Source organism: Gossypium hirsutum, chromosome D02, assembly GCF_007990345.1.
Source record: "Gossypium hirsutum isolate 1008001.06 chromosome D02, Gossypium_hirsutum_v2.1, whole genome shotgun sequence".
NCBI lineage: Eukaryota > Viridiplantae > Streptophyta > Magnoliopsida > Malvales > Malvaceae > Gossypium > Gossypium hirsutum.
In genome coordinates, this window is record NC_053438.1 from 61,250,654 (window position 1) to 61,322,742 (window position 72,089).

At 31.0% G+C, this 72,089-nt stretch overlaps 1 protein-coding gene and 2 long non-coding RNA genes across 5 annotated transcripts; 2 read left to right on the forward strand and 1 right to left on the reverse strand.

The window, feature by feature from the left end:
* Window positions 1-45,673: 45,673 nt before the first annotated feature.
* On the reverse strand, window positions 45,674-47,815 carry LOC107943980 (uncharacterized). 3 transcript variants are annotated; one of them, XR_001696112.2, is made up of 6 exons: window positions 47,493-47,810; window positions 47,318-47,370; window positions 47,099-47,209; window positions 46,791-46,897; window positions 46,477-46,535; window positions 45,674-46,385 (listed from the first exon to the last, which is right to left on the reverse strand). It is a non-coding gene; the product is annotated as an uncharacterized lncRNA (long non-coding RNA). The 3 variants fall into 3 exon arrangements; XR_001696111.2 differs by having other exon boundaries at window positions 46,477-46,897; window positions 47,493-47,815; XR_001696113.2 differs by lacking the exon at window positions 46,477-46,535 and having other exon boundaries at window positions 47,493-47,784.
* A 3,292-nt stretch (window positions 47,816-51,107) lies between these two features.
* LOC107943979 (uncharacterized) lies at window positions 51,108-52,790 on the forward strand. The gene is made up of 3 exons (XR_001696110.2): window positions 51,108-51,414; window positions 51,530-51,603; window positions 51,722-52,790. It is a non-coding gene; the product is annotated as an uncharacterized lncRNA (long non-coding RNA).
* Window positions 52,791-68,659: 15,869 nt separating this feature from the next.
* Window positions 68,660-71,012, forward strand: LOC107886579 (polygalacturonase 1 beta-like protein 3). The gene is made up of 2 exons (XM_016810580.2): window positions 68,660-68,852; window positions 69,019-71,012. The coding sequence occupies exons 1-2, from the start codon at window positions 68,796-68,798 to the stop codon at window positions 70,846-70,848; spliced, it is 1,887 nt and encodes a 628-aa protein (XP_016666069.2). The 5' UTR covers window positions 68,660-68,795; the 3' UTR covers window positions 70,849-71,012.
* The last annotated feature ends 1,077 nt before the right edge of the window (window positions 71,013-72,089 follow it).

Genomic DNA, 72,089 nt, shown 5'->3' on the forward strand with positions numbered 1-72,089 from the left:
AGGTTGAAATAAATACAGATCTTATCTCCCTAAGCAGTAGTGGAGCAGGTCAAAGACCCCAGCCTTGTCTCCCTGAGCAGTAGTGGAGTAGGTTGAAAAAAAATACAGATCTTATCTCTCTAAACAGTAGTGGAGCAGATTGAAGACCCCAGCCTTGTCTCCCTGAGCAGCAGTGGAGTAGGTTGAAAAAAATATATATAGATCTTATCTCCTTAAGCAGTAGTGGAGCAGATCGAAGACCCTAGCCTTGTCTCCCTGAGCAGCAGTGGAGTAGGTTGAAAAAAAATACAGATATTATCTCCCTAAGAAGTAGTGGAGCAGATCGAAGACCCCAGCCTTCTCTCCCTCAGCAACAATGGATGAGGTTGAAAAATTACAGATCTTATCTCCCTAAGCAGTAGTGGAGCAGATCGAAGACCCCAGCCTTGCCTCCCTGAGCAGCAGTGGACGGAGCGGATTAAAATAACAGATCTTATCTCTCTGAACTTACAGTAGAGGAGATCATATCAGATCTTATCTCCCTAAAGTTGCAGCGGAGCAGATCGAAGAAGCAAGCTTTATCCCCTTGAAGTTGCAGTTGGGCAAACTGAAGATGGCAAATCCTATCTCCCGGACGTTGAGGTATAGTGGATTAAGATACCAATTCCTATACCTCTGAAGATGCAGTAGGATGGAATGTGGCTGGTAGAAGGAGAGCAACACCAAGATCCCTCATAACCAGGCAAATTTGGCCTTATTAACGTCTTTGCTTCATTTCCGTTACACGATAATGAGCAAAGAGGGGCAGCTGTAATAACCCAAATTTGCCCGGCCTACATACATTTCAAAAAAACAAACAAATAAAAAAAATATAATAAATAAAAATAAAGCCAAATAAAAAATAATATTAAAGGTCCAATAAAAACAGTCCATAAAGTCTGGCTACAATTTTGTTTAACCCAATTACAATAATGGCTTAAACCCATTACCCAAACCCAAAATACATTGCATAAACCCGAAAAAATACCTAAATAATACAGCCCAATACCAAACCCGAATCAGCTAGACCCAACAGACCCTAAACCCAGGCCTCAGATTTAGCCCGAATCGGTGGAGTACCCTAGAAGCTTCTAGGGTTTTCGCTGGCGCCGCAACAGTAGATCCGGACCCACATGTGCATCACCACCAGGCGCATGCAACGTTCTCCTCACGGGTGCGCCTCCAGCTGGATGAGAACCTGCAAAATACACACGAAAACAAGCAGCAAAAAGGAGATAACAAAATAACGGAGGGGGTTTTGGGGAATTTTTCTTTTATTATTTATTTTTCTGTAAATCTGGCTATAAAAAAGCCATTAGAGTACTGTAAATTTTTACACACACAGAGGCAGATATTGAAAGCAAAAAAAAAAACATTCAAAGAAAAAGTCCAAAAGGTGATTGAAATTTTCCTTCGCATATGGTTTTCTTTTCTTTTTCTTTCAGTTTTTGTTCCTATGAGTGTTTAGTTCTTTATTTGAGTAGAAAAGGAATAAAAGAAAGAGATTAAGGAGTGTAAACGTACTTGGTAGCCGAGTTCTTGCTCTCTCCGCAGTCATCTGAGTTGAAGCAATGATCGAGGGCTCATGGATGACGAATCGTCAAAACGGCGCAAAGGTCGTCTGTTTCTTTTTAGGTTTTGTGAAAAGGGAAGAAGTTTTTTAGGTTTTTAGCCTTTAAACGCAAGGATAAAACGCTGTCGTTTAGAGCCAATACGATGGCTTTGAAACGGCGTCGTTTTGAAGACCAGATCCGAGCGGTGACCCGGTCCGGGGTAGGATCCGATCATGATGGAGTAAATGGTCTATTTGCTCATCAGGTCCCTTGTTGATTTGATTAGTTTCAACTATTCAAATGCTTGCATTTAATTGCTGATTTAGTCCTTCAATATTGAATTAGATTTCAATTTAATACAAATTTTGTTTTTTTTTTCAATTCAATAACATTTTTAAATATAATTAGTCTTATTTTTACATATTATCAAATTTAACATTATTTTAATATTTAATTTCGATAGTTTTTTTAAATTTACTATTATTATAGTTTAAAATATAATAAGTTATTATTTTAGTTTTGATACTTTTAAATTCATTATACACTAATATTTTGAATTTATTATATATTTATTTAATTTTGTGTTTCCTTTTATTTCAAGTTTTATTTAAGCTCCATTTTTAAATTTATTGTTATTATTATAATTATTGTTATCAATTTCAAAATTGTTTTTTTTCATATCTAATTTTGTCTTTAAAAGTTTTTTTAGATAAATTAATTCTTATCTCAATTCATTATTTTTAACATTATTTTGATATTTAGCTTGATATTATTTTCAAATTTATTATTAATACAATTTTTTAAGATATAATACACAATTCTTTCAAATTATTATCAATATGTTTTAAATTTATTAAACATTATTTCAAAATTTTTATTGTACACTTTTATTTCCCAACTTGATATATTATTATTTGTTACATCATTCTTGATATATTTTTATAAAAATTTGATATGTTACTTTATATTTTTAAATAATGTATTTTAGAATATAACTCAAATTTTTATTTTCACAATAATATTACATGATTCTTTTATATATGTATATATAATTTATATGGAACTATTTTTAGTGTACATATATGTGTATAAAATATATTATTAATTTCGAATTATAAAAGTTTACATATTTTCTATACATAAATACTTTATTTCTTAAAAATTATTTATTTCATTTACTTTATTTTGATTATTTATAATTAAATTGTTTTTCAATCTTCATATTAATTATTTTATGTTATTTTATTTTTAATCAAAGTATCCTTAGAAAATTGATTATTAATTTATTAGATGCTTAATTATTAATATTGATGTTTGTACAATATGATTAAAATCGTTGTTTGTATTTGTATTACATGCTTGATTGCTCCTTAGTGTAAATTTAGATTGCTATTTATCTTTTGCGTTATATACTGTTATTCAATCATGTTCCATTTGTAAGAATTGTATTTTATTAAAGCACTACAATCATTCAATTTCATAATTTTCAAAAAGCTTGGTGTTCATAAGTTCTTGAGAAAATTGTGCCCTAGCTTACTGCGCTTCAATTCTTTTCGATGAATTTAGATAATCAAGTGTTCATTTTATTAAAACCATACAATTTTTTTTAAAATAAAGTTTTTTTAAGATTTCAAAATGTTGGATCCTAACTCACTGGATATGACATTTTGTTATCTCGATTTTAAAATAAAGGCAATATTTGATGTTTAGGAATTTCGAGAAATTGAACCCTAACTTACTGGATTCTAATTTCTCGATTGACCTAAATAATCAAATATCCTTCTCAAACATATGTTGTTAAACAAAAAAAGACAAATCTAACTTCAAAGATTGAACTGTTGCACTCTAACTCACTGAGTGTGGCAGTTTATTTCTTTGAAATGGGTACATCTTATTAGCTAATTCAATTATTTAGGCTTTCATTTCATGGGATCGTATTTAAAAATCTTTTCAAATTTCGACATTAAGACATTAAACAATTAATTCGGTACCTTATGAGGGTGCTATCCCTTCCTCGTGCATAACCGACTCCTGAACTTGTTTTCTCAAAATTTGTAGACCTAAAATCGTTTTTTAGGTGATCCAATCACACCTCAATAAAATATTGGTGGCGATTCCATTTTTCAAAATCGATTCCCATTTTTTCCAATACAAAAAAAAGGTTTCGACAAAGGTTAAATAAGTAAAACAACAAATAAATAATATATGTTAAATATAAACATAAAAAAATGGCCATTTCATCATCTTCCTTAGCCAAAATCAACAAAGAACAAAACCATTAAAGCTTATTAGGTTTCGACACTTTACTAGCTTGATTAAGGTATGAAATTGCTTTGGTTTTAGATAATTTTTATGTTTTTGAGATTGTTGCTACAAATACTATCTGACCCATGTTTGACTTTTTGATTTTGATGAATATTGTGAGTTGTGCCACTAATGAACATTTGTGTTATGTGATGTTTGATGATGAATAATGAAAGATATGTTTTAGATTAATATGTTTTGTATTGGAATTTTTGATGAAATTGAGTAAATAGGGTTAAATAGCAAAAATAATATTTTGAGGGGTTAAAATGCAAAATAAATGAAATGTGTGGACTTGTATAAAGACAAGGAACAACCGGCCCTAGCATAGTGTGTGTAAATTTTGTGTATTTTGTGTTTTATGTAATAGGGACTAAATTGCAAAAAGTGTAAAATATCAGGGAAAAATGGTAATTTTCTGATTTATGTGTTTTTGGACCAAATTGAATGGAATAATATTTAAACTTGTTTATTTTGAATATATTTAGATCAAGAATAAAAGAAATCGGAGTTGGATCGAGGAAAAACCAAAATCATCGATTAACCGCCCTATTCCGATTTTCATCGTCCGAGGTAAGTCTAATAGCAAATACACATCATTAAATTAGTATATATAAAAGAAAAATAATAGTATGAGTTGTATATTAATTTGAGCCGGTTATGTATATATGTGTTTTAAATTCTATAAGTTAAAAAAATGTATGAATTGTATATATATGTCTTAGCCAATGTATGTTTTGAGTTCTATAAATTGAAACAAATTGTATAAATTATATATATATTTAGCCAAATATATGTGTTGAGATTCATAAGTTGAATGTAATTATATGAATTATATATATGTTAGTCGAATATACGTTTGCTACGAATATTTGTGTATGAATTTGATTTTTTTTTTTGCTGAGATACAATATTTGAGAAGCTTTATACAAATCTTAAAGAACTTTTAGAAATTTCTTATAAAGAATTATGTGAGAGATCAACTTCATATCCGAGATATTCAGGCTCTGTGCCTAGCAGGCTTAATACTGGTGAAATATTTTAGACTTTATGTCTAGCAGGCTTCATACCGGTGTATTGAATCAGGCTTCAGGCCTAGCAGGCTTCGTGTCGGTGTATCATTTCAAGATATGTGCTTAGTAAGATCTATGTCAATGTGATATCAAATGGGATTATGAAGTTAAAATAATCAGGTATGTGATATGTCATATTTATTTGATGATTACGTAAGATCATTGGTCGATTACTTATAATAAAAAGATACTTATGCGTGCATATGTATAAGGTAAGTATATTCGACCTTATGCTAATGATAAGTATAAGTTTGGAAGTATATAATGTTAATTAGTTATGTCTAAAATGTCTTAGATTAATGAATGTTTTGGTGATGTTGTATAATGCATATTCGGTTTTAATAAAAATTTACCTAAGGAATTAAATAATTTAAACATATATATATGTGTTTTGCTAATTACTTACTAAGCTAAGTTAACTTACTATGTGTTTTTTCTTGTCTTTGTTTTATAGATTTTTATTAGAGGTTGTAACGTACTCGGGGTTCGTCAGCAAGCCTATCACACTATCGACTGTTTCCTTCGGTATTTTACTAAGTTGAATTTTGAGCTTATAGCATGTATAGTCTAGATGAAATAATTGACTTTGGGGCTTGTATATATATATATAGCCATGCGAAAAATGGCTTGTCTTTGATCATTAGTATTTGTTTTGATTTCTGTTTTATGGGTTCTTGCTCAAGTGTTTGATTTTATAATTTCGGCTATGGCTTATTTATTTGTAGTATACGATAGCTATATTTTGTTCATAATGTGGTGAATGAGTTGATATACATAATATGTGTGGAATGTATGGATTTGGTAATTAATTGAGTTGAATGATTATAATTTTGGAAGTGTAGGTTAATTTAGTTCGGGTTGTATTGATAATATATTTTGGTGTATCTTGGTTATACAGGTTCGATTTGGTTTAAAAATGAGTTGTCCATGATCATTTTGTTTAAGTTGAGTTTATGTGATTTTAAATGGATGTTTGATGTGTCTAATTTTTTATGGTTGAATTTAATTATATTGGAGCATGAAATGGGCTTGCAATCGAATGAAATATTAAAGTTACACGTATATGACATTTTTTTATTTAAGCTAGGTATGAAAATCTTGAGACATGAGTTGAATATTAAGGTGATATTTAATTATAAGTTTCGGCAATAAGATTAATATGGATGTTAGATGAATTTTAATTATGCTATGTAATAATTAGGTATTTAGAAATATCGTATATTCATGTGGTGCATTTAAAATATGTTTGACTTGAAAATATAAGTGATTATATGATTTGGTTTTGGTTCATATTTATATTGATAAGTATGTGAATTGATGAATGTCAATAAAGTATAAATATGTTATGGGTAATATGTTATAATGACCGAACATGTATTACTTAGCTTGGTAATGATATTGAAATATGGTTATTTGGAAAGGGCTCATTAGTAGTTCATGTGCAAGCTTGAAATAGGTAAATAAGCATGTTTTGGTCTTATATAATGATGTATATTTGTCTTTTAAATGAGCTCAAGGTTAGTAAGTAATGTACTTGATAAATTTTTAATCAGTCATTAGTTTTATTTAGGCAAATATGACATAAATGCATTCAGAATTGTTTGAAAGTTGTATCTTATTTGGTAATGCATCGTAACCCCAATCTGACGATGGATACGGGTTAGAGGTGTTACATTTTATTGGTATCAGAGCTACGATTTAGTCGATTCCAGGATTAACGTAGCGAGTATGAGTCTAGCTATACATGCCATAATTTATACTGTGATAGTGTGATGACTTCTGACATCTAAAAATGTGTTTTTGCATAGTAATGGATCCCGATCGAGCCGTGGCTGTTGATGTGGAGAGTATAGCGCCTGTTCCCGTGAAAGGGACAGAGCCGGTAGATTTTAGACTGACCTCGAGTAACCAGGAGGGAGAGGCTAAACAAACCTGTTTCCAAATGATGAACGACTGGTTTATTCAATATATTCGTACAAATTCGGCTGTGCAACAACCTCCACCCCGACTAATCTATCTTCGATACTTGTGATACCTCCGATGATTGATCCCATGAGGTTTAGTAAGCCCCCTATTGATAAAATTAAAAAATATGGGGATGAAGAGTTCAGGGCTACAGTTAATGATGATGCTGAGCGGGCTAAATTTTGGCTCGATAACACTATCCGTGTAGTTGAACAATTGTCATGTACACCCGACGAGTGTTTGAAATATGTCATATCATTGTTACGTGATTCTGCCTATCATTGGTAGAACACTTTAGTGTCGATTGTGCCGAAAGAGCGGGTCACCTCGGAATTCTTTCAGACTGAGTTTTGCAAGAAATATATCAGTCAAAGATTCATTGATCAGAAATGTAAAGAATTTCTTGAGCTTAAACAGGGTCGTATGAATGTCACTGAATATGAACGGGAATTTGTGAGACTCAGTAGATATGCCCGAGAGTGTGTTTTGATTGAAGCTACCATGTGTAAACGATTCGAAGATGGGTTGAATGAGGATATTAAATTACTTGTGGGTATACTTGAAATTAAAAAGTTCGTGGTACTGGTTGAGCGAGCATGTAAAGCCGAAGAGCTCAGGAAAGAGAAAAGAAAAGTTGATTTTGAAACTAGAGATTCTCGTAAAAGATCATCGGGTAAGACTTTTCACTCAGCATCGAAGAAGTTCAGAGAGGATTATAGTCGATTTAAAGCTACCGCAGTATTTTCTAGACGAGATCGAGATCGACCCCTTGTGAATTCACGGGCCACTTCGATTGCTAGTGTTGGCAACATTCGACAGAATAGATCTGAGTGCAAGCATGGTGGTAAATGACATCCTGGAGATTGTAGATTGCATGATCGGTCTTGTTTTAAGTGTGGATCGAAGGATCATTTTATCCGGGAGTGCCCGATGTTTACCGAGCAAAACACTGTTCAGAGCGCCAGACCGAGTAATATGTCAGTGCGGGGTAGACCACCCAAGCATACAAGTAATGTAAGTGGCAGTTAGAGAGCGACAAAAGATACGACAGTTCGATCTGAAGCTCATGCACCTACCGGAGCTTATGCTATACGCGCTCGCGAGGAGGCTTCTTCCCCAGATGTCATTACCGGTACTTTTATTCTCTATGATATTAATGTTATTGCATTGATTGATCCTGATTTGACTCATTCATATGTGTGTGAGACCTTAGTATCCAGTGAGACTTTGCGTGTTTAGTCTATTGAGTTTGTGATTAGAGTATCAAACCCCCTGGACCGGTGTGTTTTGGTTGACGAAGTGTGCAAGAATTGTCCGTTGATGATTCGAGATACATGTTTTCTGACTGATTTGATGCTATTACCATTTGACGAGTTCGATATAATTCTAGGTATGGACTGGTTGACTTTACATGATGTTGTGGTTAACTGCAAAATAAAGACTATTTATTTAAGATGCCAGAATGACAAGATTATTGGGATTAAATCTAGTGATCTGAATGGTTTACCGGTAGTGATATCCTCGATGTTGGCTCAGAAGTATGTAAGAAAAGGTTGTGAAGCTTACTTTTCATATGTTCTTGATAGTAAACTGACTGAAAAGAAGATTGAATCCGTACCAGTCGTGTGTGAGTATTCGGATGTGTTTCCCCGAAGAATTACAAGGTTTTCCACCTATTCGAGAGGCAGAGTTTGGTATTGAGTTAGTACCGGAGACGACTCCGATTTCGATGGCTCCGTACCGTATGGCACCGACTGAATTAAAAGAGTTCAAAGCACGGTTGCAAGAGTTGATAGATAGAGGTTTCGCGCGACCGAGTTTCTCTCTCTGGGTGCGCCAGTTCTATTTGTAAAAAAGAAAGATGGAAAGATAAGAATGTGCATTGTTTACCGGCAGCTCAATAAGGTGACTATAAAGAATAAATATCCATTGCCGCGGATAGATGATTTGTTCAATCAATTGAAAGAGGCTGCTGTGTTTTCAAAGATAGATCTGAGATCAGGCTATTATCAGCTGCGGGTTAAAGACTCTGATGTGCCAAAGACTGCTTTCAGAACGAGGTACAAACATTATGAGTTTCTGGTTATGCCTTTAGGACTTACAAATGCACCTGGTGTTTTCATGGATTTGATGAATCGGATCTTCAGACAGTATCTGAATCGGTTTGTGGTAGTATTCATAGATGACATTCTGATCTACTCTCGTGATGAAACCAAACATGCTGAACATCTGAGACTTGTGTTACAAACTTTGCGAGATAAACAGTTGTATGTAAAGTTCAGTAAATGTGAGTTCTGGTTACGCAAAGACAGTTTTCTGGGCCATGTTGTATCAGCATCGGGTATTCGGGTTGATCCGAGTAAAATTTCAGGTATACTTGATTAGAAACCTCCGAGAAATGTCTCTGAAGTTTGGAGTTTTTTGGGACTCACTGGTTACTGTAGACAGTTCGTGAAAGGTTTTTCTATGATTGCAACCGCGATGACGAAGTTGTTACAAAAAGATGTTAAGTTCGAGTGGTCAAAAAAGTGTCAGAAAAGCTTTGATCAGTTGAAAGCCCTTTTGACTGAAGCTCCAGTACTAGTTCAGCCAGAGACGGGTAAAGAATTTGTTATTTTTAACGATGCATCTTTGAACGGTTTGGGCTGTGTTTTGATGGAGGAAGGCAAAGTTGTAACTTATGCCTCGAGACAGTTAAAGCCACATGAAAAGAACTATCCGAAGCATGATCTCGAATTGGTTGCTATTGTGTTTGCTTTGAAAATATGGCGCCACTATTTATTTGGAGAAAAATGTCATCTTTATTCTGATCACAAAAGCCTAAAATATTTGATGACTCAGAAGGATCTGAATTTGAGACAGCGATGATGGTTAGAGTTGCTAAAAGATTACAAGCTTGTTATTGATTATCATTCGGGAAAGGCTAATGTTGTTGCTAATGCTCTAAGTCAAAAATCACTGTTTGCTTTGCGTGCAATGAACGCGCATATATCTATGTCTGATGATGGTGTGATAATAGCTGAGTTAAAATCAAAACCGTTGTTTGTTCAATAAATTTGAGAAGCTCAGAAAGTCGATGATGATTTAATTGCAAAACAGCTCAGTGTGACTTGAATGTTGATTAAGAGTTTCTAGTTGAATATGAGGATTGTTTGAGATTTAGAAACTGATTATGTGTTCTGAAAAATTTAGAGTTAATTCAGATGATCTTGAATGAAGCTCATAATAGTCGATTATCTATTCATCCGAGAAGCACGAAAATGTATAATGATCTAAAACAGCAATATTGGTGGCGCGGTATGAAACGAGACATTTCTGACTTTGTTTCGAAGTGTTTAATATGTCAACAAGTAAAAGCAGAGCATCAGGTACCTTCGGGATTGCTTCAACCGATCATGATACCTGAATGGAAATGGGACAGAGTCACGATGGATTTTGCATCCGGTTTGCCGTTGACACCGAGCAACAGAGATGCGATTTGGTTTGTTGTGGATAGATTGACTAAATCGACTCACTTTGTTCCGGTCCGTACTGATTATTCACTTGAAAAACTTACTGAATTATATGTTTCTCAGATTGTAAGATTGCACGGGGTACCTATTTCCATTGTTTCAGACAGAGACCCGAGATTCACATTGCGATTTTAGAAGAAACTGCAAGATTCATTAGGTACTAAACTACATTTTAGCACTGCTTTTCATCCCCAGATAGATGGTCAGACCGAATGAATTATTCAGATACTTGAAGATATGCTGAGATGTTGCATTCTCGAGTTCGAATGTACGTGAGAACGATACTTGCCTTTGATTGAATTTGCGTATAATAATAGCTTTCAGTCTAGCATCAAAATGGAACCTTACGAGGCTTTTTACGGTCGTAAATGTCGTACACTATTTTTTTGGACTGAGCTTAGCGAGAATAAGATACACGATGTCGATTTGATTAAAGAAACTAAGCAGAAAGTGAAAGTGATTCGGGATAGTCTGAAAACAGCATCGGATTGTCAGAAATCATATGCAGACTTGAAGAGAAAAGATAAAGAGTTTCAGATTAGAGATAAAGTCTTTTTGAAAGTCTCACCGTGGACGAAAATACTCAGATTCGATTGTAAAAGCAAATTGAGTCCAAGATTCATTGGACCGTATGAGATTATAGAGCATGTCGAACCGATTGATTATAGATTGTTGTTGCCACCTAAGCTAGAACAGATTCACAATGTATTTCATTTTTTGATGCTTCATAGATACCGATCCGATCCTACACATGTGATTAGTCCGTCAGAGATTGAAATTAGATTTGATATGTCATATGAAGAAAAACCGATTTGCATTCTGGCTCGTGAGGTTAAAAAGTTACGAAATAAGAAATTCCGTTAGTTAAAGTACTATGTCGTAAACACGGAGTTGAGGAAGCAACTTGGGTACCAGAGGATGCAATGAAAAAACGTTACCCAAACCTATTATCCGGTAATATTTTCGGGGAAGAAAATCCCTAAAGGGGGAGAGTTGTAACAGCCCGATTTCGACCCTAATCGGACATAGTGGTTTTGAGACTACAAATCCAAGTTAAAAAATATTTTAATATTATTTTTTGTGTTTATTAAGTGTGAATTTGATTGTGTGAAATTTCCGTGTTTAAATTTTAACGTTTGAATGACCGATTAAATAAAATGACTTAATCGCGTGAAATGAAAATTTAGGGGTCAGATCTAAAAGCACCTAATTGTTGTTGTCTTTTAAAATGGGAGATTTAAAGGTGCAATAAGACCAAAACTAAGATAGTGGGTGGCAATAGTCAACATTACCCTTATATTATATGTTTATTAAATTAATTAATAAAGGTTAAATAAGTAAAACAACAAATAAATAATATATGTTAAATTAAAACATAAAAAAATGGTCATTTCATCATCTTCCTTAGCCGAAATCAAAAAAATAAGAAAACCATTAAAGCTTATTAGGGTTCAGCACTTTACTAGCTTGATTATGATATGAAATTGCTTCGGTTTTAGATAATTTTTACGTTTTTGAGATCGCTGCTTCAAATAATATCCTACCCATGTTTGAATTTTTGATTTTGATGAATATTTTGAGTTGTGCCATTGATTAAAATTTTTGTTATGTGATGTTTGATGATGAATAATGAAAGATATGTTTTAGATTAATATGCTTTGTATTAGAATTTTTGATGAAATTGAGTAAATAGGGTTAAATAGCAAAAATAATATTTTGAGGGGTTAAAATGTGAAATAAATGAAATGTGTGGACTTGTATAAAGACAAGGAACAATCGGCCCTAGCATAGTGTGTGTAAATTTTGTGTATTTTGTGTTTTATGTAATAGGGACTAAATTGCAAAAAAGTGTAAAATGTCAGAGACAAAATGGTAATTTTCCCATTTATGTGTTTTTGGACCAAATTGAATGGAATAATATTTAAACTTGTTTATTTTGAATATATTTAGATTAAGAAAAAAAGAAATCGGAGCTGGATTGAGGAAAAACCAAAATCATCGATTAACCGCCCTATTCCGATTTTCACCGTCTAAGGTAAGTCTAATAGCAAATGCACATCATTAAATTAGTATATATAAAAGAAAAATAATAGTATGAGTTGTATATTAATTTGAGCCGATTATGTATATATGTGTTTTAAATTCTATAAGTTAAAAAAATGTATGAATTGTATATATATATATATCTATTAGCCAATGTATGTTTTGAGTTCTATAAATTGAAACAAATTGTATAAATTATATATATATTTAGCCAAATATATGTGTTGAGATTCATAAGTTGAATGTAATTATATGAATTATATATATGTTAGTCGAATGTACGTTTGCTACGAATATTTGTGTATGAAATTGATTCTTTTTTTTTTGCTGAGATACAATATTTGAGAAGCTTTCTACAAATCTTAAAGAACTTTTAGAAATTTCTTAAAAAGAATTATGTGAGAGATCAACTTCGTATTCGAGATATTTAGGCTCTGTGCCTAGCAGGCTTAATGCCGGTGAAATATTTCAGACTTTATGTCTAGCAGGCTTCATGCCGATGTACTGAATCAGGCTTCAGGCCTAGCAGGCTTCGTGTCGGTGTATCATTTCAAGATATGTGCTTAGTAAAATCTATGTCAATGTGATATCAAATGGGATTACAAAGTCAAAATAATCAGGTATGTAATATGTCATATTTATTTGATGATTAGGTAAGATCATTGGTCGATTATTTATAACAAAAAGATACTTATGTGTGAATATATATAAGGTAAGTATATTCGACCTTATGCTAATGATAAGTATAAGTTTGGAAGTATATAATGTTAATTAGTTATGTCTAAAATGTCTTGAGATTAATGAATGTTTTGGTGATGTTGTATAATGCATATTCGGTTTTAATAAAAATTTACCTAAGGAATTAAATGATTTAAACATATATATATATGTGTTTTGCTAATGACTCACTAAGCTAAGTTAGCTTACTATGTGTTTTTACTTGCCTTTGTTTTATAGATTTTTATTAGAGGTTGTTACGTGCTCGGGGATCGTCAACAAGCCTATCACACTATCGATTGTTTCCTTTGGTATTTTACTAAGTTAAATTTTGAGCTTATGGCATGTATAGTCTAGATGAAATAGTTGATTTTTGGGACTTGTATATATATATATAGCCATGCGAAAAATGGCTTGTCTTTGATCAATTGTATTTGTTTCGGTTTTTGTTTTATGGGTTCTTGATCAAGTATTTCATTTTATAATTTCGGCTATGGCTTATTTATATGTAGTATACGGTAGCTATGTTTTATGGCTTATTTACTTGTATATATATATAGCCATGCATCGTAACCCCAATCCGACGACGGATACGGGTTAGAGGTGTTACACAGTACCTCATTGAATCTATCCGAAGTAACAGTATGACACCAATTGTCTAATCGACTCAAGGTCGAAGTATCACTGAACACTTCCAATCCTATGGCATGCCAACGATATCCGACTCAGCTCAACTAGTTAATAGAGTATTCAAATCATTTTTCTATTTTTTTTCGATTCAATCACAATACAATTCAAATTCACTTTCCACTTTCCACTTTCTAATCAATATACAATTCAATACCAATACATTTTCCACTTTTCAATCAATATACCATCAAATGCTCATACATATCCATATTTCATTTCAATTTCATTCAATTCACATACAATTCAATATCATTTAATTCAATATCGATATTCACATTATTTTTATTTACTAAACATATTATTCAAAATTCAACAATTTCTATTAATAAATTCAATACCAATACATATTTATCATTCAATTCAATCGTGATTCTTACCTCAATTTGCTTATCATGTATATTAGTTTAAATTTTAACAATAAATAATTAAATTTGAATTATGGTAATACTAATCGAAATTTCTCTCAAGTCACTCTTTGTTCACCTTCACCTTTCCTTTCTCGGGAAATGACTCTTGCACGACATTAGCTACGTAATTAAACAATTAAAAATCATTAATACACAATTTCATCAAAATATTTCCATTTATACCTAAACTTTACCTAAATTCTAATTTAATCCCTTATCAATACTAATTTTATTTTCCCAATCTAACTCCATATTCTTTCTTAATTCTTACTATAAACTCATTTTAACTCTTCAATTTCACCATAAATCCCTAATTTCAAGATTCTTTCTATTTAGTCCCTACTATTCAAAACTTACACTTTATTTTACAATTAAATCCCTTACTAACTTCTAACTTGAAATTAAATTAATTTAATGAACCATGTCTAAAAAAAATCTAATATCTTACAAAATTTCAACATAAATCCAAAAATACTTTGTTCTAGGATTCCAAAAAATATCAAAACTAAGAGAAAATGGACTAAATTGACTTACCAATTTAAGCTTAAAGCTCAGAAACCCTACTTTTCCTTTTTCTTTTCTTTCTTTTTCCTTTTTTCCTTTCTCTATTCGTTTGCCTATTCTGTTCTATTTCTCTATTTCTCTTTTTTTTTATTTCTATTATGTTTTATATTAAAATAATAATAACATAATAATATAATAGTTTTACTTAAATAATAAGTAAATACATAATAATCACAAATATATGTATTTTATTTATACACTTGGATTTATTTCTACCACACATACTTGTCATAATTTTGCTTTATTTTACACAATATAATATAATATATTTTATAATTAAATAATATATTAATATATTTAAAACATAAAAATCTATGATTTTTATCATACTTATGCCGCCTCATTTATGGGACTTGGCATATTTACCTATTTATTCCTTTTAACTTTTCTTTAATCTATTATTCAACTTCCACCCTTACTTCAATTTAGCCCTTTTTCACAATAACTGCTAATTAAGTCAAATTTACCTAATTAACCTTAATGACACTCCGTAAATATTTATAAAAATATAAATGGCTCAGTTTATAATATTGAGGTCTCGATACATCGTTTTTGACCTAATTTACCTAATAATTTCTTTTAAATCACAAAATTCACTAATTTAAAAATATTTCTATAATCATGCTTAACTTATATTTATTAATTAATAAATTTTTCTAACTTTTTTTATCAGATTTAGTGATCTCAAATCACTGTTCTGACACTACTGAAAATTGGGCTGTTACAAAAGTCATCTACATGGTGGATGAATAGGCCCATAATCATTTCAGAAATGTAAGACATTAAATCTCAACTTTAGCTAGTAAGTTTTTAACAATCAATTTTCATTGAGAACAAGCAACAAAAGAGAATTCTTTAAATTAAAGAATCTTTTGGTTCTTTAAGGAATGTCCATATGAATTTTCAATTAATTTTCGCATCATATATGATCCAGAATGGTCTAACTGGTCACGCCAAGTAGTAAATACATTTGTATCAATAAACTTCTGGTTTACTTTAACATGCATTTCAATTGTACTAAATTGTAGCAATTTGATAATTTTACTATCATTTCTTTTACTTTGTATCCACATATAAGTACTATTGTGACATTTACTACTGGAAATGTCTAAATCAATGCGAAGTCTATAATGTCACTAAGTCAATAAATATAATTTTCAAATAATTATATGCAATATTTTCTTTAGGAAATATGCCAAAATCTTCAAATGCAGAGCATTTGGTCTAGTGGTATGATCCCTTTGGATGCGAGAAGTCCCGAGTTCAATTCAAAATACTTTTAAAACCCTTTTAACAAGAGTTTTGCATAACTAGTTAACTACCAAGAATAACTTCCTAGGTCATGTATAGAAACAAGCCTATACTAAATATATCAATAAACATCACATCTCAAACATAAAAATATGACATAATGAAAAACTAGCAATTTTTTTTCATAACCATCATCATAAACATGCATGAAATTTAATTCAAAATCCAACCATTCAAGCTTATAGAACTTTTCATTTACAATTGCTCATGTTATTTCTCTAAATAATTAACAAATGGAATAATATAAAACGTATGAAGTACTACCTTTAACAATTCTTTGAACTAAATCAAATTTGAATAACCATAAAATTCATTGGTTTGTTAACATAAATTTGCATGCTAAATATGTTTTAATCAAATATATTATTTAATTGTAAAACCTACTACAGAGACATAAATAAATAAGTTAATATTCATTTTCATGAACAAATGAGATGCTTAAAACAATATGTAACACATGTAATCAAAACTTAAAAAGAAGACCATCATATATCAAGTTGATTTAATATTTAAATACGTACCTTTTTTTGTTCTATGTTGAGTATTGACGATAAGAAGTAAGCAAAGTAAACTTCAGTAGTGGACTTTGAATCCAATCAAAATCAATTAATAGCAAACTTTGAGAGTGGATCTTATTTTTCAAGTGTACAATAGGTACATAACCAATGACTCTTTATAAATAAATTGTCTCTCTCTTTAAAAAGTTCTGGGAAATTCTTGTTCTTTTCTTACTGTCGAAACCATTTTCATGTTAAATCAAAAATTTTAGTTATCGACTTATTAAAAATGAAAATTGGAGTCGCCATCGATCTTTTATTGTGGTGTGATCGGATCACCTTGAAAATAATTTTAGATCTACGAATTTTGACAAAAACAGGTTCGGGAGTCAGTTACACACGAGGAAGGGTTAGCACCCTCGTAACGCCCAAAATTGGTACCGTATCGATTGTTTAATGTCTTAAAGTCAAAATTTTGAAAAGATTTTAAAATACGATCCTTTTATTTTGAATAAAATGAATTGGAAGATAAAGCTCATTTATTTTAAAGATATAAATTGTTACACTCAGTAAGTTAGAGTGCAACATTTCAAATCCTCAAAATTAAGCTTATTCTTTGATTTTTAAAACCTATGCATTTTGAGAAGGATATTCGATTATTTGGGTCAAATGAGAAAAATCAAAACCCAGTAAGTTAGGGTTCGATTTCACAAAATTCCTAAATATTGAACATTGCCTTTATTTTTAAAATCCTCGTCTCGAGAAAATAACATGTCATATCCAATGCGTTAGGACACAACGTGTCGAATTCCTGAGAATGGATTTTTATTTGAAATTTGTGAATTCATTGCAAAATGAATACTTGGCTTTCTAAATTCATCGAAAAATAATCGCAATCCAGTAAGTTAGGACACGATCTTCCTCGAGAATCATGAATGCCAAATATTTCGAAAATTTATAAAATACGATGATTTTAATGTTTTGACGAAACCAAAATATATACTTTCTGAAAGATATGCTAGAAAAGTTAATGTATAACATTGAAACAAATACTTTAATTTAAATTGTATATGTATATGTATTTACAAAATATAAGCACAAGATACAAGTAAATTTGTAAATATGTGTATGCATATATTTAACACACATCTACAAGTATACATGTAAAAAAAGGAAGGAATGGAATATATGAAAAAACCAAAATAAAAAAATGCATGTATATATGTACATGAAAATCGTAAAATAAAATAAACATATAAAAATTTGTATGTGTATATATTTACAAAAATAAAAAAATATAAGTACATATGTATTGATAAATCATGAAAACACGTATATGTATTAAAAAACTTATATATATGTACAATGTGTATATAAATAACGGAGTATATATAGAATAATAAAATGTTTATGATAATTCAAAAATATATATAATATAAAAAAATGTGTATTTTGAATTGTAAAATATGGGAACACATGCGTATTCTAAAATGTGTATGTATACATATATATGTTTGTAAAAAAGATTTTATGAAGAAAAGAAGAAAGAAACATACGTATACATATGTACAAAAGTAAAAAAGATTTTTGAAACTAAAATATAAATATATATATATATTGAAGTTAGGAAACAAAAGTAAAGAAAAAAAAACATATGTAAAAAATATGTATATAGGTAGGCAGATACAAAACAAAAAAAAATTGCATATATATATATATATATTACGTAAGAAGCAATGCGTGTATACTATATAAAAAAGAAAATGCATATGTATATATTATATAAAAATAGTGCATGTGAATGAATATATAGGAATAATAATAATAATAATAATAATAATAATAATAATAAAATTTAAAAAACACAAAAAAAACAAAATACAAAAAGAAAAAATCAATAAATGAAATTTACCAAACAGAGGACTAATTTGCAACGCGTGTATTAAATGAGGGGGCCAAAATGGAAATCATCCGCCTCCCTAAAACGCTGCGCAGCAATGGGGACCGATTTGAAACAAAAACAAAGCGTGTGGCTAAATTTAAAGGGAATAAAAGTTGATTTAAGCACTCTTTTGAAAATCGAGGGACCAATTTCGCAAATGGACCATTTAAGGTCAGAACGCGGATCCTCCCCTCCGGGTCAGGTCACCGCGAGGGTCATGGCCACCTAAACGGCACTGTTTTGTATTTCTTTAAAAGAGAGCAGTGGCTCTGCTAGGGTTTTTTTTAACCTGTTCTTCACACCGCCGCCAAGCCTCTGCCCACGCCCCGATTTCGACGGAGAGGGCACCAGATTGACGACTCCGGCGACCAGGTAAGTTCCCCCTCTTTCTTTGCCTTTCGTTTTACACTATTAATGAACAACGTAGTAAAAAAAAGCAAAGAAAAACGAAGAAAGATTAAAAAGAAAACAGCCCCCAAACCAAAGTCAGATTTGAAATCACCTCCAAAACTCTATTTCTCTGAAATTTTGTTTTTGATTTCCTTTTGTATTCAATCTCTGTGTGTGGGTGTTTTACATTCGATCTTCGTGTCAAAAAAAAGGGAAGCCCCGAAACAATACAGAAATGGGGTTTTATAGCCCCAAAAAAATACATCCATTTTTCTTCTGCTTTTCTCCTATTTTTCTATTTTCTATTTTGTTTTTTTCTTCTCTCTTGTGGCTTGTTTGTCATATTTGTTACATGTACAGTGCTAGTGTGAGGCCGTACGTTGACGTGGCACGGCTCGGCCCGGCGCTGGAGGCTGCTGTTGCGGCGCTCGTGCTAGGGCTGAATGCCTAGGGTTTCCGCAATCTCTTTGGGTGTTGGACTCAGAATCGGGTCTAAGCTTTGGGCCATTGGGTTTAATATTCTGGGCCAATGTAAATGGACTATGAACTTGATTTTATTTATTTATTTTTTGGGTTTTAATATTTGGGCTCGGGCCGGGCAAAATTTAGGTGTTACACTTACTTTTTTCATTTTTCCACTTCTGGTGGTGAGAAAATTTATTACGACAATCCCCCATGACTATTATTATAGTTCAATTTTTGTTCAATCATAAGTAAAAAAAATTTTCATGATATTGCTACTGTAGGAGCACATTTGAATCATGAAAAATTGAATAAATTCTCTCTTGCAAGGTTCTCATCAGTAATATTTTTTCACATAATTTTAATTGAGAATTTATTCTGTATACTGTAGAGTTATACTCACAGTTTTAAAAAACTTGCAACTTCAAGTGCATCCAACCATAACGAGCTTTAGATAGATTTACCATACTCTATTGCTCATAAGTAGATCTTTCGCAGTCAAATATTTTGCTTTCAACCCCTTAACGGGATGATGACAAAAGAATATCACAAAGATAGTCACTATCAATCCAATTTATAACAATAGTAATAAATATAAATCAATAACCCAATCCTCTTTTGATCATTTGAAATATGATCTTTTCTTCATTCCCAACCCAATATGATATCCATTATAATGAATATGTTTTAAAACAATGTATTAACCATCACAAATTTTGTGCTTTTTAGATATTGATATATTAGCTCTTCTGGAGTTTTCAACTAATTTTATACTATCAAATATTGGAATAATATTTTTTTGTTTCAGTACAAAATAAGATAAATATTTTCTATTTGTAATGATAGAATTCATTATTACATTATCATATCCTTCCTCAAAAAATATTAACAAAAATAAAATATTTGGGCATACGCCACATATGTGGCCAATAATATTTCATATCACATTGATAAGATAGGTTATCTTTACCCTTTCAAGAGTTATTTTGAGAATTTTCGTAGTTCTCTTATTTATTACTATGTTCCTACTTTTAGTGGTCCATTCACTTCAGAGAATGCAACAAATCTAGTAGGACAAACTTCTAAATGCTTCCATTGATTCTTTATTTTATAATCACATCGCAAAATATGCGTGGATTTCAAATAAAAATTTATCTATTCATGTTGTCATGATTAGTCTCCAATTATAATAAGCATGATATAATAAATAAATCATAGTAAAATATACTTGAGATTCTTTAACATCATTGTTACCACCTTGGCTATTAACACGAGCACTATTACAAGTAGTAAAACAACTTCGTTTTCGTAATAACATTTATAATCTAATATTAAAAAAATCATTTAATAAACAAAATCAAAATTTTCATGTACGATGCTTCAAAGTTATCAGATACACATTATACCAAATTTCAATACCACAAATTTATTGTAAAATCTTATGATGCTCTAATCAAATATTTATAAATTCAATTTAAAAGATATAATACAATCATTTCAAGCATATTTAATAACAACAATTTAATCATCCAAATATCATACATATTATAATTTAATAAAAGAATCTTAGTTTAAAAGAAACCTTAAAGTAATAATATTTTGCATAAAATAATTTTACCAAAAATCAAACAAAAAAGGAGAAAAACATACCATGTAAGGATTATATAAATTTCTTTGTATAATGATTACCCATAATGCGCATGCCTCAATTGAAGACTGAAATAACAGTAGCTCTAGAAGGCAATCGGCAACAGCTTGAGTAGCAAATTTGAGTGACCGGCTATTGCATTGGTTGTTGCTTGAAAGGGGTAAGTCTTGGTGAAAGGGAAAAAATTTTGTGACTTATGAGAAAAACAATTAAAAAAGAACCGTGCTGATAAGGTATTATAAAATAAAAAACAGAGAATAAAGAACAAAGAGAATGAGAGAGCAAAAGAGAGAGTGTATTTTATTGATCAATAAGAATACTTACAAAGCTTCTCCAAAGACTCTATTTATAGGCATAAGAAGTATAAATGAAGTAGAGATCTAATTCTAATGACTATTAGAATTTAAAGTACATCTAAACTTATCTTGATCTTGATGGACATCTATTTAATAAGATATTCAGAACAAAAACAACTTTTTTTTTATTAAAAAGGCACGTGAGTTGGTATTTAAGTTCATGAACCCAAAAAAAAGAAAAATTGAAGTAGGATATGAAATAGGGAGTTGGGTTTGTTTTGTATTGTTATAGGAAAGCAAGGGCTAAAAACAAAGATGGACAAAATTTGATGAACACAGGTTTTTGCGGGAATGCATGTCTTTGTTGGAAACTAAACAACAAAAGAATCAAGGATTGTGTTTGTGTGTGTAATAAACAAAACCCCACCTTAAAACAAACCATGGAACTTTGTCATTGGACTCATTTGGATATATATATATATATGTTTTATGATTAACATTTTTAACCACATAAATATTTTTAAGATAATCATATGTTTCAAAAGTAGTTTTTTATACTAAAAAAAGTTTTTTTTTGAAGGGTAGTTTTCAGGAGAGCAAAAATACAATTAAAATATAAGAATAAATAAATAAATATATATATCTTAATAATCATCAATGGTAAATCAAATTAATATCATACAAATAAATTATGAATTGGAATAATCTAGACAACGAATTCACTAATCGAACTAAAACCCATACATTTTAATAACTCATGGTAGAACTTGAAGACACACAAATTGTGTACAATGAATCTTGAACTTAAGTACTTGAGACCCAAGACTTTCGCTTTTGCCAACCATGTTCACTAACTCATTGTTCCCAATTCAATCAAGAATTTTATTATAGAATTATCTATACTATTATTTAAGCGTGTGACTAAGTTGATGTCACCCATAAAGTGTATCTCAATTTAATTGTAAAATTACCAAAAAAAAATACAAATAATGAGATATGAACTTAAGACAACATGATTCTCAACATTACAACTTTATCATTTTAACTAAAAATTTACTTTTTATTATAGTTTTTAATAAATTATGTGAATGCCATAATTTAGAATATATTAATTCATGGAGTGTAAAATTTAAAATAAAACGTTTGTGGAGTAGAATATATCATATTTATTTTGTAAATATGCTTTACAATTATCATGAACCACAAAAAAAAAGGACACAAATTGAATTATTTATCTATTTTCAATTTTATTTTATTTTTTTTGAAAAATATTAGCATATATAAACTATAAGGTATGGTTTTGTTTGGACTTGGATGGATAAGAGATAAAAAGATAAGTTCACATGACAATAGTTTGCTATTAGCTTTTTGTAGTTTTGTTCTTCATGAGAAATAAGAAATTGGAATGGAAACAAATGCATGAAAATCTTACTTTTTATTTATTTATTATTATTCCAAAAAATGGATGGCCAAAAAGGCTAGAAATGCATAATTTTATTCTTCAATAATTTGATTCATTAATTTGATTTTGACAACCTTCTTCACGAGCTTTCACCTTGATTTGCGTCTTCAATTGATTTTTTCAATTTTGACAACCATGGGATTATTTATAACAAATACCCATTTATTTATGCATATATTTAAAATACTTTTATCAATTGCGTTTGTATGGGCATTGTTGGTAATGTAGAAGAACGTTGGTTTGAGTGTGCTGAAACACATTATCCTCTTACTTATGGCTTAGAGAGGACATTGTGTCAAAAAAAGCACATATAATCAGAACATGTGATGAGATTATTAAATAGAAGTATTAATACATTTTTGTGTCCGTGATAGTAAGCAAAGTTTTCAAAGTCGAACCAAAGGTGACTCAACTTCAATCCTTTTATAATTTGTACCATATTCTTTGAAATTTTATTTCCATTTGGTAAAAGACCGGTGATTTTGGTGCATATATTATAATTTTTTTAAAATTTATACGTGATTTTGCGAACACAGTTTTAGTTGAAATGATAAAATTAAAAAAATTAATTTCACTTAATTAAACTATACCTAAATAAGTTTATTTTGGTTGAATTAATTTATTGAGTCAATTATTCAATTTAATACATGATTATAACTTAAAAATTCCATGTAATTTGAATGGTAAAATAAAATATAATTAATTTATTGTAAAACAAATACAATTAAGTCTCAAGGAATTGGAAAACATTTTCCAATTTGAATACATTGCCTTATTAGAGTACATAGTACAAACATTTTCTTTTACTTTTTGTTATAATAATCTGAAAAAGGTGAAAATGAAATAATAAATATATTTGGGTACATGAAAATTATGGGTTGGTCATGGAAAGGAACATCACACATTTAATTGATCTTGATATCGATCTCATAATTATGTTTTACCTTTATATGTTCCCACATGTGGTGCAGAAGGACATTGATGAGTCTGCAAAAGCATGCATGCATGAAGAAATTAGGTTTTTTACTATCTTGGAAACTCACCCCCACAATTTTCTTTTTCTTTGCCAAGTTGACCAAGTTTCTATATATTTAAGTAAAATAAAATTGACCAATTAATTTATTTTTAAAATTAAAAAATATTTCTTTTCTCATAGAAAACCTTTACTCGTTCAGTTTTTCAAACTAATTTATTACTTTGTTCGCAGCGACACTAGCTTTTTGACCAGTTGTTTGGTTGCAACTTCTCCAACATTTTTTTTATTTGCTTTTAATTCCAGTCCATATTATCATAATTTTATCCATAATTTCGTGGTTTTATTTTATTTACATTATTTGTAATCTTTATTTTGTTCACTCTGGTTCCTTTGAAAGTATATGTGATTTTATTTTTAATTTTTAGTTTATAGTCATATTCTAGCGTATATATAAGAAATTTATCAATGTAAATATATCGACAGATCTATTAAGAACCTTTTCCAAAGGGTCTTATCATGATTGAATATAGTGATGACGGTAGATCCAAGATGACAAGGAGTAGGATGGTCATCTAAGACTTGACCTCTTGTGCATGATTGATGTGATGAGTCTCTTAAGGCTTTTGGTCGTTGTTTCTCATTGATCAATGTTCAAAGTCTCTTAAGGCTTTTGGTCGTTGTTTCTCATTGATCAATTTTTAGTTGATTTGATGATGGCATGACTAGAATGTAAATTTTAACAATTTGATCAAGCTTATGCATTCCTGGTTTGTTTCTGAATTATTTCAATGTTGCAGTTATTGTCAATTTGTCTTTCTCTCTCTTGATATTATTTTGTAGACATGACATTTGTGCAATGCAATGCAATGCAATGATTTATTTATTGTTTGTATGTCGTGTCGTGTCATGTCTTTGTATTCTTATTATTCATGATTTCTATTAATAATAGTACTTTCTTAAAAAAATAAATAAATACATAAAGTTTTAACTATTTAATCAGAATTAAACAAGAGCATGATTAGTGTAAATTATTTTATACCCAATTAAACTATCTCTAAATTACCATAATAATAAGGGTAAACTACATAGAAAGTCATCCAATTATAAAAAAAAAAATTTAGGCACTCAAAATAAAAAGTTTGCGATTTAAGCACCCATGTTACATAGTTCGGTTATTTTGGTTACTCCCATTAAAATAAAAATGGCAAGCTGACGGGATAATTAAAAAATCAGTGTAATAAAAAAATTAGCCCTCAACTTTTACATATCATATCAATTTAGTCATAATTTAAAAAAATGAACCCTCAAATTTACAAAATGATCTCGATTTGATCATAATTCTAAAAGAAATCAAAGAAATATACAAAAAAACATAAATATTTTCAAAAAATATATATAATAAATTTTAATTTTATAAATATAATTATATTAACATTAAATAAAATAAAGTAAAAATCCTTTCCACCCCGTCCCTCTCCCTCTCCTTCTCCCACTCCCCCGCCCCCACCATTGTCCCTTGGTTGTAGTGGCTATACAAGACTTTGATATACACATGTAAATAAGGTTGTGAATTTTGGTCCATTGAAGGTCATCAACATCCTGGAATTTACTCCATCGTTCTTCAAAATAAGCCATGGAACAAGGAACAACTTCCCCGAAAGCATAAAACGAAGATCAATCCTCACCTGATGATGATGAGATCACCGATGAACTTTCATAATTCACTAACAAATTCGGATCCAAAAACCCATTCGTATTTAAGAGATTCGGCTTCACATTCAGTGCCGCCATGGTTGAGTTACTATGAAACCAGCTTTGAAGAACATTATTAAGGCTTCCAGTAACAAAGCAACTGTTAATAGAAGTAGAAGCTGCTTGTTCTTTGAGACAAGCAAGTTGTGCCCGCAGATTCACCGTCCCTGACTTTGACTGTGTTTAGTAGTGTTTTTTAGAAATATTTTTAAAGTAAAAAAATGCTAAACAAGAAAATTTTTTATTGAAATTTTTGCTTTTAAAAAGCATTTTCACTTAGATGTAGAAGTTGAAAATTTTAAACTTTCTCTCCCAAAATATTTTTGACGTTTTCATCCCTCCAACAGAGGGTATATTTTTTTCTCTGGTTAATTGCTTAAAATATATTTAAAATTTATTTTTTATATATTAAAATATTAACAAAAAAATTATAATAAATTATTTTTTATATTCTTATTAAAATATCATAATATTAACTAATTTGAACATTATTTAAATTCTTATTCGTTACTTTATAACATCATGTCTAATATGGACATTTTATTTCTCAAAGATACTTTTTGACAACAATATCAAACATTTAAATCTTAAACCAAACTTTTTAAAAGTATTTTTTGAAAATATTAATATAATTATATTTATTTAATACTAAACAAGGGACAGTGGTGGGGAAGGAGAGAGGCTGGAGTGGGAGGATTTTATTTTATTTAATATTAATATCATTATATTTATTCAATATTAATATGAAATTTATTACTATATTTAAAAAAAACATTTATTTTTATATATATTTTAAATTTATTATTGTAACTTTTTGAAAATATTTATGTATTTGTATATATTTCTTTATTTTTTTTTAAATTAGGACCAAATTGAGACCATTTGGAAATCTTGAGGATTGTTTTTCTAAATTATGATTAAATTAATATAATATATAAAAGTTGAGGGCTAAATTTTATTATTATACCGATTTTGTAACTACCACATCAGCTTGTCGTTTGTGATTTAACGGGAGTGACCAAAATGATAAAACTATGTTACGTGAGTGCTTAAATTATATATATTTTTATTTGAAGTACCTAAAATAAATTATTTTATAATTAAATGACTATTTGTATAGTTTATTGTGTTAATTGAACTAATATTTATTCTGATAAATTGATATGTTGTTGTAGAAGTAAACTTAGCAAGATACATTCCCCAATGCTCATTAAAGTTGTCAAATTTTCTTTCTCCAAAGTGGGCATTAAATTTGTCAATTTTTGTATCCAAATAGTAGTGGTGAAGGCAAGGGTTGAAATTCTGGAAAAACAGAAGAAAAATAAATGGTGGAATGAATGAATGAATAATCACAGTGTTGGGGATTTAATTTTAATGTGAAATCTATTGAATGAAACCTTTCCATCCAAAACCCAACACTAATCTTAAATGAAACCATCCACTCCTTTTTTTTTTCTTTTCAAATTGTGTAATAGTGGTTTATGGGACTCTTTAATGCTAACATGGGGTCACCAAGCAAAACTTAGAAATGGGGTGAGATTTTATTCAAGTTTTAAATAATTTTAATGTCAAATTTAGAAATGTTGAAGGAATAAATATGGTAACGACGAAAATGCATATCAAATTTGGTGAGACCTTTGTAATGTTTTCTTTTTAAGTGAAATTTGCATTTTCGATTTAAAAAAAAAAAGTTTTATGCCTCTTAAGTTTTTTCGTAAAGGTTGTTGAAATTAAATCGAATTGGTCGATTAGATTAAAAACTGGTTAATATGTTTGTCTAGAGCAAGATAAAAATTTAATTGACTTGTGAATTGGAATGAACCATATTAAAAACCGAGTGAATTGGGGTTTATAATTTTTAATAGTTTTTAAAATTTTTATATTTTTTTAATAAATTTTTTAATTAAATAAATTAGTCAAACAAAAATTGATAGTCTAATTGATTTAACCATTCGATTCCAAAAACGTTGTATGAGATTTAAGGTAGTGTTTGGTATTATGAAAAGTAGTTATTTTCCTGAAAATTTAATCCATTGAAAAGTAATTCCAATGTTTGGTATCTCAAATTTTATTTATTTTCCTTGGAATCTAACTTTTCTTTTGGAATTACTTTCCTATGAATATGGCAATATGATTCTCATGATAAAATATGGGAAAATTATTTTACCATATAGTTTGGAAAGTTAAAAGAATTTTAAGACAAAATTAACCCTATTTTATATTGATTTTGGGTAATAGTCTACTAAAAACGTAAAATAAAATAAAATAACTATTACCTCCTTCCTAGTACTTGATTTTCTCTATTACTTAACAGATTCTTTGCAAGTATGTTTTTTTTCTTAATTTTAGCGCCTGTATTTGTATGAAATACTTATTATTTATTGTAGAATATGACTAGAATTGTTCCATTTAAGTTGTATAGGAATTGTGGATTAAATCACCCATCTTTTAACATTCCTATAATTTACTTATTTGTAGTTTTGCTCAAAGTAATATCTGAAATCAGCTCTTTTTTTTATGTTCCTATGTGTTAGCAATTAGCTTAAACAAAAAGTGATTTCAAGCTTCTTCTTTTTTTATTTCCAAAATCAGTTTTATATATCCATGAATTTGTATATGCATTATTATATTTAGAAAATATAATCAAGTCAAATTTAAAAGAATTTTACTTTTAATTAAAATTATTAATTTAAAAAATTTAATTAAATGTTATTATTAAATGTTTAATCCAAATCTTTGTTAAGAAGAAAATTTATTATAAAAATTAAATACGTGAATATTATATATTGTTTAATAAGGGTAAATTCGTAAATTATCATTACATTTTTAAGAAAGTGCTTAATGAACCAAATGTAATAATATAACTTTCTTAGGATTTGAATCAATACCTTCTTATATATACCAAATATTGTAAAGTAATTTTCTCAACAATTACATTCCTAACCATCACATTCCAAAAAATTACCTTTCATTAAAATCATAACATAAAAAAATCAAATGCTATCTAATAGTATTTATACATATTAGCTTGTGGACAAGTGAAGTTAACGAAGGGCACGAGTTATGAACACACAAAAAAGTGACAGATTATAAAATTTAATCACTATAATTTAGAGTAATTAAAATTAAAATAGTTATTGGTTGCCATAAATACCTTCGTCACCATTGTATTTATGATAATTGTTAAGAAAATGTTACAATTATTATTTTGTGATGATAATTTCGACACTAAAATTATTAGCAATCATAATAAACTTAAATGGTAACAAATGTCGTATTTTTTGAAAATAATTTTTTTATACTAAATTTGTAAGCAATTATGACAAAATTAAATGGTAATGAATATTGTAAATTTTGTGACTAAATTTCTGTCACTAAATCCATAAGCAATTGTGACAAAATTAAATAATAACAAGTATTGAATTTTCGACATTAAAATTGTACAATTGTCACTATATTATTTTATTAGTTTACTGATGTCCCTTAACTAGTTATTGTGAATAAAAATAGGCCTTTAACTTTATAATAATAATAAGTCAATTTATTCATTCATTTAAATTTTATTTTTTTAACTCTTAAATTTATATTTTTTGTCAAATCATTCAAAAAGGATAGAAAATTTAACAAACATTAACTTTGTTGACATAGACATTCATGTGGATGTCACATCAACAGTTAATTAATTTTTAATATTTTGTATTTTTTTATTTTTACAAAAATTTTTAATAACTTTAATAACTTTCTATTTTTGGGATTTTAAAAAAATTAATTAATTGTTGATGTAACATTCATGTGGTAGTCCACGTTAACAAAATAATTAACGTTTGTTAACTTTCACAATCATTTTGGGGTGATTTGACAAAAAATGCAAGTTCAAAAATTAACAATGTAAAAAATTAAATAGAAGAATAAAATAACATTTTTTTTGTAAAGTTGGAGAACTAAATAAATTATTAAACTAAAAAAAATACAAATGCCTTTTTTTATTAGTAGTTTTATCAAAGTAAATAAAATGGCTAAAAAATATTACATATTAAAACCTTAAAATTTAATATACAAGATAAACTTATAAATTAAAATCCTAGTAATAGTTGTTTACCAAAAAGCTAAAAAAGTATTTAACTGAAAATTTTAACACACAGACTACTCCAACGAAGTTCACTTTATGATATTTTCCTACAAAATAAACAATAAAAACAAGATAAATCATAAGTAATATAACAATAAGTAATTTTATAATTTTTATTATAATATTAATATAAGAAATTATTATTTTTAACTATTTACATACGATTACAAACAAATGTGGATGTCCAAATTCTAACCCATTCATTTATGAGATAAAACCCCCTCATTCATTATGAAAGTAAATATGCAACTATGCTAATGAAGCACTTAAGTAAGCTTCATTTATATGTGTTGCATTAAATGACAATGAATTATAAATAGAACCCTTGTATGAGTGAAATGAGATACGAGAAAATCCTTTGTTGATTTGATCTATTGTTTATTTTAAGTGTTCTTTTATTTGATTATTTTATAACACGTTATCAACACGAGCTTCTACAAGTTCATAGTAAAGTTCATGTCATTTTGACTTTATATAATTTGCTCGTGTAAGTCTTGTTAAACTACATACGGTATATGTATTTTCATAATTTTTTTAATTTTCTAGATGAAATATTTGCTTTGGGTAACATTTGCACATTTACTTTTACAACTCAAGTGTTATAATGATAATTATATATGCATTTTTTTACTAAAAGAAATTTCAATTAATGTAATTTGTGTTAAGTTATTATTATAACTATTCCTCTCTATGCCAATATTTGACATACATATTATTATTTAGCAAATTTGATATATATTATTGAATTATTTTACGATTGAGAATGCTTATTATTTTACTAATTTTTTTTATCTTGATTCAAGTGATTATAATGTCAAATCTTGCCAAATTTGAATTTGTGGCCTTAGACATCTCAGGCAAGAATTATTTGTCATGGGTGTTAGATGTTGAAATTCACCTAAATGCTAAAGGTCTAGAAAATACTATATTAGTAGATAAAGAAGCATTTAATCAAGACAAGGCAAAAGTAATTATTTTCATCCGTCATCATCTACATGAATGATTAAAAGTGGAATATCTCACTGTGAAAAACTCTATTGAGTTATGAAAAAATTTGAAAGAACGATTTGACCATCAAAAAACAGTGATACTCTCTAAAGCTCTTTATGATTGGATGCACATACAGTTGCAAGATTTTAAGGCTGTAAGTGAATACAATTCGGAACTTTTCAAAATTAGTTTTCAACTAAAATTATGTGGAGAAAACATAACTGATGAGGACTTGTTAAAGAAAACAATTTCAACCTTTCATGCTACTAATGTGCTCTTGCAGCACCAATACCGTGAAAAAGGTTTTAAAAGGTATTCTGAATTGATTTCATATCTTTTGGTGGCTGAACAAAATAATGAGTTGTTGAGAAATCATGGAATTTGTTTACTGGTTCTGGACAATTCCCTAAACTGAATGTAGCAGTACACAATAATTATGAAAATGGAAAATATAAAGGTCGTAATCGCAGCTGTGGTCATGGATACTAGTAATTGTTATCATGGTGGTCATAATAGTGGTACTTCTAACTAACAGAAAAAGAATAACAATGAAGGATAAGAAATAGGTGGTCAAAATAATCCTTTAAAGATTGTTGAGAATTTATGGTACCGATGTGGTATGAAGGGGCATTGGTCACATATCTGTCGTACGTCTGAGTATTTAGTGAAACTTTATCAAGCATCCATTAAAAAGAAGGGAAAGGACATGGAGACAAATTTTATATCTCAAATTGATAAAATGGAGGCAAAAGATGAAGATATTCACTATGATACTAAAATTGACCATGCCTACGAGGAAGATAAATTTAATGACCTTAATAATATAACTCACCTAGATGTGACAGATTTCTTTGGAAATCATTAGAAAAGTTGATGCTATTTTCACATTTTTATGTTGTTTTAAGTATGCTTTATTTTCTTGCATAAAAATAATTTATATATTTAATAAATATTTGCAATGTTTCTCATATCATATTTTGTTTATTTTTATGAAGAATATGAATATTCAACAAAATTTCGTTGGACCCAAAATCAATGGAGACATGTGTCTTGCAGATAGTACTATAACACATATAATACTCAAAGATAATAAAATATTTTTCTCATTTGACAATAAGTGATGCCCATGTTAATACAATCTCAGGTAGTTCAAAACTTATTGAAGGCTTCGAAAGAGTTATTATATTATTACCTAAAGGTACAAAATTTGTCATTGATGATGTTTTATATTCCACTAAGTCTCAAAGAAATTTATTAAGTTTTAAAGATATTCGTCTTAATGGATATCATATTGAGACTATGAATGAGAAAAATATTGGATATCTATATATTACCAATGTTGAATGTGGAAAGAAATATGTTTTGGAAAGGCTACCTGATTTTTCATCAAGTTTATATTATACACATATTAGTGCAATTGAGACGCATGTTACTACAAACCAGAAGTTTGTAGAACTACATACTTTTACTCTTTGACATGACTGATTAGGCCATCCCAAATCTATTATGATGCGAAGAATAATCGAGAATTCAATTGGACACCCATTAAAGAACTAGAAGATTCTTGAATTCAAGTATTTATCTTGTGTTGCTTATTTTTAAGGAAAATTGATTATTAGACCATCACCAACTAAAATTGGGATTGAATCTCCCGCATTCCTGGAACGTATTCAAGGTGATACATGTGGGCCCATTCATCCACCATGTGGACCATTCAGATATTTTATGGTATTAATAAATGTATCTAGTAGGTGTCATATGTGTGTTTATTATCGACTCACAACCTAGCATTTGCGAGATTACTTGCTCAAATAATTCGATTAAGAGCACAATTTCCAGATTATGCAATCAAAACTAGCCGTCTTGATAATGTTGGTGAGTTTACGTCTCAAGCTTTTAATGATTATTGTATGTCAATTAGGATAAAATTTGAACATCTTGTAGCTCATATTCACACACAAAATGATTTAGATGAATCGTTTATCAAATGTTTCCAACTAATAGCTAAGCCATTGCTTATGAGAATAAAACTCCATGTTACAGCTTGGGGATATGCTATTTTGCATGCAACAACATTTGTGCGCTTCAGGCCCAACAAGTTATAATAAATACCCTCTATTACAATTGGATTTTGGTCAAGAGCCAAATATTTCCCAGCTTAGAATTTTTGGATGTACAGTATATGTTCCAATTGCTCCTCCACAACGCACAAAGATGGGTCCTCAAAGGAGGTCGGGAATATATGTTGGTTATGCATCTCCTTCTATAATTAAGTATGTTGAACCATTAATTGGAGATTTATTTATTACATTATTTATTTATTGTTATTTTGATGAAATAACATTCCCAACATTAGAAGGGAGAAAATACAACTGGTAAAAGAAATTATATGGAATGGATCATCATTATCTCAATTAGATCCTCGTACAAGTCAATATGAACAAGAAGTTCAAATGATCATACATTTGCAAAACATCGCCAATCAACTACCAGATTCATTTATTGACCTAAAGAGAATTACAAAATCTCACATACCAGCTAAAAATGTTCCAATACAAATTGATGTCCTAATAAGGCAAACTATTAGTGCAAAAGAAAGTAATCCACGCCTAAAGCGTGGAAGACCAGTCGGTTCCAAAGATAAAAATCCTCATAAAAAGAAAATGAGTAAATATTCAAGATGGTTATATTGTAGAGGCAAGTGCCCAATAAGAGACCAAAGATATAACTAATCAAAAAACTCCAGAAGAGGTTCAGGTACCTAAAAATGGTGATAATGAAGAGATCTCAATAAGTTATGTTACTTCAGGAAAAAGATGGAACCGAAAAAATATAATTATTGACAACAATTTTGCTTATAATGTTGCTATTGAAATAGCAAAAGAAAATGAGGATCCTGAGCCTAAATCTATTGAGGAATGTAGAAATTCACTTTTTAAACGTGAGGTTTTTGGACCTATAGTCCAAACACCTAAATATGTAAAGCTGGTAAGATATAAATGGATATTTGTGTGAAAACGAAATGAAAAAAATGAAGTCGTAACACATAAAGCACGACTTGTAGCACAAGGATTTTCGCAATGGCCTGACATTGATTACAAAGAGACATATTCTCATGTGGTGGATGTAATCATGTTTAGATACCTTATTAGTCTGGTAGTATGTGAAAAACTTGACATGCGTCTAATTGATGTTGTTACAGCCTATTTGTATGGTACAGTTGATAGTGAAATATATATGAAAATCTCTGAAGGATTTAAAATCCCAAAATGGATTTAAAATCCCTGAAGGATATAGAGTTTCTCGGGAAAATTGCTCAATCAAATTAAAGAAAAGTTTATATGGATTAAAACAATGTGGACGTATGTGGTACAATTGTCTTAGTGAATATTTGTTAAAAGAACCATATAAAAATGATTCAATCTGACCATGTGTTTCTATAAAAAGGTCTAAATCAGAATATGTGATAATTGCTATTTATGTTGATGATCTAAATATTATTAGAACTCATAAAAAGCTTCAAAATGCAGTAAATTATTTAGAGAAAGAATTTGAGATGAAAGATATTAGAAAAAATAAAGTTTTGTCTTGGCCTGCAGATCGAGCATTTAAAATATGGAATTCATGAACATCAATCAACTTATATGGAAAAGATCTTAAAGAAATTTTACATGGATAAAGCACATCCATTGAGTACCTCGATGGTTGTACGATCGTTAGATGTGAATAAAGATCAATTTCATCCTTGTGAGAACGATGAAGAGTTGCTTGGTCCTAAAGTATCATATCTAAGTGTCATAGGGGAATTGATGTATCTTGCAAATAACATAAGACTTGATATAACTTTTGCTGTAAACTTATTAGTAAGATTTAGTTATTCTCCAACCCGTAGACATTGGAATAGAATTAAACATGTATTCAAAATCCCTACTAGTCAGCTATGCTGATGCTGGATATTTATTGGTTCCACATAAAGGTCGATCTCAAATATGGTATTTATTTACATGTGGAGGTACTGCTATATCATGGCGTTCAACAAAGTAGACTTTAGTCGTTGCCTCTTCAAATCATGCAAAAATAATTGCAATACATAAAGCAAGCCGAGAGTGTATTTGGCTAAGGTTATTGACCCAACATATCCAAAAGATATGTAATTTGCCTTTACAGGAAAATATGTCAGCTATCTTATACGAAGATTCGTATAATGCAACATGTATAGCTCAATTGAAGGGTGGTTACATTAAAGGTGACAGAATGAAACATATTTCACCAAAATTATTCTTCACTCATGATATTGAGAAGAAAGGTGACATAGAAGTTCAACAAATTTGTTTTAATGATAATTGAGTAGATCTTTTTACCAAGGCATTGCCAAATTCAACATTTAAAAGACTACTACACAAGATTGAAATGCGTCAACTGAAAGATGTAATGTGATATTGCCATTAGGGAGAGTCAAAAACACATTGCACTACTTTCATTTAACCAAGATTTTGTTCCACTGGGTTTTCCTGGTAAAGTTTTTTAACGAGACAACTTATAATAGGAGACTGTGTATTCATTTTCCTTCATTAGGTTTTTATCCCATTGGGTTTTTTCTAATAAAAGTTTTAATGAGACACAGTTTTCTATAGTGGACATCTAAGGGGGAGTGTTACAAATAAATGTGGATGTTCATATTCTAACCCCTTCATTTATGAGATAAAACCCCCTCATTCATTATGAAAGTAAATATGCAAGTTGCATTAATGAAACACTTAAGTAAGCATCATTTATATATGTTGCATTAAATGACAATGAAATATAAATAAAACACTTGTATGAGTGAAATGAGATACGAGAAAATTATCTATTGATTTAATCTATTGTTTACTTTAAGTGTTCTTTTATTTGATTAATTTATAACACATACATCATTACTTAGAACATTGCTTGAGTTGGATAATAGATTTAAAATAAGCCATTCAATTGCTAAACATGCAAATAAATCTTTTACTTGTTTTAATTCCAAAATATATTTCTCAATATCCCTTCTTATGGCTAGGGATGAGTAAAACTCGTTTCGATTCGAAAAAATAAAAAAAATTAAATTTTGAGTTGATTGAATCAAATTATTCGAGTCAACTCGAATAAGTAATTCGAGTTTTAAGTTCGAGTCAAGTTGAATTTTACAATTTGAATAATTCAAAGAATAGATTGATATAAATACTCATTTGGTCCCTATCAGTTTCGAAAATGAACAAATTAGTCTCTCTCAATAAAAATTACAAAATAAATTCAAAATAAATTTCAAATTTCAAAATGTTTATAAAACTTTCAAAATTTATATTTTTTGAAAAATTATAAAATTTTTAAAAAAATCTAAACAATATATAAAGAAAGTTAAATTTTAATTTTTTTTCTAAAATAATAATTTTGGAACCTAAATAAGTTAATTAACGATTCAAGTTTATCATACTAAAGTATATTCTTCTTTTTTTTCTTATTTTACATTGAGAAAGTTTTCAAACATATATGGTTTCAAATTTATGTGCTCTAACATGAAATTAGTTATATCACTCGATTCGATTCGATTTGACTCAATTCGAATTTCATTTCAATCGACTCTATTCGAAAAAATTTAAAATCAAATTAGGATGATAAAATAATATTCATCAACTTGAATTTTTTTACTTTATTCGATCAACCACTCACTATTTCTTTCAACCTCATTTTTTGCACATTTTTTTGTAATTTCAATTTTGGGTAGAATGTAGCTATTTTCTTAAGAGCCAGATATATTCTCTCTATCTTCTTGAAGCTTGTTTTGTATAAAATAAATAATTTTTAAAAAGTTGTATAATAAATTGTATATTAAATCACAAATATATATATACATTTTTTGTAACATTATTTCTTTGCCATTTCGAATAGACCAAGTTTGATAGATTTCATCTGTGTATATTATTTCTTGTAACATTATTTCTTTGTATATTAAATCACATTTTTTGTAACATCATCCGGCCATTCTTCGGTCTTTATATTTCTAAAATAACAAAAATGCCACATTCTAAGAATAAACATAATTAAGGCATAGATGATTTTTTAAAAATAATCTTATTATAGGTTTTGATTATATTAATTAAGTCTAAAACTACTAATGGTCCCTCTCCAACCCATAAATAGAAGGATAATGCGTTTCAACGCACTTAAACCTACGTCCTCCTGCATTGACAACAATATCATACTAATTGAGCTAAAATTCAATCAACAAGGCATAAATACTTTTAAATTTATAAAGTTAACTTTCTACATTATATACATTTTGAGTTTACTATCTTATATATATATATATTTACATTATTTTATATACCTTTTAAGTAATTAATTTTATGCCAACAATAGATCCTATGTGTTAGTTTATCTTAGTTGTTTTGTTTCTATGACTTTGAGTCTATAATTTTGCAAATGTATATAATAAAAATAAAAACTGATAGCAAAATGCCTTACTAAGTAAATTGGAAACTATGTGATGCGAACCCGGTCGCATCATGTTTTGACACAACTCGCCAACATCAGAATTGGCCTAAACTTGAAGGGCCCAAGTGCAAGATGAAACATCTCATAGGCCTGATTGATTATTGGGCAATTGTTTTTAAGGACTTTTTAATTTAATATAGTTTTATTTAAATTAATAATTTTGCATATTTTTAATTTTTAGACTTGTACTTTGTGTGTTCTACATTTAATAAAGTCATGCTTCATGTAACTCCCATGTTAGTTTAAGTCTGCATCATTAAATTAAGTCTTGCATTAAGTAACTCATTTAGTTTGCATTTCAAACCATGAATTTAAGCATCTTAGTTTAATAAATGAGTTGTTGGACATTTATTCAACTCATCTTAGTTTAATTAATAAGTGTTTTTGTTGAACTTTATTTAATAAGTATTGCTCTTAACTAATCTAGTTACTAGGATTATTTATTGATGCATAAGTTTAAGTTTATGCTTCTTTAATTAACTAGTTGCTGGAATAATTGATGCATATGTTTAACTCATTTATTTAAGTTAAGTATTTATCTTTGATATGTTTAATTAGTGTTTAAATATGTTTAATAAGTTCATTTTAATGTGTTTGTTGCAGGTGTCTCTTCAGCTTATAACCGTTACAATTCAAGGCTGTTACAAATTAAATAAAGTGGTTGTTCAAGTCATTTTCAGTTACAAAGTAAAGGGGCTATTACAAAGGAGGTTTATACATCATTTAAGGAGGTTTTAAGGAGCATTATACCATCTATTTAATATTGGCAGCAACCTTTTAAACTACCAGCCTGTTTTTTCCATTTCAAAGGTTAATTCAAGCATTCAGATACCATTAAGGAGCTGGTTAATAAGTTGGTGTCTATTCAGCTGGCCAAGGGCTAACTCAAGAGTCATTTTTCAAGCAATTAAAGTCATTCATTCAGCTAAATTGAAGTGAATTGAAGAATGGAGTTCTTTGGCTCAAGAATGTGAAAAGACTTGAGTTTTATTTCAGTCTTTAAATGGCACATTAAGTTGAATGTTTGTGACCATTCAGCTAGCCTATTTTAGCACTATAAATAAATGAAATCAGCCTTTGTAAAGGGACTTTTGCTAAAAAAATTTCCAATTTGTTTCATGAAACTTTGTTTCTGTGAGGTTAACTTCCTCTTCAATTTCGTACGAGTCTCCAGTGACTTATCTAGTGAGCTAGTGGCGTCATCCTGAACTTGTTTCTAAACTTATCACCAACCCTGGTGTGGCGTTCATCCATCTAAATATACCTTCGGTTCCTACTTTACTAAGTAACGGGTCAAGGTCCATTAACCTATTCCCAATTGTCACCTTAAACCATATAAGATTTGGGGCGATACTCGTTATAGTATCGAATCTTTCTTGATGTTTAAGTTCTATAATTCATCTCCATCACTTACTTTTTCTATCCTACTTCTTTGTTAAACCGAGCCCATCCAAAGTTATTCCATCTAAAATCCATCTATCTTTTAGCCACCTTGAACTTATTCCAACATACAATTCCATACTTAACCAAAATTTATCCATTTCCGAAACCGAACGAAACTTCCTCGTCGACGATCGGGCAACTCAAATACGACTCGGCTCAACATCGAGACAGATCGTATCATTTGGTATCAGAGCTACAAATCGAGGAGTACCAACGTTCGTAGCAATCCCGGAGTAGGTTCATAAAAAATTCAAAAAAAATCGAAAAAATTTCAAAAAAATCGAAAAAAAGGAGACATATTTCTTGAATTCAAGTATTTCCATTGTAATTAGTATTTTGTAATTGACAAAAATATGAAATTTAAAAAAAAAAGAGAAGTATTGAAAGCTTTGTGATTGTATTCTTGTTTCCTATCCAGCAAGTTTGACTTCTCTATTGTTTCCCATTACATTTCCAACACCAACACCACACTCAAACCCCAAATTTTCTTTTGGGTCAGCCTACCTACACCCGAAATATCTCATTCTTTGAAATCAATTTGAAACCGACCCCGAAGCAAGCAAACAGGTCTTTTGAGACGAAATACGAAATTGTGAGACGAGGTCTAGGGGAAAAAGGCAAGAGAGTAGTGAGTCTAATCGAGAGTAAAAAAATCCAATATATCGAGTGCAAACACGAGTGGAGTGCCATCTTATTTTTTTTCCTTTGTGAGTGACTAGTGAGGCTTTGTGGTGAGGTTCAAACAATATGTCTTTAAGTTTCAAAAAAAAAGTTGCTGCTGTTGGTGGTTGATCTGATCCATCATTCGAAACATTCAATCAAAGTGAAAGGCGATGCATTCATTGAAACCAAGGCTTTAGAGAGCATGAACGTGTTGATGGTGATTTAAAGAGTAACAAGATAGCCATTCCACCATTTAAAGGTCGATCCAACCCGGAGGCATACCTTGAATGGGAAAACCAAATAAAATTGGTTTTCGAGTACCACTGTTACTCAGAAAGCAAGAAAGTAAGACTTGCGGTGAACGGTTTCTCCGATTATGCCATGATTTGGTGGGATCAATTCGTCATGAGTCGAAGACAAAACGGAGAGTGCCCAATATCAACCTGGTCCGAAATGAAAGATGTGATGCGCAAGCGTTTCCTTCCATCTTCCTACCATCGAAAGCGAATTTCTTCAAGCCAAAGAACAAAAATGAGATCGTCAAAGAGTTTATCGTCTAACGATTATGTGAAAAGAGATCCCTATCGAGATTCCTATTCAACGTGGACTTCGAGATGAAATAACTCAAACTACGAGTTTGAAGCCTATTATGGAGACGAATGAGAAGGTCCAAGTAATTCTTCGTATGCGCAAAAGTATTCAACCACGAAGATTCAATCTCAAAAAGATGATCTTATTTCATATGTGGATCATTTCTATCTTTTCCAACGAAAGGTTTCCCATTTTGATTCTTTTATGTTTTCCCCCTCTTGTAATGAAATTGAAAAGGCATGTGAGAAAGAAAAGAAAACTGAAAAAGAGATTGAAAGAAAGAAAAAGGAGATTGAGATTGCAAATGCATGTGAGCGAGAAAAAAAATGAAAAAGAGAGAAATGTTGAAGAAAGAAAAGAAAATGCCCAAGAAACGAGTGTAGTTGTTGAAGAATAAAGCAAAATAAAGAATCAAAGTGAGTTTTCAACAAAAAAAAAAGAGATTATGGAAAAAGAAAGAGAATTTGAAAAAGCAACGAGTGAAAAAGACGAGAGAGAATAAAAAAACCGAGGAATGTTTTAACTAACCAACGAATGAGTTGTCCTTGAGTTGTTTCTTCTTTTCAAGTTTCTCAAGATTCGAATGACAAGTTTCAACTTCATTACCTTCCTAACGAGAGACGGTTTCAATTGATCGAGAAAGGTAAGGTCGAATTTGACATTAAACCACAAACGCCTAAAGGTAAGCAAGGTAAAGAGTTTTTAGCCATTGAATCACGACAATCACATTTGAATGTTGTTGAAAAATTACTGAAAACTTGGTTTGTGAAAGAGTTCTTCATTTTGATTGGATTACTTTTAATTCTATGACTAAAGTTGATAATTTCGCTCTAGCTAGTGCTATGACAAGTTTTTCTCTTGATAAATTTTGCATTAGCAATTTTGTTGATGTCATACGATTAAATCGGCATATACAAAATTTGGTCTTAAGTGATAAAGAATATTCACATAAAAAGAATGAATGGTTTGATTGTAATGGCTTTGTGAATTCTTCAAATTTTTACGGAAAACCTTTGTGTACTTGCATGCCTATTCGAATGAGATTTGCAAGGTTTGATCGATCGAATGATTGTATGCTTACTTTCTTGTTGTTTAGCATGGGTGAATTCTCGGTAAAAATGAAATTCCTGTTACATGATAAAACGAGTGATCAAAATCATGTGTTCAAACCCAGAGCACGTCTTCCCAAGTTATTGCCGAGTAAAGGTGAGCATCGTAATTCCATTCTGAATAAATGTATTGAACTTGCTCATCCTCTTCGAAGTTTATCTTCATTTCCGAAAATAAAGCCTGTAAATGTTGTTATCTTGCAAAATCAAAATCAGATTTTTGATTCTAAAGGTTGTTCTACATTATGGTACACGAGATTCGAACATGTTTTGCGTGATAATGACTTTGAATTATTTTGTGATCCTTTTATAATGTCGACTATAAAAATCTCAAGTCAATTTAAATTGATTAGAGAAATTCTTGCTTTTGACCCCGAAGACCTTTGTTTTATAGCTTTGTTCAAGAGGTTTGAGAATCAAAATGTTGTTAACTCTCTAATGTTATGTAATTTTGGTTTGATTCCATTGGTGAACTTTTTGATTCAATACGAAAAGGTACGTTCGATTTCTATTTTTGATCCCTGCATTATTTCACATGCTTAATTTTTGAATGAGATTTCAAGAACTTCTTTTGAGCATATAAATTACCTTGTCACTATTTTTTTTTCTTTATCATGTAGGTAACAAGTCGAGAGAGCTTTCTCCTAAAGAGGGAGGGTATGTAAATGACATATTTTCCTTTCGAGCCATATGTAAATTCCAGGTTATTGGCAGCAACTTTGCCAACTTCACCAACCAAAGGGGCTATGACTTTGGAAGATTCTTCGCGAGCAAGTGGCCCTATTCGAGAAAAAATCATCTTTAAGAGGGAGGGTATGATACGAACCTGATCGCATCATGTTTTGACACAACTCACCGACATCAGAATTGGCCTAAACTTGAAGGGCCCAAGTGCAACATGAAACATTTCATAAGCTTGATTGATTATTGGGCCAATATTTTTAAGGACTTTTTAATTAAATATAGTTTTATTTAAATTAATAAGTTTGCATATTTTTAGTTTTTAGACTTGCACTTTGTGTGTTCTGCATTTAATAAAGTCTTGCATTATGTAACTCCCATGTTAGTTTAAGTCTGCATCATTAAATTAAGCCTTGCATTAAGTAACTCGTTTAGTTTGCATTTCAAACCATGCATTTAAGCATCTTAGTTTAATAAATGAGTTGTTGGACATTTATTCACCTCATCTTAGTTTAATTAATAAGTGTTTTTGTTGAACTTTATTTAATAAGTGTTGCTCTTAACTAATCTAGTTACTAGGATTATTTATTGATGCATAAGTTTAAGTTTATGCTTCTTTAATTAACTAGTTGCTGGAATAATTGATGCATATGTTTAGCTCATTTATTTAAGTTAAGTATATATCTTTAATATGTTTAATTAGTGTTTAAATATGTTTAATAAGTTCATTTTAATGTGTTTATTGCAGGTGTCTCTTCAGCTTATAACCGTTACAATTCAAGGCTGTTACAAATTAAATAAAGTAGTTGTTCAAGTCATTTTCAGTTACAAAGTAAAGGGGTTGTTACAAAGGAGGTTTATACATCATTTAAGGAGGTTTTAAGGAGCATTATAACATCTATTTAATATTGGCAGCAACCTTTTAAACTACCAGCCTGTTTTTGCCATTTCAAAGGTTAATTCAAGCATTCAGATACAATTAAGGAGCTGGTTAATAAGTTGGTGTCTATTCAGCTGGCCAAGGGCTAACTCAAAAGTCATTTTTCAAGCAATTAAAGTCATTCATTCAGCTGAATTGAAATGAATTCAAGAATGGAGTTATTTGGCTCAAGAATGTGAAAAAACTTGAGTTTTATTTCAGTCTTTAAATGGCACATTAAGTTGAATGTTTGTGACCATTCAGCTAGCCTATTTTAGCACTATAAATAGATGAAATTAGCCTTTGTAAAGGGACTTTTGCTAAAATTTTTGCCAATTTTTTTAATGAAACTTTGTTTCTGTGAGGTTAACTTCCTCTTCAATTTGGCTAGTCTCGAGTGACTTATCTAGTGAGCTAGTGGCATCATCCTGAACTTGTTTCTGAACTTATCACCAACCCTGGTGTGGCGTTCATCCATCTAAATATACCTTCGGTTCCTACTTTGCTAAGTAACGGGTCGAGGTCCAGTAACCTATTCCCAAATGTCACCTTAAACCATATAAGATTTAGGGCGATACTCGTTATAGTATCGAATCTTTCTTGATGTTTAAGTTCTATTATTCATCTCCATCACTTACTTTTTCTATCCTACTTCTTTGTTAAACAGAGCCCATCCAAAGTTATTCCATCTAAAATCCATCTATCTTTTAGCCACCTTGAAATTATTCCAACATACAATTCCATACTTAACCAAAATTCATCCATTTTCGGAACCGAATGAAACTTCCTCGTCGACGATCGGGCAACTCAAATACGACTCAACTCAACACCAAGGCAGATCGTATCACTATGTAACGATTATAAAGTGTTAAATATATTTCTATGCACCCATTTTGTTGAAGTATATTATTGTTTTTTTAAATGAAAAATAAGAAAAATAGTCAACTAGTTACATAGACAATTATTGAAAAACAAAATTTTTAATTTTATCCATATCTAAGATTTCTTGAATCTCTCTTAAGGGAGAATCAAGTGTCTGCAAGTCTTCTTTACTTCCAAAAGCTTGTTTGGCTATAATGTCAGTAGGTTGATTGTGCTCCTGAGGTATATGTCTTACAAGCCACTAACCTTCTTCAGTCAAAAGGTATTGTATCCTCCTGATTAGAGCAGAATTAGAGATGGTCGATGTGCTATCTTGAATAGATTTAATTACCTCGAAACTATCCGATTGGATTAACACCTTGTCATGTCCTCTTTTTTAGATGAGGTTGATACCATCCAAAATGCCCCATAATTCAACGTCAAAAGTTGAACACTTCCCTAGATGGCAATTGTACCCGAGAATTCAGTCCCCATTTCATTTCGCACAACACCCTTAGCAGCAGCAAGACCAGATCCTAACGAAACAATGCCATCAATATTTAGGAAAACTCCTATCTTTGGTTGCCAACAACAAAGTTCTGACAACCAATCGAAACATCTCTGAGCTCCATAGAATACTCCATAAAAAGCACATGTATTCGAGTGACACCATGAAAATTGATTATAAGATATCATTTGGTAGCCAAACACGAAAAAGCTCAAGATTCCATGCACCTTCGTATCTAGTCATTAATGTGATTAATCAGGGGCCCTATACATGGGAGCCAAAGACCCTTCCGACACCTAATTTTATTTCCATCTCCAACTGACCAAATTATATTTTCATGAAGTAAAGACTAGACTTTTGAGAGAGACCTCGAAAGGAACGAACTCTTACCCAGCACAATGTTCTCCGATATACTCTCCTTTATCCTATATTTTGAACGAAGTACACAAACCCATAAAGTATCATTATTATCCATTATGTTATAACCAATTTTCATCAGAACAAAAGTGTTTTGATTGCATAATTGCCTCATTCCAAGCCCTCTATAGGATCTCGACTGGCACATCGATTCCAATCCCACTAAAGACATATTCTTCTTTCTATTAGAAGAGCCCCAAATGAAATTGCTAACTTACATTTGATCTCCTCATAGATTTTTGTAAGGAACCTTATAAATTGTATGAAATAGCTAGGAATAGATAAAAGGACCAATTGTGCAAAGGTTACTTATAACTTTCTAGCATCGCAACTGTGTAATTTTTTTACAAACCTTTTCCACCATTAAGTATAAGGTGCTATTAGTGGCTCTTTGATGAAAAAGTGGAACACCTAAGTAATTACCAAGATTTTGTACTCATTGAAAGTCGAATGAATCACTAGTCATTTCTGTTGTAGCTTTATCCACTCCACTTGAAAAGAAGACACTATTTTTCTAATCATTTATTTTAGGGCTTGAGAAATCACAGAAGCAGTCTAAAATACCTTTAAAAAGTCTACCATGCTCCAAATATGCTTTGCAATAGATAATCAATTCATCAGCAAAAAACAAGTGAGAAAGGGATGGCCCTGATTTGGTTAGGCGTATAGGATTCTAATTCCCATCTGTAATAGCCTTATGAATATTGTGCCCAAGACATTCCATGCACAACACAAAGAGATAGGGAGAAAGTGGACATCCCCGTCGAATCCCTTGAACAGGCTGGAATTTTCTAGTTAGGAAAACATTACACAAAACCTGCATCGTAGAGTTAGTGATAGCAAATATAATAATATTTCTAAGATAGTTTGGAATACCTGCAGCTTGTAGAGAAATATCAATAAAATCTCATCTCACTTGATTATAAGCTTTCTCTAGATCGATTTTAACCGTCTTCCACTTCCTTTTATTCCGGCCTTGCATAGAATGGATTGCTTCTTGCATAATGATGATGTTTTCAGTAATATTTCTACCAGCAATAAACCCAACCTGCTCTTGAGCGATAATTTTAGGGGAAATATACTTAAAATGATTTCTTATTACCTTCATAAGAAGCTTATATAAAACCGTATAGAGACTTATTGCTCGAAATTGTGATAAGCCTTCTGGGCACGATTTCTTGGGGATAAGAACAATAAAAGTGTTATTTAGATCCGGATCTATAATACCACTATCGAAGATTGCTTTAACCAAATCACAAACTACTCTTCCAACTATACTCCATTTCTTCTGGAAAAAAAGTACATGGAATCTATCACTACTAGGAGCTTTAAGCGAAGTCATGTCAAAGAGTGAAACCCTTATTTCCTCATCAATGATTGGTTTTTCTAAGAATTCAACATCATAATGATACAATCGAGAAAAAGTATTAGGGGGTAAGTTACCCATGGGACCTAGTTACTCTCCATACAAACTTTTAAAGAAACCAATCACCTCGAACAGAAGAGTCTTCAGCTCATAGATCCGGTCACTCTTAGAATTGTGAATTATGGTAATCTGGTTACTTTTCTTTCTTTTTAAAGTGCAAATATGGTAGAATTTTGTGTTATGACCTCCCAAGTTTAACCAATTGCGCCTCACCATTTTTTACAAAGGAATTCCTCATGGTACAACACATTCTCCAGCTCTCGACGGATCTCCCTATCTAAATTAGCTAAACAATCAAAACCAGAAAAATCTATTTTCTATCGAATATTAGATAGTTGTTTCAATAATTGCCTCTTGCGAGTGTTGATGTGACCATATAGAGATTTGTTCCACCCCTGTAGATTCTTAGTGAACTAAACGAGTGCATCAGACATGTTACCATTAAATCTCCAATTTTCTTGTACAAAATCATCAAATTTTGGATGCTCAACCTACCTTTCCAAGAAGTGAAAAAGTCATCGTCCCCTAGGCAAATTGATCTCTGGCCCTATAGAGAAAAAAAAGGGCCTATGGTCAGATTTAATTTTTGAGAGATGTGTTACAAGCTATTGGGAAAAACGTTTATCCAAGATCATTACCCAATGCTCGGTCTAATCTTTCAAAAAGACCACATCTATACAAAGTAAATGGTGGCCCCCTGAAACCCAAGTCATGTAAACCAGCTCAATCCATAAAATCAACAAAGTAAGGGCACCTCCTCCCACTAGACAAATTGCCTTTTTTTCTTAGTAGGGGATAGAATGGCGTTGAAGTCTCCAATCACCATTCAAGGAACTGAACTCGTAGGAATAAACTATCTCAACTCCTTCCACATGCAATTTCACTTCTTTCGATCTTGGCTACCATACACAAAAGAGATTAAAATCGACGTTAAGGATCGATAGGAATGTACCTGTACCACAATAAATTGGGGGTGATTCCACAGCACTTCAACCTGAACCGAATCCTTTCAGCCAAGCTAGATCCCCTAGCGAAACCTATCGCTTCCACTCTGTGAGACTTTTGAAAACCCAATTTCACATTAATAATTTCTGCTTTTACTCCACTAACCTTGGTTTCAAGTAAGCTAACAATATCCAACTTATATTTCATATTATACTAATGAAAAATATGGGAGAATTTTTAATTAGCACAGCCTTGGCAATTCGAAGAAAAAATTGTGATATTCATGAATAAAAAAACAACAAATAGAGGAAATACCATTACTGTTGAGAAGCTAAAAATCCTTCATCTCATGAAGTCTTTCCTTCTAGCATATCCTTCCTTGTTTCACATTCCAACTGGGAAGAGATTAACTCCACCATAGCTTCCCTTGATTTATTAAACAATATTTTAGAATTTCAGGTTGATTTAAACCGACTACCTTGTCCCTATAAAAAATTATTGGGTTTTTGTCCACATCGGGCAATAGCAAATTACCTCCACTGATTTATCTTTTGTGCATAAGTTACCAGCTTCTGGTCTAACAACACCTAAAGTTACCAACAAAACACCTCTAGAATAAGTAAAAAAAATTTGTATGTGCATTTTTTTAAAAAGTAAACACTGTAAGCTTCGCAGGTTCTAAGATGCTTTCGTTCATCGAGACTCTAACCTCTTCGGGACTTTCAAATGTTGGATTGAAATGGGTAATCACTCCTTTATAAATACTTGTGGAAGTGCTAGCTTTATTCATGGAGAAAGACGCGTCTTCGATGGAATTTGCAGCAAAAAAAATAGGAGTAGTAACAGTTCTGATCGGGAGTGCTTAGATCTGGAAATCACCTTCCTAGGTCCTTAAAACAAGCATTTTATCATTAGTACTAATTGCTAGCAATGATCAATTTGATACGATTGCCCCATGTTTACCAACCCAAGCCCTGTTAAGAGAGCTACATTCATGATCTGAACCTTTATTTAAATTGTTGGGCCTAGAGTGGCCTAAACCATTTGAATTTCAATGTCTGGCCCGATAGAAATTATCACTCAGCTTGTCCCTTATAATTTAATTTTCATTGGGTAAATTCTCCATAATTTCTTTTCCCTTATTTTTAGGAATCAACACCCTTTTCTTTTCTATGGTCAAAGAACCATTGTCCTCATCAAGCTGAATCAAAGCCTTGAATCTAGATCCTAAAAAATCCTCTCTTGAAATATTCTTTCTGGTTTTTCAAGATTCCCTTGGTTGTCTCCTGAATTTTCTCTCCACTATCATTCAAGGACTAACCTGCGCCTCTTGTACCACTTTCCTAGAATCAACCAAGGCCATGTTTGTCGTTGTATCAATTTTGATCGGTATAGCCACAACCTCTTTCATTTGCAAGCAAGTTTCCTTTAGATGGTTGTATCGCCCAAAAGAAAGGCAGATTATAGGTAACGACTCATATTCAATGCGCTGGGTATTTTCACTAATTAGAACCTGCAACAACAAAGGTTTTCCTAGATTAATATAAAGGACCATACAAGCGTATCTTCCTCTCGCTTTGCTATCCGTGTTGAAGTCCGATTTTGTAACCTTGACAACCATTCCACCAATCTCCCATAAAATTCTCTTTTTGAACAGATGTCCTAGAACCCTGGGGAATTTGATCCAGGTCATTACCATATTTGGGTAAGGTTATGTAGGATTAAACTCTAGAGCCCAAGGCTAAAAAGTCAAATACTCTCCGTAAATGATCCATGGTCCTTGAGTTAAAACTTTTTCGTAGTCCTCTGAATTCTAGAATTTCACCAAAAAATATTTATTTTCGATATCCATCAACTGGAATGGCATGAAAGGCTTCCAGAAACCATAAATTCGATTTTGTAATGTTGCAAAGCCAATGTTTCACCCCAAATAACTTAAGCACCACCGATGTAGACATTTCTTCGATTACAACCTGATTAATATGACTCAGGTAAAACATCGAGTAAAACAAAATCATCATCCACTTCAAGATTACTTACCTTGTTCTCCCCTGTTTGATTATTTAATCCTTTACCCAAGAGCATAATTTTCTAGGAAGAGGACAGTAAAGGATTCACATCCATGGCCATCTCTAAATCTGACCTTGAAGTAGTATCTTTAAATCGCACTTTTTTGGTGTTCCGATCACCATCAGCACTCGCATTCTCAATGAAATCACAGAGAGAAATTGTCATTTTTTTCTCCAAATTATTTTTCAATAAAATTAATATAAAAAATTTTTCTTTGAAGTACATTATTATTGCTACCTTACAAAATGTCAAAGGCACTAGAATCCTCCAAGCTACCAGACATTCACAAGATATTTAAACTATTGCCGTTAGAGCCCCTAGTAATAGACTAAAAAATAAATGTTATTAAATAAGTAAATTTATTTAAATTTATTTGCAGTTGATTTATTGATAGTAAATTATTACTAATCATTTCGATCCACATTATTCTTGTCATAGTTTTGCTATAAATGGTAATATGAATTTTTACACTGAGTTTGCACTTATTTTATCACATAAATATATTCGTTGTTTGTGAAATTAAACTTATCTTAAAATCAAATAAAAAATATAGAATATTAGATTACTAAACTTGATCAAGCTAATCAAATAAAGCTCGACCAATGCTCACCAATTTTTGTATTTATAACAATAAGAAAATCTTGAATATGTAAAATCATATCTTTAAGAACATCCACATTGTCTTGATCTCATTTTTAGAAAAGAAACTTTCAACTAATGGCTCGAAGACGTGCAAGTTGCTGAACACAATTTGTTACTTCACTTTTAAAAGGTTGGCATTCTTACCACCAGGGGCGTAGATACGAGGACTGGTAAGGCCCCCGACCCCCTCTAAAAAGGTAAAATTATACTTTAGACTTCTTAAAAATGATAAATATTTGATTTAATCATTTAGAAATTATAAAGATATAGGCCATTAAAATGGTGAAATTACATTTTTAGTATTGTAAAAATTTACAATTTAATTTCGCTCCACCTAAAAAAATTCTTTTTACCACATGGAGGAAAATGATATCAAGTTGTTCACCTTTGGCTTTTTTCTAGTGGGTTTCACTTTTTTAATTGGTCCAAATTTATAATATTAGTGGACCAAAATTTATTACTCAATATATAATTAAAATATTAGTGGACCAAAATTATATAAGTTGTGAAAATAATAGTTTGGACCAATTCTATTATTTAAGTTCTCTCACATGTATCTTAAGACTAACTTCCAATATGATAAGCTATCTTGTTGAGAAATACAACTGATAAAGATTTTGCGTAATTTTATACCTATAAAACAATTGCTTTTAAAGATATCAATAAAAATTAATTTGCAATAGCTAATTTTATTTACCAAAATTTCAAGACACTCCTAAATCAGTATATATATAAATAAGTAAAACACTCCTAAAACATAAAAGATTCATGACACGATCACTAGACTAGTAAAAGACAGCATCGCAATTTTTCATTAAGATCTAAACCTTTCACTCATTACATATTATCATTTGAAGTCATTATAAAGCAATAGTTCTCAACAAATAACCCAATTTGATTTTCAAAACAAATAAAACCTACATAATGCGTTAAAGATTCTAAATTTCTTGTTGGGTTTTGGCATTTGGATCATTTACATTCATTATTTATGGAAGGTGCCCTTTTACTTGGAATAATTTCATTATAGTAGCATTTTCTGAAATCTAGGAATACTTCATATTCTGTATGGCTATTGGGTGTATAAAGATAGGGGTAGTGTTTTTGGGTCGTTGGAAAAATCGGTTACGGAAATAATTTTTATAGTTATAATGAAAGTTTTAAAAGTTTTCAAAATCAAGTCTTTTTGTTATATTTAAAATAATAAACTCTACACCGGAATAGTACTTTGTGTGAGACGGATTTAGTCGATCCTGGCTTTTAACCAAATGAACTTCTCTATTATCATCGCTCCACAAATCATGTCGAGTGTGGATTCGAGTAACAAAAACAAAAAAAGACAAAAGAAACGATTTACTTACTTTTAGTAGGAAAGTAAGTTCTCTCTATAAAGATCGATAAAGCTCGTAATTCTTAAAAAATAGTGTCATATCCCGAATTTTTAATTGAAAATGTTGTAAAATTACAGCAAGATTGAGCAGTTAGCCTAATGGCAAAGAATTAGTAAAATTATCCTTGAGACTCGAGTTCAATTCCCCTTACCCGTATAATTTTTATTTACCGAATTTTTGCCCAGAAAACCCTAGGTGTCGTCCCCTAGTTTTAAATATTATTTTTAGCTCCCACTTGTCAAAATTTTCCCACTTTTTGCTTCCCCTTGCCGGCCCTTCCCTATTCCCTCACTGTTTCTCTGAATATTTTTCATTTTCTTCCTCCTTGTGCTGCCCCATTAAACACCAACTCCCATTGTATCATATTTTATTTTATTGTTTTTTTTTACTACTATTATCACAGCTCTGCAATCCCTTTTCTTCTCCATTGTCGCAGTCCCTGTGAGCCACCATCTTTTTCATCGATGCCCTTTTGATTCTCTTCTTCTACTCTTCATTATTTTTTTGTCGTCACAGATCTAAGCAAGTAGAGTAAGTGTAAAATTTTTACTTTAATTCTTTCAAATCTAAATTTTTCTCTTATTTTCATATTTTGTTATGGTCGAATCTTACAAGTTACCTTTTCTTTGGTGTTTGAATGTTCAAGATCTAGATTCAAACCATACCGATCAGTCATGGCATTGGGAAGTCCATTTGCAAAGCTGTCATAAGTTAGTCAAGGTAAGCATTAAGTTTTTAACTTTAGATCAGAAGTTTTTGGTTAACATTTGTTGGTCGATCGAACCCAATAAGGGCGTTGGGGGCTGATTATTAATGATTAAAACTTTATTTGGTACAGATCCAAGTTGGAGCTATCTAGATTTCAAGCATAAGAGTTGTGAGAGAGCAATAAAGTTTGGATTAGCATTAAAAAGTGTGGGTCTTCCCCTATGTCTAATTAACTTGAAAATCATATAATGTACACTTAAATGATAAATTTTCTTGTTGGTTTTGGTTTGGTCGAATGACTGATGTGGAAATAAGTGAGGTGTCGAGCAAGGTACGCTATCAATTAGAAAGACTGTTTGTTAAAGGTCCTGTTTGGGTAATGAAATTGTGTATTGAATGCAGTATAGCATGCTAGATTTTGAAACATCGATTAAGGTGCATTTTTATGTCATGATTGATATTGATTATATGCAACCATGTAAGCATGCCATTGTTACCGTTAAATGAAAAATACGTAAAGCATACATCGAAGCCAAATATTGGCATCCCTGTTAAACATGCCATTATATTACTGAAAGCATGATATGCTACACGATTGATATGTCATATTGAATTGCATGGGTTTGGGTATTTGAGGTTGATGGAGGAGTTCCATGGAGTATCGACGGCATTTAAAGTCAACAATATTATTATCAGTTCACTACACCGAAGTACCGAAGAGATTGGGCGATTTATCGCATTTTACTAGCAGTTTTATTTGCAAACTATTACTGGTGGTTTTAACCACGTTGAGCTTCGACTCTCACTCTTTTGGAGTTTGGATGATAAGTTTTGGAGAACTCGTGATATGTAGCGGATGGATGGGTAAGACCATTGCATTGTATCATTGAGCATGCCATATTCATATATTGTAATATCATGATAAATTGTTTGAGTTGTTCAAATAATTGTGTGCCTATTTGACTGATTGAATCCTTATATTGCTTAAACTCACATTGGGCTTTTAAAGCTCACCCCCTAATTTACTCTTTACAAGTAACCCTCAGGATTTGGCTGGGGCTAGGCATACGGAGGTCTCATTTCTGATTTTCTGGTAATAAAGTATTTTTAATTACTCTATTTATTTTGGTATTATTATTTTGGGACTGTAATTTTTATTTAAGTACAAACTGTGGAATGAGATATTTTTAAATTGGGTTTTTGCACGCATAAGTTCTTGATGAAAATTGAACAAAGTTAAAAATCGACCTAATATGACTTAAAAATATGGATCTTTCTACGAATATCAAATGCAATTATTTTTCTCCGTGTAACGGTAAAACAAAGGTTTTTGAAAAGGTTTCTCGACAAAATCAATTGAGTTTTATTTTCAAACGATGTGTCTTTTAAATGAAACTAGATTTAATTTGCAGTCAATTTAAAAACTAGTGATTTTAACAAACCTAATGCAACCACGCTAAGTTTTTCAAAAATTGAACAAAATATCGATTTTTCAACCGAACATTTTTACTTAATCATTTCGGTGGCTAATGTAACCTTCGAGATTCGGTCATAACATCTAGGTAGGGTTTGGGAGGTTACATTTGGTGGTATCAGAGTCTGATTTAATAACTGAGCCTGAAAGAAACAAAAATTTTGAGTTTCCCTATATGTTTTTTAAATGGGTATTTTTTTGGAAACACCTACCACGATGTGTTATTTGAAAAAGTTTTCAAAAATATTTTTTTAACTCAAAGACTCCGATATCGTCTTCATTAGTATCGTTACTATCAAACTATAGAAAAACGCTAGGACTGAATTGCATAAAATTTTACGACTTTAGAAACTAAAAGTAACTAGTGTTTATGTCTTTGTGAAACTATAGATAAGATCTAAAAAGCTTAAATCGAGATGGTATCATCAGTACTCACGGAACACAACCCCTTGGTCCACGAGGCTATGGAGGGCACTGTCAAGTGGCTTAAGCTAAGTCATCCTCTTTGGGAAACATCTCCAACCTTGAGACTAGTGAGATTGTTGAAATGCCTATCACTAAGGGTGATACTCAGGGAATTGGGGGTTATGTTGTGTCCCAAGCGATGTTAAAGGTATTATGGAGTGTCATTGGGCCCCAAACTGGTACAAGAAATCGTAGGCTTTTTACTGAGAGGCTTCGATCTAATAGGGCAGAGTTGTTTAGGGGTGTTGCTGGAACAACCCCTATAGTGGCAGAATACTGTATGGAGACCATTGGCAGAATTATGAAGGATATGGATTGTACTCTAGAACAGAAGCTTAAGAGTCTTGTGCCCTTGCTAAGGGACGAAGCTTATCACTGGTAACAGTCAGTAATTCGGGGTACTTTGACTGAGCGCATTACCCAGACTTATTTCCAAGAGGCCTTCTAGAAGAAACATCTGGGTACCATGTATGTAAAAGCCTGCCAATTGCAATTATTTCACTTAAGTAGGGAGTCATGTCTATGTCAGAATATGAGGTAGAGTTTCTAAGGTTGAGTCACTATGCTCTAGGTATGGTGGCATCTAAGCAGGACAAGATTCTACGCTTTAAGGATAGCCTTAGGTATGATTTGAAAATTCAAGTGGCCCCACATCAAGAAAGTGTCTTTAAGTACTTGGTTGAGAAGGATAAAATCATTGAAGAGGTTAAGTGCTTGGAACACAAAAAGAAGGATAAAGCACGAGTTTAGAATAAGAAAGAATCAAGTCCCACTAACCTAAACCTGTGACCTATGAAGCGGGCCAAAAAAGTCAAACTACAGCAGAGTAATGCAACAGTTGGTGCTAGGGTTGGTAGGATTTCGTTATGTGGGTTATGTCATAAGCACCATTTGGGAAAATGTTGGAAAAGATTAGGTGCTTGTCTAGGTTGTGGATCAACTGAGCACCGAGTTAAGGACTGTCCTCGTTGGGTTAATCAGATGCAAGCTGCGGTACAAAATAGTGTACAAAGACAAAGGGTTGCGCTGATACCTTAAAGGGGCTATGGTTCGAATAGGAATGGTAATAATAAGTAGGGTCAGCAAGAAACAGTTTAGGGTGCGAATAGAACAGAGGTTAGGCTGTCTGCTCTAGTTTATGCTATGAGGTGCCAAGAGGACAGAGATACGGCCGATGTCATAGCAGGTATCTTCACTATCCATTTCCTACCTTACTTTACTTGAATTGCATTGGATCTACACACTTCTATGCTTCATATAATGTATCTAAAAATCTGAGAATGTGGTAGAAAATAAGACTAGTATTATTACTGTAGTCAACCATTTAGGACAATTAGTGGTAGTGGATAAGATTTATAAGAGGTGTCCGTTAGAAGTACAAGAGGTGTTTTTTTCGGCTGATCTGATGAAACTGTCATTCGGTGAATTTGACCTGATGTTGGGCATGGATTGGTTGGTTGAGTATCAAGTCAAATTGGATTGTGCTCCTGAAAGAGTAACATTGAAGATTTTTGATGATAAAGAGATCGTCATGGTTGGGGAGCATCGGGATTATCTATCTAACGTGATCTCTATTTGGTAATAGAGAAATTGGTTTGAAAATTGTGAAGCATTTTTATCCTATGTCAAAGATGCTAGTGTTATTGATCTAGTTGTGGAGAATATTTGAACTGTTAAGGAGTTTTCGAATGTTTTTCTCGAGGAACTGTTACGGTCGCCTCCAGATCGTGAGGTTGAGTTTGAAATTAAGTTGTTGCCTAGAACAACATCGGTTTTTGTTACTCCCGATCGAGTGGAACCAAAAGAACTTTAAGAGTTAAAAGTCCAATTTCAAGAGCTTTTGGATCGGGGTTTTATAAGACATAGTGTTTCGTCATGGGGTGCTTAAGTTCTATTTGTTAAGAAGAAAGATGGATATTTGAGACTATGCATCGATTATAGGTAGTTGAACAAGTTGACAGTGAAGAATAAGTATCCACTGCTTAAGATTGATGATTTATTTGATCAGTTTCAAGAGGCAACGATTTTCTCTAAATTTAACTTGAGATCTAGGTATTATCACAAGGCTTCATTGAGATACACAGCTGTGCAACTCCAGTTCCTCATGGCCACAACTTATCACACGGTGTGGGCACACGGCTGTCTGACTCTTGTTTGTAGAAATTCTCATGCATTTTGTTAAGTTTTCAATTAAGTCCTTATTTGCTCCTAGGTTGATTAAAGAGCTTTTATAAGCTCGATCGAGACTCGAATTTAATTTTATATTATAATATTTGAATGATTATGATATGAATGATTATTCGAAGAATTTATTTTTGATATAATTTATTTGAAATTTTGAAAATGTTACAATTTAATCCTAAATAAATTCTAGGTTGATACAAAAGCTTATGTAAGCTCGTCTATTGATTATGATTGTATGATTCATGTTTAAATTGAATGTTAATTTTGTATTTATAAAGTAATTCTATGATTATTTGAATTAATCAATGTAAATTGAATACGTTATGTTCCAACTTGATTGTAACATTCCATAGCTCAGGTCAAGTGATCGGACCGGGTGATGGGTGTTACATTATCAATATTAAACATTTATACAGTATATTATGACATGAATGAACTTATGAATTTTAATTTTTCAATGTCCCTAAATTTTTTCATTTATTCAATTTAGTCCCTAAAACTAAAATAATAATATCTTTCAAACTTGAGCTTCGGTTTCAAAACCAATCTCAATCACATCCATTATAGACCCTCAACTATATTATTACAAAAATTTCATATCAATTTCACAATTTATTCACTTTAGTCTTTATATACAAAAACTAATAATAAATAATGACAATTTAGTTCTTTTTCATATCTAAGCTTAAAATTTATCAATTTAACACCAGGATCTTCAAGAAATTAACAATGAAAACTTTCAAAAACTTTAATAGTTTTGAAATTGGTACATGAGCTAGCTAAATCAAGCTCTCATGACCAAAAAAATATAAATATTACAAGAAAAGGGCTTTAAAACATTAATTTCATCATGACCTAAGTCTTTGGTTAATTAAAAACTTATAGAGATAATTTTTTTACCATTTAGTCCATATACCTTAATTAAGCAATTAATAGGAAAAATTTAAGGAGGAAACTTTAATATTCTACAATACCAACTCCGTAAATATTTTAATTTAATATTTACGGACCCGATTTAAGAAAATGGGGTTCCGAAACTGCCTTTTCCTACACCACTAAAAATCAAACTATTACACTTTTACTCTTTAATCGAGCTATGAGTTCTACTATTGGAAGTGAAGCTATGCCATACATAAGTCAGAAACCAATATACTAGCTTTAAGCTTTGATACCAATGGAACACAGACTTTCAATATATCAAAGCATATGAGTTAGGTGCACATGATCAGTCACTTTCCTAAGATTGAGGTAAGCCACACTATAAACGTCAAAAGTGAATAAATCTATAAAAAAATCTAGGATAAACTCAAATTGTATTATCCAATGTATCCTCAATCTAAATAACCACACCAATGTTTCTATTGTTGAGAAAAATTCGGTTTGAAAATGGTTTTCTTGTATAGTAGGAAATTAAAATTTTGAAAACAGACCCAGTTTGTGATATTTATAGCAATAAATCTTAATTGAATTCATACATGTGTTTTTTGATAAGCGGGTCCTTGATTTTTCTAGCCTTCAACCAAACGATCTTCCTTGCTATTCTCGTACCACGAACTGCTTCGAGTGTGTGCTCAAACTAATTGAACTAAAACACAGAACTAGAAAAAGTTTTCTTTTAGGATGTGAAAATGGAAATTCTCTCTTTTTTAATAGAAATCGGTAAAAATTGTTATTATGGAAAATATGTTTATAAGTTGAGAATAAATTATCTTTATATTTCGGCAGAATAACAATCTCTCAAAAGTTGTGTTAATAACTCTATCAGTCTATTTATAGGAAGAAAATATAGAACCCTTGTAGAGTTGTAAAGGTTTATTTTAAATAGAAAAGCAACATCTTACTTAGAGTAGCAGAGGGGTGAACAACTCACCATTGTATTTCTAGTAGGGTTGTCGACCCCTTCATGTTATAGAAGGGGTTTCGGGCATCTCTCACATCGGGTCCAACTATGAGTAATTCTTGTGCCTTTTTGACCTAATACTCTGTAATGTGATCTAACTCAATTTAGTTTTTCTCTTGCCCGAAAAAACTTTAATAGTTACATTTAAAAATTTTTCTTGTCCCAATTTTACTCGAATAAAATTTTGACGATTTTACCCCTAGTAAAATTTCAATAAAGTTTCTTTCAATATGTCACAACTCAATATGTTCACTATAACCAAATGGTTTATTTTCATTTTCGGGCTTTAAAATAGTCCAAAAACATAAATTCATTCTTTCATCTTTTTTTAAATAATCTTATATAGGATTGCAAGTTTTCATATTTCTTTCATTTCTATTTTAGGAAACCTACATTCATTTCCAAATGATTTCATTTCTCTATTTCTGAGAAAACCATAATCATAAATAGATTCAAAATCTATTTTGCTTGGGTCATGTCCAATGTACTGTCAATCCAGTCAGTCACATATATGTCTTTATCTTCCGTAATTCATCTGTTTGGATGCCCAAGACAAGGCATTTCCCCAATTGGACTTGATAGACAACATATTAGTCTTTCAATCGATTTATTCATTTCCGATTAGACTAAGGACATATTTAGGTTCGTCTACTACTACAAGTTATCTTTCTGTATTACAATACGACCATGTAATACCACTTAGTATTAGTTAAACATTTAGACAATCGATGAGCAACATTTGCTTCTATTTTGCTTTGCCTACAAAAACCATGTGTGGACAATAATACAAAGTATATTAATTTAAAAAATTACAAGTGTACTTAGACAAAAATACTACACTTATGGCACCAAATCCAATATCTATTTTCTAAAAGTCAACTGCCCTAACATCTTAGACAATATATCTCTCCAATTAGACTTAATAGAAAACATAATAGTCCCATGTAGAGTTGTCCATGGGTCTGGCCCTAATAAAATTTTATGCTTGGGCCTGACTTGACCCGAAAAATAGGCCAAATTTTATTTCCCAAACCGACCTAGATTATAAATGCTAAACTCGGGTCTAACCCGACTCTGCCCGTACTAATTTTCTTTAAAAATTATGTTATTATATAAAACAAATTTTAAAAATATATAATATATCAAATACACTAAAAACATGAAAATAAATGTTTCTCAACAAATTGAAAATACATTAAAAAGTCTTTATACTAAGATAGTTGCAACTAAAATAGTAGCAAAATTAACAATAAAATAAATGTTCTACAATATCCAAACAAAATTAATAGTGACAGCGGAACAACATTAAAAATGACAACAAAACAATGAAGTAGCACCCAAAATAGCACAAAAAAACAACTTGCAAAATGTAATCAACCAACCAAAATATCTATATATCAAGCAATCAACATATTTTTTTTATAACAAGCTATAAATTATAAGCTAAATTATATACCTAGAAAGAAATCAAATAACAATCGTCATCATCATTCTTACAAGCAATTTCTAATATGAAATAAGAATAAATAGTTACATAATCAAACTGATAAATTGTTATAAAATTATAAGAATAAAATGAGAATAATAATTATCCTTTGAAAATCCCTTAGCTCGTATCCAGTCATCAAAGAAAACAACAGCTTGAACCGTTTTTGGTTTAAGTAAACTCCTCAAAGGTGTGATAACTTTCTTCCCCATGCTAAAAGCCAACTCGGAAGCTAAATTCGATATTGGAATTACCAAAAGATCATAAGCCAATAATGAAATCTCATGATCTTGAATTGAACTTTTGCTCCAATAATCTAGTACATCTATTTGGCTATTCAACTCAAGCTCTGGTTCATCCAAATAAATGTCCAACAGTGACTTTTCACTCTGAATACTGGATGCATTTAAGTATCGTTTATAATCATCACTCTCATCATAATCTCCTCCCAGATCAACCCTATTAAATTTGAGTTGTTGCAAACTAGAATAAACAGGATCATTATCCGAAACATTGGAACTCCTGGCCAAAAAGGAAGACGTGGATTTGGAGTTCTTAACATACTCACCAAACAAGAGTTTAAGATTGCTAAGAATGGTTTGAACAAAGTTTGAAGCATTAGTACCATAGATTATAGTAAAGCAATACTACACATAATTTAACTTGTAACAAGGATCTAAAATTGCAGCATATGACAATATCAAATAATACTCAACCCAATATTTATTAAATTTCTCTTGCATTTGCTTAACCATTGGAGTTAAAAAAGAATGAGGACCTTCAATTGTATCAAGTAAGACCTTGTGAACCTTCCAGATCCCTTTAAAATAAAGATTAGTTGTTGGATAATTAGAGCCAGAAAAAAACAAGTCACATCATAAAAGACTTGCAAAATTTTGCAAAGAATAGCAACATTTTTTCACTCCTCATCAAAAAATGCAGATATTTGATAATCTTTATCCCGTTAGCCCCAATAATCTAACACATTTTTATAGTAAAAAGAATATTCAAGTATCAAATAAGTAGAATTTCATCTCACACACATATCTTGACACAACTTTTTGGTCACATTCAAATGAAAGGTTTTGTCAACTACATCATAAAATATTTTTCTATGAATTTCAAACTTTTTTATGTACTTAATTCCATTTTGAACCTTACCAACACCATCAGCAAGGTCCAAACCAATTTTAACTATAAGATTCAATATATGTGCACAACATCTAACTTGAAAAAAAAACACCATCATACAAAAGATCTCGGTCACACGAAAATGATTTTTAAGATAAGAAACCATAACATCATTATAAGAAGCATTATCCGAAGTGATGCTAAAAATTTTCTAGTCTATACCACTGAGATAAACATAAAATAAGTTCATTTGCTATGCTCAAACCATCATACAAAGGAGATAAATCTCTAAACCTTGTGATTCTCTTTTGTAGCTTCCAATCTTTGTCAAGCCAATGAGCACTAATGCAAATGTATTCATCATTAGTATGCTCAGAGTTCCAATTATCAAAAGTTAGCAAAATTAAACTAGGCGCTTTAGCTAACTCCTCTTTAATGATCTCTCTCTTTTGCATAATACATTAGGACATCCCTAGCAGCTATTTGTCCACTTATATTCTTAAAATTAGGATTAGAAATGCTAATCATGTATCTAAATCTTGATTCTTTAATTGTCCTAAATGAATGCTTGCCACACACAAGAAAAGTAGAAACAACTTGATGAAACTCATCAGCATCAAACTTGTAGGTTTTTATAGATGGACTACCTACTAAGGATGGTTGAGTGGCTATGGTGTATTGAGTGATGTCCTTATTAATTTTTTTCAAACAAATATTTAGATGACATCTTAAATGAGAGGTTTCATTAGAAGATTTAGCAGAAAAGATACTCTTATAATGACTACATTATACCTTCAATTCATTTTTATTCTCACATTCAAGCTTTGTCATTTCATCCTACACTTTTCAAGCAGTAGACTTTTTATATTTGAGAGCATTTTCATATTTATTAAACCCATAATCCTAAGGTATTGGAGTGTTCAAACTAGCCATTTTCATAAAAACTTAAGTCCTGAAATCATAAAAACTCAATTAATACACAAATTCATTCATCACCATCATTCACAGTTTCAGGAACCATCTTTATCAAAAACAACTTCATCATCTACTATTTATCAATATACTTGGGTAAAAATTAAAATTCTATGTTTCAGTCAAATTAGTGTATGCAAACCATTATTTAACTTATCCAAAATTTTTACTAAAATGAAAATAATCAACCCCTTCAATATTTAATTAGTTGGATCGAGCTCAAAATTGATCATGCCCATTATTTCATCCATTTTTAATTTTTACTTTTCATATTTTAAAATACTTTTATATTCTCTTATTAAAATATTTTAGTAAGACTTGAAATTTAAATGGATAAGGATGACTAATTCTTTATAAGAGTTTCAATATTTTTTATGATAAAAGGATAAACCAACCAACACTAAGTAATGACTAATTGACTATGAGTCATGCCACGGTCACCATCTTCCAGCAATTGCATTATTTAATATCCTTGAAGGAAAACAATAGATTGAAAAAGGAAAAGTGAGACGAGCAATAAAAACATGCACAAACTAACCTCATATTTCACAGTCAAAGCTGTAAAGAAGAGAAGAGGTGGGAGACGAAGAGGTGCCAGACCAGTTCAATATTGTAGCAGGGAAGGGCAACTATGGTCAAATTGGTTGTGTAGGAGCACCAAAGAAGAAAAGATTTGATTGAGATTTTTTTAATTGGTGGAGCATTGAGGGTTTAAGGCAGATTACTCTTTAGTGACTTTAGTGGAAAGCTATTAGCTATTCCTTACTTTTTCTATTTTAGAAATGTATCCAAGTCAAGCTAGGCCTGAGCCCAAAAAAAACTTACCTAAGGCCCGACCCATTTAGAAAAAAGGCTTCATTTCTTGTCCAAGCCCATATTTCGGGATTATATTTTTGTCCAAACCCTCCCATTTTTAGAGTAGGATTTTAAGCTTGGTCGGGTGGCCCGACCCATGGACAACTTTAGTCCCATAAATCAATCTTTCATTTTGATTCATTATACTACAAACCATTTAGATTACCTACTAAAATAAGTTGTCTTCCCGCATCATAATCCTTTTCATATGATGCAACCTAATACTAGTTAAACCTCAGGTAATCAATGAGCTAATATTTATTTATTCATTTTGCTTTTCATGCAAAAATCATTGAAAACAATCATACAAAGATATAATAAATTAACTTTGGAATTTTATTTAACTAACCAATTCCAAAAATTACAAGTAAGATGACGAAATCACTGCACTAAGGGCACAAAATCCTAACAAGCATATGTTTGAAGACAGTAGTTTACATTCAATTTTGGAAAGATTATTGATTTCATGAATCACTAGTGCATTGATAATGATGAGTTTGGTGAATCCTGTATGAGATTACCAAGTAGCTCACTACTAGAATTCAAGCAACATGTACAAATGGGAAAGATTTCAAAACTTTAAATCCATCACTAACTTATGCTACTTTACATGCAATTGCTACTGGAAATTGGTTTCCTAATAACCAAAGAAATGTGATAACCAAGAAAACGGGATAGATGATATTCAATAAGATTGTGAAGCACACTAAGATAAACAATCTAAGCTTGTCCTTGCCATTTCCTAACAAGCATATGTTTGAAGACACTAGTTTACATTTAGTTTTGAAAAGATTATTGATTTCATGAATCACTAGTGCATTGATAATGATGAGTTTGGTGAATCCTGTGATGAGATTACCAAGTAGCTCACTACTGAAATTCCAGCAGCATGTACAAATGGGCAAGATTTCAAGGCTTTATATCTACCACTAGCTTATGCTACTTTACATGAAATTTCTACTGGAAATTGGTTTCCTAATAACCAAAGAAATGTGATAACTAAGAAAACGGGATAGATTATATTCAATAAGATTGTGAAGCACACTAAGATAAACAATCTAAGCTTGCCCTTGCCATTTACATCCTTAATTTTTCAAATTCTCATGAAGTAAGACTCCAAGATCGTGGGCAGGGCTGAAGTTTTTGAGCCAATTCCACTAGAACTAAAGTATTCTCCAAAGTGGAAACAAGGGAAACATATTGTTGCAATTGAAGATGTTGAAGAAAAATGCCAAGATGAGGAAGTTGATGTAAATGTAGTATTAAACCAGTTGCAAGTGCCCCTACAATTGCAGACTGACCTCATCCTTACAAAATCGTGGCCAAAATACCTTGATGAGGGGATTGTTAGGTTGGACCAAAGCATCAAGTACTTGGAAAAACAACTAAAGGTGATTCAACATTTTAGGAATTGTTCTGTTTGGGAAAATGAGGGAAAAATGGGGCTCTAGGTTTTTCTATTGTTGCTCAACAATTTTTTATGTTTTGTTGATATACTCTCGAACTTTTTGTTGATGTTTTTATTGATGAATCTTAGTTGAGCTTCTTATGTTGTTCTATTTGATGAATCTTAAATGAGCTTCTTATGTTGTTCTGTTTTTTAGTTTGAACTCTTTCCCATTAATTCTCTATAATATTATCATGGTTACTTTGATTACTAATGCATCTAATTCTTAAGCATCAATGATTACAATATTTGGTTATATTTATAGTTAAGGTTTTGGATTAACGAGAGCTACTTGTTGGTTAAAAAGGAAAATCTATTGATATAGATCCTTTTGTTTATGATGGTTATTGATTTTGTTCAAAAATTTTCAAAAGGTGAGATTGTTGGAGCAATTATGGTTCCCGCTACAACAACAGCTACAACTTGAGGTATAGCTGAATTAGACCATAACTTGTCTTATTTTAAATTGGCAATCTTTTGAAACAAAATCTATTGCGCTATGTATTTGTTTATTTTGTTGAATAACTTTGGCCCATCTATAAAGATCACTTGTAAGTAATCATATCACAGAAGGATTAAATCTCAGTATTTATTCAGATAAATGTAGTCCTTTTTGTAAGGCTATTTGTAATGAACTTTGATGGTAATCGATTGAAATCTTTGAAAGCTTAAAACTCTTATATATGATAGGCTTGCATTAGGTTGTTTGTACAAGAGTTAGCACTTATCATTTGTTTAGTAAGAAACCTATTTAGAGTGCAATTTTTAAGTAAAACTCAAGTGAGTCACTTGGTTTTACAACTAAGCTTTCAAGAGAAAAGTTTTAGTAGAGAGTAATCCTGATTTATTTGCGAGTATGAAGTTTCTATACGATAAGTTGTAGGACTTAAATAATTACTTATACGTGTTGAAAAATAGTGGATGAAAATGGTAGAGACAAACTTAAATCAATACATGTTGAGTTCTAGTTCAGCAGCAAAAGAGTATTCAACTTCTCTACATTCCTTTTGCCATCCCTAATGTCACCATATCTAACAAATCCAAATGTTCTCCCTTTAACTGATCTTTTCTTAGCGATGAACATGATAATCACCTTTCCTTGTTTTTCGAAGATGTTGCGTAGCATTTTCTCCAATGGAGTCTCGGTGGCAAGTTGTCGACGAAAACGAACACAGCCATGTTCATGTTGCACGCCATTTAGATAGTTGAATTAGGAGAATGATATCAACATGCATTTTTTGCGGTATATTTGAGCTTAGGAGATTGGGTTTAAAGAAAGATTAGGATATGTTGCACGTCATGTTAGAATTGCGTGATAGATAATGATGGACATGAGCATGGTTGTGTTTGCCATTTTATGAAAGACATTCATAATTTATGATAGGGTTTTTCTTTTCAAAAACATTTTAGTATTAGAATTACGTTTAATTAAATGCTTTACCACCCTTGAAAGAAAAAAAACCTCATTATTATCCTAGTATTTAAACGATATTATTTTAAAAAAGCAATACCATTATATCCTAATTTGAGCTAATTAAGCAATAATTACCATGGGATTTTTATTTTTATTTAAAAAGAAAAAGGAAAAAGCTTTTGGTAAGCATTTAAGTTTCAAAAATGTGATAGAAGATTAGACAAGTGCCCATTATTTTCTTCAACGTGGTCACCGAAGAAGAAGCGTTTGAAAGAAGAAGATTTGTCATGCAAAAGTAATGAGCTATCAAATCAACTACAAAATACGTATGCGGCTCCGGTGGAAATTAAATTGGAGTAAAGGGTTTAATTTTTTTTCAATTATTATATATAATTCTTATTTTTAATTACAATTTCTCATCTACCATTAAATAGGAGAGAAAATATAATGGTACCAATTCACCTAAAATTCAATGAACTTCATATTATTATATATTAATATGCTAAATTTTTTTAATTCTTATTTATATTGGTAAAAGTACGATGAAATTTATTGCACTAGAAATCAAATTGCATTTTATTCTCTTTATCTTGTATATGAGATTAAAGAGTAAATTGATTCTTTGTTTTAAAATTTTCATCAATTTTTATTGTTAAAAATTTGCATGGCTGGTGGAATAATCAAACAAGTACTTGTAGGCTTAGTTTAACATTGCTTCTCAAAAGTACTTTTGAGGTTAAAGGCATTTTTTGTGCCATAAGCAATACTAAACAAATAATTTTTGGAGTAAAAAGTGCTATTCGCATTTAAACCCAAAAGCAAAATCAATTTTTTCTAGTTTTTGTTTTTGACAAAAGCACTTTTAGAAACAAAAAATAATTTTAACCTTTATAAAGTCTTTTATAATATTTATATTGGGTATGTAATTACTTTTCTATTGAAATTTATTTTAAATTTATAATATTATACCTATAAATTTTTATTGGTTACGTTTTAATATTTAAAATATAGTTTATATATTCGAATTAAATTTTATAGAAAATTAATATTAATTGCTTAAAAATATTTAAAATTTATATTTCATATATTAAAATATTAACAATAAATTATAATAAATTATTTTTATTCTTACTAAAATATCATAAATATTAATTAAGTTGAACATTATTTAAATGCATACTTGTTACTTTATAACTACATGTCTAAAATGGACATTTTATTTATCAAAAGCATATTTTGATAACAATATTAAACACTTAAATCTTAAAACAAACTTTTAAAAAGTATTTTAAAATCACTTTTTCACCGTACTTGTTTAAAGTACTTCTAAAAAGTAATACTAAACTAACTCGTAGAGATCAGTTTTTAACAACAAGAATAGATGAAATTTTTAACAGAAGCAGTTTACTCTTAAATTTAATTTATAAAACTAATTTATCCAATTTTAAGTAGATAAAAAATATAAATTGATTCATAATATAAAAGCCTCCACGATATATGATTTTATATTTTCTATTATAAGATGAGATGTGGACTGATGTATGATTAGAAGAAGAGAAAAAAAAGGTTGACATGAAATGTTTGTAGAATGGGATGCCCAGTCAAAGCGGGCGGTTAGTTCTCAACAGTGTCACTCCACGCATACAAGAAATGCAAATGTCATATCCTGTTCTTCTATTTTCATTTCCCAAACTCCTTTATCATACGTACATACAACTTTCATGTTCGATGGATACCTGATGTATAACTTATGGTCTCCCGTGTAATTTTTGTGACTAAATAGTAGGGTTTTCTAAAACAAAAATGGCTGAAGAGTCAAATATGTTCATACAGAAGGATGTTCACATCTTTCTGACCAAGGCTTAGTTAATTAAACGCATCGTTTAATTATAAAAAGGAAATGAAAGAGCAAATCAAGACTGTCTTGACTCATGACCAAAAGTTCAAAGATAAATGAAGTGATTAAATAGGAAATATTCCAGAATTGACCCTGCGTGGTGGAAGGAATTACAGAAGAAGCCATTTTCACGAGCTTTGTCTCATACCCATTCTCTCTCTCTTTCCAATATTGAATCATTTGGAGTAATATGGAATCACGAAAAAAGAATATAAATTAAAGCTTTGAGCCTTTGACGTCAACGTAAAAACCAAAAACCAAAAGGGAAATTTTAAAGAAAAAAAAAACATTAGCAGCAAAAACCAAAAACGCGTCTAATATCCCGACCAATTAGCAACGGCCTCCAGCTGTCCACGCGGCTTCTAGAGTTGCTGAATTATGATGTGCGCACCCTCCTCACTTCCATGTTTTCCTTTTCTTTTTCTCTATTAACTTTTGGTGTTCAATCACATCTCAATTAACGAAGATCGAACTCTTAACTACTAATTAATAAAGAAGAGATCATTATCCTCTCACACTTTATAATTTTATTTTGACCATCATCATTAAAATTCTTAATTTTACCTAATTTTATTTCAGTAAAAAATCAATGAGACACCACTTGTGGAAAGGAATTGCAGTTGTTGCACCGCATGAATTACTTATTTTCTTAATTATTTGTAGTAAAAGATTAAGGACAACTATTGTTCTTACAAAAATTAAAGATAATTATTTAATATATTTGTGGATTCTATTTTTTAAATTTTTGTACATACTTTTAAATGATATATTTGAAAATTTAAGTAAGTGAGAAACAGAATGATTTTTTACTCTTATTTATAGAACTAAAAGGAAACTTAAATGTTAATGTATCAAATGATAATTTAAATATTAAATATTAATTCAATCTCATTAAGTTTACTTATATGATTTTTTAAAACATATCATTTCTTTTTAATAATTATTCACTTTATTATACTTTTAAGCATCTATACACAGCTTAACGAATACATGCACTAATGATGCATGCGTCTCTACGCAACCACTGAACCACATAATGTCACTTGTTAAAGAAAATATGACACTATAAATGCACTAACTACAAACTCTTATCATATTATATAATATAAAGTTAAAAAATGGGTTCAACTTTAATTTTAAATGTCAATATTAAAATTTAGTTTATATAGAAAAAAAAATTTCATTAGCTAAAATACGGTAAGAGTAACTAAATTCAAACACCCAATTTAATTCCTTTCGTTCCCACATGGAACATTAGAATAATGAGTAACTAGAATATTATAGAAAATTTGCAAATTAATATTCTTGGATGAAATTCTTCCCAAACTTGGGTTGGTAGCCTAATTGGACAGGTATAATTGTCATTGTTTATAAATTAGGTTGGATTAAATGGTATCTAACCGTACAAGTTAAAATTATTTATCATCTTAATTAATATTCCTATTAAAAAGTAAGAGTTTGTTTAATGAGTGTCTAATGTTTTTGGAATTGAAATTTTTGAAGCTAACTAAAATATAGATTATACATAATATCAATATCTCTTTTCCCCCTAATTTACCATAAATAAAATGCATTTAATAAATTTTTTTTAAATTTTGCATTAACTAATCTAAAAATAAAGTTGAAAATATAAGGGAATATATTTATAGATAAAATGTTGAAATAAAAATTACAGAAAAGATTTGTGAATAAAAAGGATGTGATTGTTGAAATCCACAATAGCTTTTTCCCTATTAAGTTGGGTTTATAAAATACTAATAATTAGTATTAAAAAAATAATAAATATGGATAATCCTTAATTAAACTAAAAATAAAAGAAATAGTTGAAGTGGAGAGATTATAAACAAACCCTCCATTGAGAATTCCTCATCACTGTCTTCACTTCACTAACCAAAAGATTTTGCTTTCTATAAGTTCTCTCCTTCACCGCAACCAAACAAAATATTATCAACTTTTTTTCTCTGAAAGAAACACTGAAAATGCTGAATCTATGGACTTTTATCTTCCTCTGCTTTCTCCATCTCTCATCCTTCAATGTAAGCAAATCTATTGTCTTCTTCTTCTTCTTCTTCTTCTTCTTCTTCTTCTTCTTTAGTATGTTCTGGGTACTATGTTTATCTTCTTTGTTTCTTGTACATTAAAATTTAATGTAAGACAGTTTTTTTTTTATTCAAAGAAAATTGTAATTTTCGGACAATGCAGGTTGTGTTGGGCGGTGTCGGTGATTCGTTGGTGTCGGAGAATCCATTTACTCCAAAAGCCTCGGTGATTCGTTACTGGAACAAAGAGATCCGCCGCGAAATAACCAAAACCCATTTTCTACTCTCCAAAGTTTCGCCGTTAACCGCCGTCGACTCGGCCAGTTTTTCAAAACTCGCCGCCCAAAACGACCTCGCTTCCCATCTCCCTTCTTTTTGTTCCTCTGCCAAACTCTTTTGCTTCCCCGATTTATCTCCGAGTCTCGAGAAACACCCCAAAGATGAAAGGTTTGCCGTCTACTCCAACATGAATTTCTCCAATTACGGAACGGACCGACTCGCTGGAGTCGACTCGTTCAAGAACTACTCGGAAGACAGCAACATCGTCGTCGACTCGTTCCACCGATACAGTCGCGATTCGACTGGGCACAAGGAACAATTCGCCAATTACGCCAGTGAGGGCAACGTCGTCGACCAGAACTTCCACTCCTATGCGGCCTCCGCCACTGGCGGTTCCGGAAACTTCAACAACTACAACCGTGAAGTCAACAATCCCAATCTCCGTTTCTCTTCATATGGGGATGACTCCAACGGGCATGGGCAGACATTCAAGCAGTACACAGAGAATGCCAACGCCGGGAACGGGCAGTCATTCTCGAGTTATGGAAAAAACGGTAACGGCGTTCCTAACGACTTCAGTAGTTACGGAAAAGGAGCCAATGTGATAGGGTCAGGATTTTCCGGTTATGGAGAAGCAGCCAATGGGGCGAATGACAGTTTCACTTCGTACGGATTCGACTCTAATGCTCCACAAAATACGTTCAAGAGTTACGGAGACGGCGGAAATGCGGCGGTCAACACTTTCTCAAGCTATCGCGATCAATCCAATGTGGGTGACGATTCTTTCCAATCTTACGCCAAAAATTCCAATGGAGAGAAAGTCGATTTTTCAAACTATGGCCAATCTTTCAATGAAGGAACCGATAAATTCACGGGGTACGGCCAAGGAGCCGTGGGTCAATCCATTGGGTTCAAAATCTATGGAAGAAACAACACTTTCAAGGATTATGCAAAAAAGGAGGGCATCGTTTTCGGTAGATACAACAATGGCAGTTCCTCTGAAACTGCTCAAGTTAAGGGCGGTAGCAGTGCCGTGAGTAAATGGGTGGAGCCGGGCAAATTCTTCCGGGAAAAGTTGTTGAAGCAGGGAACCGTGATGCCAATGCCGGACATTAAAGATAAAATGCCTGTAAGGTCATTTTTGCCCCGGACTATTGTTTCAAAATTACCATTTTCTTCCTCCAAGATTGGTGAATTGAAGCGGATATTCCACGCGGGGGATAACTCCACACTGGAAACCGTAATGCTGGACGCTTTGAAAGAGTGCGAGCGAGCGCCGAGCCCGGGCGAGACCAAGCGATGTGTGGGGTCGGCGGAGGACATGATCGATTTCGCCACCTCGGTTCTGGGGAGGAACGTGGAGGTTCGCACGACGGAGAACGTAAAAGGGTCAAAGCAGAACATAAAGATCGGAAGCGTTAAAGGAATCAACGGTGGGAAAGTAACGAAATCGGTTTCTTGCCATCAGAGTTTGTACCCGTATTTGCTTTACTATTGCCACTCGGTCCCCGAGGTCCGGGTCTATGAAGCGGATATTCTGGATCCGAAGTCACTGGAGAAGATCAATCATGGTGTTGCCATCTGTCATTTGGACACATCCAGTTGGAGTTCGAATCATGGAGCGTTCTTGGCATTGGGTTCGGGTCCGGGTCGGATCGAGGTGTGCCACTGGATTTTCGAGAATGACATGACTTGGACCATCTCTGATTCTTAAACTAGAAAAGCTTCTGGATGGGTAAAATTTACTAAATTTAGTTAAGAAGAAACCATTGGCTAAGATAACTTATCCATTGGTGAAACTAAGAATTTGTCCATTTTGTTTCTCTGTTAATTTAAGATTATGGGATGAAATACACAAATATGAATTATTTTTTCTTATATTCTCTTCTTCTTTTTTTCTTTTTATGCTGCAATGAATCTTATCTTCCTGCAACTTTGTTGGTTAGAAACTTTTGAATTTCTGTCACATCTACCAAATTTTGCCATCTTTCAAGACTTGAAAGTCTAGTCCACAGTAATTTTCTCTAACATTCACCTTCAATTTTGTTCTTACTCCATGTATTTTGTCAAAGCTGTAAATTTAGTCCCTATTTTTTTGGAATTTATATTTTTAAAATTTGAAATTTCAGTATAATACAAATAATAATTGAATAATATATAAAAATAATAAGCTTGAGCTTGCGCATCAGATTTTGGAAGGACTGAAATTTTTAGTTTTAAAAAGTATTAGGACTAAAAATAATTAAATAAAAGTATAGATATTAAACCTATAACTACATATAACGATAACAGAATTTAACCTAAAATTTAAGCTTCAACCTCAAGGTAAATAGTAATCTTGTGAATGGAGACAGAGTAACACATGCATGAAAAGCACTGATTAACCTCAGAATCAGTCAGAAAGAGAGAAGGATTCGGATGAAAGGCAATTCTTGCTTTAACAAAATTCTTTCAGAAAAAAATTATATAAAATATGAAGGCGAATTCTGTGTACGGGTTTTCATTTACTATTGCACTCAAACATGGAGACAAATTATGCTATTAGTCCTTGTATTTTATAAAAGTTGTGGATTTATTTTTTGTATTTTGGTCTGGTTATTTTAGTTTTTGTGTTTTTCGAATTTTAAAATTTCAATCTTCAATAAACGATAACAGTTAGATTCACTAAGTTCAGTTCAGTTCCAAAATCTGATGCAGTAAATATATTATCATATGTATAATGCTACGTAAGCTTATTTCCACATATTACTCACTAAAAATCTAGTTATTAAATCAACAACTGTCATTTGCGTTAAGATTGAAATTTCAAATTTCAAAAAGTATAGGGACTTAGAAGGACTCAATTGAAGAATACGGACTAAATCTACAATTGTACGCATAGTACATGACTAGAATTAAATTTACCAAATGAATTTAATTGCTACTATTTGGGTAGGACTGAAATTTTGAAATTTG

Bases quoted from the DNA above. Each gene is read 5' to 3' on its own strand.
- LOC107886579 (XM_016810580.2), top strand. From the start codon at position 68,796: ATGCTGAATCTATGGACTTTTATCTTCCTCTGCTTTCTCCATCTCTCA. The intron at 68,853-69,018 runs GTAAGCAAATCT...CGGACAATGCAG, and splicing joins TCCATCTCTCATCCTTCAAT to GTTGTGTTGGGCGGTGTCGG.